Source organism: Triticum urartu, chromosome 7A (genome assembly GCF_056163025.1).
Source record: "Triticum urartu cultivar PI428250 chromosome 7A, HENAU_Tu73, whole genome shotgun sequence".
Classification (NCBI taxonomy): Eukaryota; Viridiplantae; Streptophyta; class Magnoliopsida; order Poales; family Poaceae; genus Triticum; species Triticum urartu.
In genome coordinates this window covers 395,988,493-396,051,216 of record NC_141879.1, presented here as the reverse complement: position 1 = coordinate 396,051,216, position 62,724 = coordinate 395,988,493, and the positions used below count along the sequence as shown (strand labels likewise).

The 62,724-nt window shown below is 44.5% G+C and overlaps 2 protein-coding genes across 2 annotated transcripts; one reads left to right on the top strand and one right to left on the bottom strand.

Annotated features, from left to right (window-relative positions):
- The first annotated feature begins 19,361 nt into the window (after window positions 1-19,361).
- Window positions 19,362-19,884, top strand: LOC147959722 (zinc finger BED domain-containing protein RICESLEEPER 1-like). Its single transcript, XM_087532869.1, has 2 exons — window positions 19,362-19,721; window positions 19,819-19,884. The coding sequence occupies exons 1-2, from the start codon at window positions 19,362-19,364 to the stop codon at window positions 19,882-19,884; spliced, it is 426 nt and encodes a 141-aa protein (XP_087388995.1).
- Window positions 19,885-29,172: 9,288 nt separating this feature from the next.
- Window positions 29,173-37,621, bottom strand: LOC125518376 (putative WRKY transcription factor 4). Its single transcript, XM_048683242.2, has 4 exons — window positions 37,150-37,621; window positions 35,282-35,955; window positions 35,034-35,180; window positions 29,173-30,007 (listed from the first exon to the last, which is right to left on the bottom strand). The coding sequence occupies exons 1-4, from the start codon at window positions 37,489-37,491 to the stop codon at window positions 29,602-29,604; spliced, it is 1,569 nt and encodes a 522-aa protein (XP_048539199.1). The 5' UTR covers window positions 37,492-37,621; the 3' UTR covers window positions 29,173-29,601.
- Window positions 37,622-62,724: the final 25,103 nt, after the last annotated feature.

The window sequence follows — 62,724 nt, the reverse complement described above, 5'->3', positions numbered from 1 at the left end:
AAGCCACAAGCCACCCTCGTCGTTCGCAATCCGCCAAAGCTACCTAGTCAAGAGGGCAATGTTCATGCGCTTGGAGGACATGATCCCGAGTCTGCCCTCATCACGAGGTTTACAGATCTTCGTCCACCGCACCATGTGGTGCTTCTGCTTATCGCCCTCTCCAGCCCAGAAGAAGCGCCCCTGAGCTATAGCAATCTCATGGTGCAGAGTCTCAGGCAGACTATAGAAGCTCATAATGAATAGGAGCAGGCTGGAAAGGGACTAGTTAATGAGCACCGTCTGGGCTGCCTTCGAGAGCCACCGGCCCTGCCAGGGTTCAATGCGGTGCTGCAGTTTACCCACCGTGGGGCGCAACTCGGCTACCATGAGCCTCGTGTCGCTATTGGGGATCCCCAAGTAAGACGTGGGGAAGCTCCCAAGCTGGCAATTAAGACGGTCTGCGATGCTCTATCGCTCGTCTTGGGAGTATCCCAAGACCATCACCGCACTCTTATCAAAGTTGATCCTGAGGCCAGACATCTGCTGAAAGCAAAGCAGGAGGAACTTCAAGTTTGTGATGTCGCTCGCTGATCCGTCCACTATGATAATGGTGTCATCTGCAAATTGGAGGGAAATCCCATTCCCGCCTGCTAGGTGCGGGACTATGCCCTTAATATGCCCCGCAGCCTTGGCTTTATCTAAGATGGCTGCTATAGCATCAACAACCATGTTGAAGAGGAACAGAGAGAAGGGATCGCCCTGACAAACCCCACAGAATGTGGGGAAGTATGGCCAAATCTCGCCATTTATGTTAAATGCGGTCCGGCCCGAGGAGACCATTTGCATCACGCGAGTCACCCATCTGTCGTCGAAGCCCTTCCGAAGCAAGCATTCCCGAAGGAAGGACCAACTGACCGTGTCATATGTCTTTTGGAAGTCAAGTTTCAGGAAGACCGCCTTGAGGTGTTTGGCGGGCACCTCATGGAGTGCTTCGTGAAACACTAGGGCTCCGTCAAGGATATAACAGCCCTGGATAAATGTCGACTGATCAAGGTGGGTGATCCAGTCCGCAATGGGGGCCACCCTAATGGCGTACCCCTTCGCAAGGATGCGGAATATGACATTCATCATCGTAATCAGGCGGAATTGGCGGATATCCGATGCTCTAGTTACTTTGGGGATGAGGGTGCTTATCCCAAAGTTCAGCCTAGTGAGGTCGATGGATCCTACGTAGAACTCCTCAAAAAGGGCCATCACCTCTGGCTTAATTACCTCCCAGAAAGTCTGGAAGAACTTCACCGGGAGGCCATCCGGGCCGGGGGTCGAGGATGGATTCATGCCCTTAATGGCCGCCCACAGCATTCACCCTTCGGTAAGCATGAAGGGAAATTAAACAATGTATGAGTTGAAAAGTTACTCTCATTAGAAGGTGGGCATGGGTAGCTAATCCGCTCTTCCTCCCTTTGTTCTTCGCTCTCCTCCTCATCTTTTTCATCAAATGAGCTCACAGTGTCATCAATTTCTTCTTCCATAGATTCCTGCAAAATATTAGTCTCTTCTTGGATAGCGGAGACTTTCTCAATAAATTCATTAATATCGGCATTATATGCATAATTCTCATAGCAATATTTAAGTATAGCAAAATTTTCAGGTCTACAAACAGCATCATCAAAATCTTCATACTTTTCAAAGAAATGTTCAATTTTATAAGCACCCTTAAAAGCAACAAATTCTTTTATTTGTTCCACATCATAGTAATCATATATACCATTAGCATAAGAAGCCAAGGTTTCATTATCATTAAATTCACATGAAAAGGAAAGGTGTGGAGCCTTCATCCTAGAGCAGCAAGTATAACCATTTCTCAAACATAAATTCCAAGCATACCATTGCCACGTTTCAATTTGATCCCATAAGAGTTTCCCTTTTTGAATCAAGCGATAATCCCTAAAGTATTCATGTTGATCCAACGTGTCTCCCATTATCAAGTTGAATGGGGTTTTCTCAGGATTATCAAAGTAGTGTTTACTATTTAATATTTTTCACATAACGAGCATCGAGGGTTTTAGGAGGTTCCCTATCTCCATGAGTAGCAAGTACACCTTTTTTTTGGTATTTCGTGTTCCATATCCATAAGTAAAGATATAAAACAACTTAGAACGGAAAATAAAATCTACCTAGTGGTAAATCAAACAAGCACACAGGAGAATATTCACCCCACGCTATTGCTCCCCGGCAACGGCGCCAGAAGAAGGTATTGATAACCCACAAGTATAGGGGATCAATTGTAGTCTTTCTCGATAAGTAAGAGTGTCGAACCCAATGAGGAGCTAAAGGTAGAACAAATATTCCCTCAAGTTCTATCGACCACCGATACAACTCTACGCACACTTTATGTTTACTTTACCTAGAATAAGTATGAAACTAGAAATACTTTGTAGGTGTAAAGGGATAGGTTTGAAAGATAATAAAGAGCACGTAAATAAAAGTTAGGGGCTATTTAGATAAAGAAACAATTAAGTTAGTTTTAGTAGAGAACTTTTTGTCACAAGAAAGTTATTTGCCCCTAGGCAATCGATAAATAGACCGGTAATCATTATTGCAATTTTATATGAGGGGGCATGATCTAACATACTTTCTCTACTTGGATCATATGCACTTATGATTGAAACTCTAGCAAGCATCTGCGACTACTAAAGATCATTAAGGTAAAACTCAACCATAGCAGTAAGTATCAAGTCCTCTTTACTCCCATACGCAACAACTCACTTACTCGGGTCTATGCTTCTGTCACTCACGCCACCCACCATAAGAGAATCATGAACATATTCCAACACCCTATAGTGGGGATCCCTCACGCTTGCGCGACACAGAGAGCATCATAGGACAACACCAAAATAAAACATAAAACTCAAACTCACGATCATTAATCAACCCATACGACAAAACGGATCTACTCAAACATCATAGGATAGCCATACATCATTGAGAAATAATATATAGCGTTGACCACCATTTTTAAGTGGATTATTATAGTGGGGAGAAGAGGTGTTACATTGCTGCATAGAGGGGGACAAAGTTTGTTTTGACGGTAGCGAGGTTATTGGTGTAGATCGTCGTCACAGTGATGGCCCTGGCAGCACTCCGGTGCCACCGGGAGAGAGGGGGAGAGAGCCCCCTCCTTCTTCTTCTTCCTTGACCTCCCCCATAGATGGGACGAGGGTTTCCCCTCTGGTCCTTGGCCTCCATGGCGGCGGAGGGGCGAGGGCCCCTCCGAGATTGGATCTTATCTCTCTGTTCTCTTTTGTTTCTCGTTCTGTTTTCTGACCTTTCACCGTTTCTTAAATTCCCGGGTATCCGTAACTCCGATTAGGCTAAAATTTTAACATGATTTTTATCCGGATATAAGCTTCCTTGCGGCTGAAGGACACCTCCAACCGACCTGCGGGGAGGCCACAAGCTTGCCAGGCGCGCCCTGGGTAGGGGGCGCGCCCCTTGAGCTTGTGGGCGCCTCGGGTAGGGCTGAACGAAAAGCTCGTTACTCATGAGTTTAACGAGCACTCGGAAGCTCGACTCGTTAAGGCTCATGCTCGTTAGCTAATGAGCTAAGCTGAACAACAATTTTAGCTCGTTAATATAAACGAGCTTAACGAGCTTGCTCGCGAGTATCACGAGTAGCTCATTTGGCTCGTTAAGTTTTAGATCACTAATTTTTTGTTTTATTACTAGAAGCAAAATGTTTAGTGCTTAGCCCGGCCCACAGGCCACAGCCCACCTCGGCTCCAATTCTGCTCACGTTCTGTTCACATCCGACCTCATGGGAATCTGGTCAGTTGGCCTAGCCACGCCCACACACTACATATGAAGAGTCAAGAGACCAGAGGAGGAGCTGAGGAGACCGCAGACTATAGGGAGGTGGGAAAAGCAATAGGGTGGCGGCTAGGTTTAGGTCTTTGACCATGGCGTGGCTCTACTTCCTTCTCTACTTCGGCAGCCGCCAGCGATGACATTCGCCCGCCTCCGCCATCTCCTGATCTCCTTCCGCGCCCCCCATGGAACGGCTGAGCGACCATCGGCTGCAGCCGGGACTCCAAGCATGGAGTCTAAGGCCCGAAAGAAGGTGGTGAGGAAGAGGACTTCGGCCTCCGATTCAGCATCGCGGGAGTCTCCTTCGACGGCAGCAAAGCCTTCTCATCCTCGGCAGCAAAGGCGTCCAAGAACAGAGGTAGCGACACCACCGACATGCTCCGACGCTGATGCCATCGGTGTTGGATCAGGACCGGTTAGATTGTTTGTCTCACACTCTTATTTTTATTTTCTATTACATTCCAGTTCATATTAGCATATACTTTGAATCTTTGATGCCCTAGTGAATCTGCTGAAGTACTAGTGTAGACTGTTGTTAATTGATTGTGGAAATACACTTGTAGTTAGGTCAAATTCTTTGTCGCAAACACACTAACACAAGCAACAGATAAGTCATGTTGAAGTATCTAGCTGAATTTTTGTGGAAATCTTGTGGAACTTACTACTTAAATGCAAAAGCAGTCTTGTAACACCCCGGATGTAATTTACCTTATATGTACTCCAACTCTTGCCGTTTCCGGCCTAAGTTATTTTTTTCCTCAGGTTCGGGTTTTTGTCTCCATGTGTTGTTGTCTTTGTCATGCATCTCATATCATGTTATCATGTGCATTGCATTTGCATACGTGTTTGTCTCATGCATCCGAGCATTTTCCCCGTTGTCCGTTTTGCATTCCGGCACTCCTATCTCCTCCGGTGGTCCTTTCTACCTCTTTTCATGTGTGGGGGTTAGACATTTCCGGATTGGACCGAGACTTGCCATGCGGCCTTGGTTTACTACCGGTAGACCGCCTGTCAAGTTTCATGCCATTTGGACTTCGTTTGATACTCCAACGGTTAACCGAGGGACCGAGAAGGCCTCGTGTGTGTTGCAGCCCAACACCCTTCCAATTTGGCCCAAAACCCACCTAAACCCTCTCCATCACCTAGAGCATTCGATCACGATCGCGTGGCCGAAAACCGCACTCCATTTGGAGCTTCCTAGCTCCCTCTACCTATAAAACTAGCCCCACCTCCGAAGTTCCCGGATCCCCTCCTTCCAAAACCCTAAAAATCGCCCCGTCGCCACCGGACACGTCCGGCCGCCGCCGGACGAATCCCGCCACCGCGCCCAGCCTATCAGCGCGCGCCACGTGTTGCCCGCCTTCTCTCTCACCGCGCGGCCCGGGGAGCCCGGAGCCGGCCCCCGCGGCCCACTCCCTCCGCCACCGCGGATCGGCGCCTCTCCCTCACGCCCGACGCCGCGCGCCACCCTTCGCCGGCTGGCGCCGCCGTGCGCCATCGCCGGACTCCGCCGCACCGCCCCGCTCCTCTGCCTTGGTCGTCACCCCGCCACGCCAACCTCGCCACCCGGAGCTCCCGCGCCACGCCGGCCTGCCCCGGCCTCTCCTCCCCTCGGCTTCTTCCTCCGGTGAGCTCCGCGACAAGTCCGGCTACAGTGAACTCCGGCACCGGCGAACCTCGTAAACCGCGCCAGATCTGGATCTAAGAAGTTTCGGTTGACTTTCCTCCCGAAACCCTAGTTTTTTGCGTTTTTCATCATGTCGTATCTCCGCATCTGTAGCTCCGTTTTGCGCGTGTAGCATATCAAAATGTTCGACTCAGAGAGTACATCATTTCATCTCATTGCATCATTTTCATTTGAGCTCATATTGATGTCCGAAATGATGTTGGAAGAGGGCTATATGATAAAATTGTCAGATCTGTTTCATCAAATAGCTATTTGTCATTTTTGCCATGATTAATGTGTGCATGATATGCTCCTGAGTTCTACACGAGTTTTGTTATATGCCATGCCATCTTTACAGAGGTGTTTACCATGTATTTTTGTGATATGTGTGGTGACTAGCACAAGCTTGCAAAGTAGTGCATTCGTTAATGCTGATTTCAGGGACTTGGAATTTCTCTAAGTCCTTGTTCTGATTTCTGTCATTATGCCATATGTTCATGTTGTTTCCTAGTGATCCGTGCCTCTTTTGAGGATGATCAGTAAGGATGATTTGTTAATATTGTGGTGCTCTATCCATACATGTCTTTGTTTGCAATTATGGAGCACCCTAGCTTGAGTCAATCGAGCTCTACTTTTACTATTTCGTGAATCCTGGCAGATTGTTGACTTGTTAGCGATTTTGCCGAGGATGTTGTTATTGATCCGTGCATGCTATGTTATTATTCTTGCCATGTCTAGCTTCTATGATATGTATTCTTGATGGGTGTATGCTTAGTTTGTCATGACATGCTCTGTAGCGAGTGCATCGAGCTCGTGAACATGCTTACTCGTTAACAGATTTGCATGCTCCAGTTTTTCTCTAAGACTGTAATCTGATTATGTTTTTGCCATGTTCGCATGCTTGCAATTGTATTTTCTGATCCCTTTTGGCTCAAGGTCACTAAGGGACTTTTGTTAAGTGTTTTGAGTAGCTTCATGTCATGCCTTGCTTTGCCATGTTAAGTTCCTGTAGTATGTAGTTTTCATGCTCTAAATGGGCTACCCGATGAAACCTGTTATCGTTTGCATTTTTGCCATGCTTGTTTGAACCTGTTAATGGATGAATTGGCCGTAGCTCAGTGTTCATCTTTTGTCAAGCATCATGAGTGGATCCCTGCCATGTATTTTGTTGTCATGTTTGAGTGTTGTAGCATATTTATCTTGATGCATTTAGATGGCTACTTGTTGTTTATCGCAGACCGGTGCCATATTTGTTTTGCTTGCCATTTCCAAACCGTGCATCCGATTCCGGTGATCTTTATATCAATTTCAACCGAAATCACCTAACCTTTCCAGTGGCACTCTTGGTTTTCCAAGTTGAGGCCAGGTTTAATCATTCCTTGTCAAATCTTGCATATGCATCACATACCGCATCCCGCATAGCATACCATGTTTGCATCATGTTGTTCGAGCATTGCACGTGGTTGATTGTGTTCCTTTTGCTTGTTTGTCTTGTTTGGGTAGATCCAGGAGACGAGTTCGCTAACGAGGAGCTCGTTGAGTTTGCTTACGAGGATCAAGTCAACTCTGGCAACTTTGCAGGCAAGATGATCATACCCTCGAAATCACTTCTATCTTTGCTTGCTAGATGCTCGCTCTTTTTCTATGCCTATGCTACGTTGCCTACAACTTGCTTATCATGCCTCCCAAATTGCCATGCCAAACCTCTAACCCACCATGTCCTAGCAAACCGTTGATTGGCTATGTTACCGCTTTGCTCAGCCCCTCTTATAACGTTGCTAGTTGCAGGTGAAGATTGGAGTTTGTTCCTTATTGGAACATTGTTTATTTTGGGATATCACTATATTATCTTGTTATCTTAATGCATCTATATACTTGGTAAAGGGTGGAAGGCTTGGCCTTATGCCTAGTGTTTTGTTCCACTCTTGCCGCCCTAGTTTCCGTCATATCGGTGTTATGTTCCCGGATTTTGCGTTCCTTACGCGGTTGGGTTATAATGGGAACCCCTTGACAGTTCGCCTTGAATAAAACTCTTCCAGCAATGCCCAACATTGGTTTTACCATTTGCCACCTAGCCTTTTTCCCTTGGGTTTTGCGGCCTCAAGGGTCATCTTTATTTTAAACCCCTGGGCCAGTGCTTCTCTAAGTGTTGGTCCAACCCAGAGCATCGTGCGGGGCCATCCCTTGGCAACTTGGGTTACGTTGGCTCCCGTACGCTTAGCTTATCCGGTGTGCCCTGAGAACGAGATATGTGCAGCTCCTATCGGGATTTGTCGGCACAGCGGGTGGTCTTGCTGGACTTGTTTTACCATTGTCGAGGATGTCTTGTAGAACCGGGATACCGAGTCTGATCGGAATGTCTCGGGAGAAGGAATATCCTTCGTTGGCCGTGAGAGCTTGTGATGGGCTAAGTTGGGACTCCCCTGCAGGGATTTGAACTTTCGAAAGCCGTGCCCGCGGTTATGGGCAGAAGGGAATTTGTTAATGTCCGGTTGTAGATAACATGAAACTTAACTTAATTAAAATGAATCAACCGCGTGCGTAACCGTGATGGTCTCTTCTCGGCGGAGTCCGGGAAGTGAACACGGTGTTGGAGTAATGTTTGACGTAGGTTGTTATAGGATCACTTCTTGATCATAGTTCTTCGTTCGTGCTTTTCCTTTCTCTTCTCGCTCTCTTTTGCGAATAGGTTAGCCACCATATATGCTAGTCGCTTGCTGCAGCTCCACATATTACCTTGCCTTACCTATAAGCTTAAATAGTCTTGATCGCGAGGGTGCGAGATTGCTAAGTCCCCGTGACTCACAAATTACTTCCAAACCAGATGCAGGGACCGATGATTCCGTTCCAGATGATGCGCTTGAGCTCAAGTGGGAGTTCGACGAAGACTCTCGCCGTTACTATGTGTCTTTCCCAGATGATCAGTAGTGGTGCCCAGTTGGGGCGATCGGGACCGTGTCGCATGTTGGGGTTGATCTTTTATTTTGGTACCATAGTCGGACCATGAGTGTATTGGATGATTGTAATGTTATTCATGTATTTGTGTGATGTGGCGAGTGTAAGCCAACTATGTACCTTTTTCCCCTATTATCTATTTACATGGGTTGTTGCGAAGATTACCTTACTTGCGACATTGCTTTCAATGCGGTTATGCCTCTAAGTCGTGCTTCGACACGTAGGAGATATAGCCGCATCGAGGGCGTTACAAGTCTAGTAAGTAAAATGTCCTGACTTCTACTAGTTTAGATGGTTATTAGTATCACTACCACTTACTATTTAATGCAACTTCTAATATGGTATAAAACTATTGGAAGTCTTGATACAATTTTGCACATTGCAATTAATTATGTACTGAACTAGTGATACTTACTAATTATTTTGTATGTGCTTCTATTCATTATTTGTATTCCTAATCAATCAATCAATTTGCATTGATAGTATTTTGTAAATGTTTGGCTTGTAAAATCTGAATCATGCTATTTCATTTTCCATAGGAAGATGATGGCGATGAAGATGAATGGGTAGAGATCAATGAAGGGTATGAGGAGGTTGATGAGGCAGAGGCATATGATATGGATGATGATATGTCAGAGCCTTCTCTTGGATCAGGAGACAATCGAGATGACACGGAAGTTGAGGTCAATGGAAAAGAGAGGGAAAATAAAGGAGGGAAAAGGAAAAAGGCAGCAGTGGATGGTACTAAGGTGAAGGTGAAGAAAGCGAGACTTAAACGTGCAGAATGTTGGCGGCATTTCAAGGAGGTCAAGGCTGTAAGTAAGAGGTTGCCAGGGGTTGTTGTTACGAAGGCAAAATGTTTGCATTATGCTAAATTGTTTGCTTATACTCCTGGGGGGTCAACTACTAGTCTCAACAGGCATAAAGATGTTTGTTCAGTCTATCTAAACAAGAAGGGAAGACAACTACAGCAAGGTACAATCAACTTTGATCCTGAAAAGCTAGGTGCATCTCTCATAGTAAACCATGAATACAATCATGCAGAAGTTGTTAAGATCATAGCAAAGATGATAATTGTGCATGATTATCCCTTTAGGATGGTAGAGCATGCTGTTGGGGAACGTAGCAATTTCAAAAAAATTCCTACGCACACGCAAGATCATGGTGATGCATAGCAACGAGAGGGAAGAGTGTGATCTACGTACCCTTGTAGACCGACAGCGGAAGCGTTAGCACAATGCAGTTGATGTAGTCGTACGTCTTCACGGCCCGACCGATCAAGCACCGAAACTACGGCACCTCCGAGTTCTAGCACACGTTCAGCTCGATGACGATTCCCGGACTCCGATCCAGCAAAGTGTCGGGGAAGAGTTCCGTCAACACGACGGCGTGGTGACGATCTTGATGTACTACCGTCGCAGGGCTTCGCCTAAGCACCGCTACAATATTATCGAGGATTATGGTGGAAGGGGGCACCGCACACGGCTAAGAACATGATCACGTGGATCAACTTGTGTCTAGAGGTGCCCCCCTGCCCCCGTATATAAAGGAGCAAGGGAGGAGGAGGCCGGCCCTAGGAGGGGGCGCGCCAAGTGTGGAGTCCTAATAGGACTCCCTAGTCCTAGTAGGATTCCACCTCCCATATGGAATAGGAAAAGGAGAAGGGAAAAGGAGAAGGAAGGAAGGGGGCGCCCCCCTTCCCTAATCCAATTCGGACCAGACCAAGGGGAGGGGTGCGGCCACCCTTGAGGCCCTTTTCCTTCTTTCCCGTATGGCCCAATAAGGCCCAATACGTATTTCCGTAACTCTCCGGTACTCCGAAAAATACCCGAATCACTCGGAACCTTTCTGATGTCCGAATATAGTCGTCCAATATATCAATCTTTACGTCTCGACCATTTCGAGACTCCTCGTCATGTCCCCGATCTCATCCAGGACTCCGAACTCCTTCGGTACATCAAAACTCATAAACTCATAATATAACTGTCATTGAAACCTTAAGCGTGCGGACCCTATGGGTTCGAGAACAATGTAGACATGACCGAGACACGTCTCCAGTTAATAACCAATAGCGGAACCTGGATGCTCATATTGGCTCCCACATATTCTACGAAGATCTTTATCAGTCAGACCGCATAACAACATACATTGTTTCCTTTGTCATCGGTATGTTACTTGCCCGAGATTCGATCGTCGGTATCTTAATACCTAGTTCAATCTCGTTACCGGCAAGTCTCTTTACTCGTTCCGTAATACATCATCTCACAACTAACTCATTAGTTGCAATGCTTGCAAGGCTTATGTGATGTGCATTACCGAGAGGGCCCAGAGATACCTCTCCGACAATCGGAGTGACAAATCCTAATCTCGAAATACGCCAACCCAACATGTACCTTTGGAGACACCTGTAGAGCTCCTTTATAATCACCCAGTTACGTTGTGACGTTTGGTAGCACACAAAGTGTTCCTCCGGCAAACGGGAGTTGCATAATCTCATAGTCATAGGAACATGTATAAGTCATGAAGAAAGCAATAGCAACATACTAAAAGATCGGGTGCTAAGCTAATGGAATGGGTCATGTCAATCACATCATTCTCCTAATGATGTGATCCCGTTAATCAAATAACAACTCTTTTGTTTATGGTTAGGAAACATAACCATCTTCGATTAACGATCTAGTCAAGTAGAGGCATACTAGTGACACTCTGTTTGTCTATGTATTCACACATGTATTATGTTTCCGGTTAATACAATTCTAGCATGAATAATAAACATTTATCATGATATAAGGAAATAAATAATAACTTTATTATTTCCTCTAGGGTATATTTCCTTCACTCTCCCACTTGCACTAGAGTCAATAATCTAGTTCACATCGCCATGTGATTCAACACTAAGAGTTCACATCACCATGTGATTAACACCCATAGTTCACATCGTCATGTGACCTATACCCAAAGGGTTTACTAGAGTCAATAATCTAGTTCACATCATTTATGTGATTAACACCCAAAGAGTACTAAGGTGTGATCATGTTTTGCTTGTGAGATAATTTTAGTCAACGGGTCTGTCACATACAGATCCATAAGTATTTTGCAAATTCTATGTCTACAATGCTCTGCACGGAGCTACTCTAGCTAATTGCTCCCACTTTCAATATGTATCTAGATCGAGACTTAGAGTCATCCAGATCTGTGTCAAAACTTGCATCGACGTAACTTTTTACGACGAACCTTTTGTCACCTCCATAATCGAGAAATATTTCCTTATTCCACTAAGGATAATGTTGACCAATGTCCGGTGATCTACTCTTAGATCACTATTGTACTCCCTTGCTTAACACAGTGTAGGGTATACAATAGATCTGGTACACATCATGGCATACTTTATAGAACCTATGGCTGAGGCATAGGGAATGACTTTCATTCTCTTTCTATCTTCTGCCGTGGTCGGGCTTTGAGTCTTACTCAATTTCATACCTTGTAACACATCCAAGAACTCTTTCTTTGACTGTTCCATTTTTGAACTACTTCAAAATATTGTCAAGGTATGTACTCATTGAAAAAACTTATCAAGCGTCTTGATCTATCTCTATAGATTTTGATGCTTAATATGTAAGCAGCTTCACCGAGGTCTTTCTTTGAAAAACTTCATTAAAAACACTCCTTTATGCTTTGCAGAATAATTCTACATTATTTCCGATCAACAATATGTCATTCACATATACTTATCAGAAATGCTGTAGTGCTCCCACTCACTTTCTTGTAAATACAGGCTTCACCGCAAGTCTGTATAAAACTATATGCTTTGATCATACTATGGAAGCGTTTATTCCAACTCCGAGAGGCTTGCACCAGTCCATAAATGGATCGCTGGAGCTTGCACACTTTGTTAGCTCCTTTTGGATCGACAAAACCTTCCGGATGCATCATATACAACTCTTCTTCCAGAAATCCATTAAGGAATGCAGTTTTGACATCCATTTGCTGGATTTCATAAAATGCGGCAATTGCTAACATGATTCGGACAGACTTAAGCATAGATACGAGTGAGAAACTCTCATCATAGTCAACACCTTGAACTTCTCGAAAACCTTTTTGCGACAATTCTAGCTTTGTAGATAGTAACACTACTATCAGCGTCCGTCTTCCTCTTGAAGATCCATTTAATCTCAATGGCTCGCCGATCATTGGGCAAGTCAATCAAAGTCCATACTTTGTTATCATACATGGATCTCATCTCAGATTTCATGGCCTCAAGCCATTTCGCGGAATCTAGGCTCATCATCGCTTCCTCATAGTTCGCAAGTTCGTCATGGTCTAGTAACATGACTTCCAGAACAGGATTACCGTACCACTTTGGTGCGGATCTCACTCTGGTTTACCTACGAGATTCGGTATTAACTTGATCTGAAGTTACATGATCATCATCATTAGTCTTCCTCACTAATTGGTGTAGTAGTCACAGGAACAGATTTCTTGTGATGAACTACTTTTCAATAAGGGAGAAGGTACAATTACCTTATCAAGTTCTACTTTCCTCTCACTCACTTCTTTCAAGAGAAACTCCTTCTCTAGAAAGGATCCATTCTTAGCAATGAATGTCTTGCCTTCGGATCTGTGATAGAAGGTGTACCTAATAGTCTCCTTTGGGTATCCTATGAAGACATATTTCTCCGATTTGGGTTTGAGCTTATCAGGATGAAACTTTTTCATATAAGCATCACAATCCCAAACTTTAAGAAACGACAATTTTGGTTTCTTGCCAAACCACAGTTCAGATTGTGTCGTCTCAACGGACTTAGATGGTTCCCTTTTAAATGTGAATGCAGCTGTCTTTAATGCATAACCCCAAAACGATAGTGGTAGATCGGTAAGAGACATCATAGATCGCACCATATCTAATAAAGTACGGTTATGATGTTCGGACACACCATTATGCTGTGGTGTTCCAGGTGGCATGAGTAGTGAAACTATTTCACATTGTTTTAACTGAAGGCCAGACTCGTAACTCAGATATTTTACCTCTGCGATCATATCGTAGGAACTTTTATTTTCTTGTTACGATGATTCTCCACTTCACTCTGAAATTTTTTGAACTTTTCAAATATTTCAAACTTGTGTTTCATTAAGTAGATATACCCATATCTGCTCAAATCATCTGTGAAGGTCAGAAAATAATGATACCCGCCACGAGCCTTAACACTCATCGGATCTCATACATCAGTATGTATTATTTCCAATAAGTCAGTTGCTCGCTCCATAGTTCCAGAGAACGGCGTTTTAGTCATCTTGCCCATGAGGCATGGTTCGCAAGCATCAACTGATTCATAATCAAGTGATTCCAAAAACCCATTAGCATGGAGTTTCTTCATGCGCTTTACACCAATATGACCTAAACGGCAGTGCCACAAATAAGTTGCACTATCATTATTAACTTTGCATCTTTTGGTTTCAATATTATGATTATGTGTATCACTACGATCGAGATCCAACGAACTATTTTCATTGGGTGTGTAACCATATAAGGTTTTATTCATGTAAACAGAACAACAATTTATTCTCTTACTTAAATGAATAACCGTATTACAATAAACATGATCAAATCATATTCATGCTCAACACAAACACCAAATAACACTTATTCAGGTTCAACACTAATCCCGAAAGTATAGGGAGTGTGCGATGATGATCATATCAATCTTGGAACCACTTCCAACACACATCGTCACTTCACCCTTAACTAGTCTCTGTTTATTCTGCAACTCCCGTTTCGAGTTACTAATCTTAGCAACTGAACTAGTATCAAATACTGAGGGGTTGCTATAAACACTAGTAAAGTACACATCAATAACATGTATATCAAATATACTTATGTTCACTTTTCCATCCTTCTCATCTGCCAATCACTTGGGGTAGTTCCGCTTCCAGTGACCAGTCCCTTTGCAGTAGAAACACTTAGTCTCAGGCTTAGGACCAGACTTGGGCTTCTTCACTTGAGCAGCAACTTGCTTGATGTTCTTCTTGAAGTTCCCCTTCTTCCCTCTGCCCTTTTCTTGAAACTAGTGGTCTTGTCTACCATCAACACTTGATGTTTTTCTCGATTTCTACCTTCGTCAATTTCCGCATTACGAAGAGCTTGGGAATCGTTTCCGTTATCCCTTGCATATCATAGTTCATCACGAAGTTCTACTAACTTGGTGATGGTGACTAGAGAATTCTGTCAATCACTATCTTATCTGGAAGATTAACTCCCACTTGATTCAAGCGATTGTAGTATTCAGACAATCTGAGCACATGCTCACTAGTTGAGCGATTCTCCTCCATCTTTTAGCTATAGAACTTGTTGGAGACTTCATATCTCTCAACTCGGGTATTTGCTTGAAATATTAACTTCAACTCCTGAAACATCTCATATGCTCCATGATGTTCAAAACATCTTTGAAGTCCCGATTCTAAGCCATTAAGCATGGTGCACTAAACTATCAAGTAGTCATCATATTGAGCTAGCCAAACGTTCATAATGTCTGCATCTGCTCCTGCAATAGGTCCGTCACCTAGCGGTGCATCAAGGATATAATTCTTCTGTGCAGCAATGAGGATAAACCTCAGATCACAGATCCAATCCCATCATTTCTACTAACATCTTTCAACACAATTTTCTCTAGGAACATACCAAAATAAACACAATGAAGCAACAACGCGAGCTATTGATCTACAACATAATTTGCAAAATACTACCAGGACTAAGTTCATGATAAATTTAAGTTCAATTAATCATATTACTTAAGAACTCCCACTTAGATAGACATCCCTCTAATCCTCTAAGTGATTACGTGATCCAAATCAACTAAACCATGTCCGATCATCACGTGAGATGGAGTAGTTTCATTGGTGAACATCACTATGTTGATCATATCTGCTATATGATTCACGCTCGACCTTTCGGTCTCCGTGTTCCGAGGCCATATCTGTATATGCTTGGCTCGTCAAGTATAACCTGAGTATTCTGCGTGTGCAACTATTTTGCACCCGTTGTATTTGAACATAGAGCCTATCACACCCAATCATCACGTGGTGTCTCAGCACGAAGAACTTTCACAACGGTGCATACTCAGGGAGAACACTTCTTGATAATTAGTGAGAGATCATCTTATAATGCTACCGTCAATCAAAGCAAGATAAGATGCATAAAAGATAAACATCACATGCAATCAATATAAGTGATATGATATGGCCATCATCATCTTGTGCTTGTGATCTCCATCTTCAAAGCACCGTCGTGATCACCATCGTCGCCGGCGCGACACCTTGATCTCCATCGTAGCATCGTTCTCGTCTCGCCAATCTTATGCTTCCACGACTATCGCTACCGCTTAGTGATAAAGTAAAGCATTACAGCGCGATTGCATTGCATACAATAAAGCGACAACCATATGGCTCCTGCCAGTTACCGATAACTCGATTACAAAACATGATCATCTCATACAATAAAATTTAGCATCATGTCTTGACCATATCACATCACAACATGCCCTGCAAAAACAAGTTAGACGTCCTCTACTTTGTTGTTGCAAGTTTTACGTGGCTACTACGGGCTTAAGCAAGAACCAATCTTACTTACGCATCAAAACCACAACGATAGTTTGTCAAGTTGGTGCTGTTTTAACCTTCGCAAGGACCGGGCGTAGCCACACTCGGTTCAACTAAAGTTGGAGAAAACTGTCACCCGCTAGCCACCTTTGTGCAAAGCACGTCGGGAGAACCGGTCTCGCGTAAGCGTACGCGTAATGTCGGTCCGGGCCGCTTCGTCCAACAATACCGCCGAACCAAAGTATGACATGCTGGTAAGCAGTATGACTTATATCGCCCACAACTCACTTGTGTTCTACTCGTGCATATAGCATCAACACATAAAACCAGGCTCGGATGCCACTGTTGGGGAACGTAGTAATTTCAAAAAAAATCCTATGCACATGCAAGATCATGGTGATGCATAGCAACGAGAGGGGAGAGTGTGATCTACGTACCCTTGTAGACCGACAGCGGAAGCGTTAGCACAACGCAGTTGATGTAGTCGTACGTCTTCATGGCCCGACCGATCAAGCACCGAAACTACGGCACCTCCGAGTTCTAGCACACGTTCAGCTCGATGACGATCCCCGGACTCCGATCCAGCAAAGTGTCGGGGAAGAGTTCCGTCAGCACGACGGCGTGGTGACGATCTTGATGTACTACCGTCGCAGGGCTTCGCCTAAGCACCGCTACAATATTATCGAGGATTATGGTGGAAGGGGGCACCGCACACGGCTAAGAATATGATCACGTGGATCAACTTGTGTCTAGAGGTGTCCCCCTGCCCCCATATATAAAGGAGCAAGGGAGGAGGAGGCCGGCCCTAGGAGGGGGCACGCCAAGTGTGGAGTCCTACTAGGACTCCCTAGTCCTAGTAGGATTCCACCTCCCATATGGAATAGGAAAAGGAGAAGGGAAAAGGAGAAGGAAGGAAGGGGGCGTCCCCTTACCTAGTCCAATTCGGACCAGACCAAGGGGAGGGGTGCGGCCACCCTTGAGGCCCTTTTTCTTATTTCCCGTATGGCCCAATAAGGCCCAATACGTATTCCCGTAACTCTCCGGTACTCCGAAAAATGCCCGAATCACTCGGAACCTTTCCGATGTCCGAATATAGTCGTCCAATATATCGATCTTTACGTCTCGACCATTTCGAGACTCCTCGTCATGTCCCCGATCTCATCCGGGACTCCAAACTCCTTCGGTGCATCAAAACTCATAAACTGATAATATAACTGTCATTGAAACCTTAAACGTGCGGACCCTACGGGTTCGAGAACAATGTAGACATGACCGAGACACGTCTCCAGTCAATAACCAATAGCGGAACCTGGATGCTCATATTGGCTCCCACATATTCTATGAAGATCTTTATCGGTCAGACCGCATAACAACATACATTGTTCCCTTTGTCATCGGTATGTTACTTGCCCGAGATTCGATCGTCGCTATCTTAATACCTAGTTCAATATCGTTACCGGCAAGTCTCTTTACTCGTTCCGTAATACATCATCTCACAACTAACTCATTAGTTGCAATGCTTGCAAGGCTTATGTGATGTGCATTACCGAGAGGGCCCAGAGATACCTCTCCGACAATCGGAGTGACAAATCCTAATCTCGAAATACGCCAACCCAACATGTACCTTTGGAGACACCTGTAGAGCTCTTTTATAATCACCCAGTTACGTTGTGACATTTGGTAGCACACAAAGTGTTCCTCCGGCAAACGGGAGTTGCATAATCTCATAGTCATAGGAACATGTATAAGTCATGAAGAAAGCAATAGCAACATACTAAACGATCGGGTGCTAAGCTAATGGAATGGGTCATGTCAATCACATCATTCTCCTATTGATGTGATCCCATTAATCAAATAACAACTCTTTTGTTTATGGTTAGGAAACATAACCATCTTCGATTAATGAGCTAGTCAAGTAGAGGCATACTAGTGACACTCTGTTTGTCTATGTATTCACACATGTATTATGTTTCCGGTTAATACAATTCTAGCATGAATAATAAACATTTATCATGATATAAGGAAATAAATAATAACTTTATTATTGCCTCTAGGGCATATTTCCTTCACATGCTTGGTTCAATATCCTCATGAGATATACGAATGTGTACTACAAGTTCATTGGTCGGAAGAAAATCAGAGCTGAATGCATGAAAGTGTATCTTTCCGAGAAAGAAATCCTTAAAAAGCAACTAAAGTCTGTCGAAAGCATTAGTTTGACACGTGATCTATGGGCTTCAAACCAAACTCTCTCATACCTAGTTGTGGTCGCTCACTACATACATGATGATTGGGTCATGCAATGTCGTGTTTTGAACTTCATAGAGCTAGATCCACCTCACTCGGGTAGTGTCATAGCTCAAGCAGTTTTTGAGTGTTGCCAAGAACGGAAAATAGAAGATAAGATCATGACAATCACTATGGATAATGCTTCCTCAAATGATAATGCTGCTAAGAGACTGATGGACAAGGTCATTGCTAGGAAACAACTAAATTTATTCCTAAGTACTTCCATGTTCACTGTTCTATGCACATTGTCAATTTGATAGTGAATGCTGGCATTGCTCTATTGCAAACTTTGGTTAATAAGCTTAGGGATACTGTCAAGTATTTGAAAAAATCTCCAACACGCATGTACAAATTATTGATGGTTTGCAAGTCTTTGAATAGTTGGGAGAGGTTTATGCCTGGATGTTGCTACTAGATGGAATTCTACATGCAGAATGCTAGAGGCTTGCACTGTGTATAGGGCTGCTTTCAAGGAATATGCAGAGGTAGATGCTACCTACAAATGGTAGCCTGGAGATGAAGAGTGGGCATTATATGAAAAGATTCAACCCATCTTGAAATCGTTTGCCGAGGTAACAACTGTATTATCAGGATCTAACTATCCCACTGCCAACATTTTTTTTCCATATATCATGAATGTTAAGATTGCTATCGTAGAGCATACCATGGGTTCGAATGCAAACTTCAAAAAGATGGGAGAAGCAATGCTTGATAAGTTTGATAAATATTGGGAAAGCAATAGTGAAGGTGAGGGAAATGAAAACAGTGGGAAAAACAAAAAAGGAAAAGAACAATGTCATGGTCAATGCCACCATTCTTGATCCTAGGTTTAAGATGAAACTTGTTGATTGCTGTTTTAAGAAAATGTATGGTAAAGAGAAGGGCAGTAGTGAGGCCGAGGAAATCTAAATTCTTTGATCTCTATGCTACTTATGAGATGGAAAATCACAAGAATGAGGCTGGCAACAATAATGAACAGAGTTCAATATCTAGTAGGCAAACAAGTACATCCATGTCCTCATTGTCAAGTGGGTTTCAGTCCTTCCTAGAGGAGACAAATTCAGAGCCATCTAAATCTGAATTGACCAGTTACCTTGAAGACAAAACCCATCCAATTCTAGATCCAAAGTTCAGCATAGTTGATTGGTGGAGGTTGAATGCTCATAGATATCCTATCATGGCAAAGATGGCAAAGAAGTTCTTGACTATACCAGCAACTAGTGTCTCATCAGAGTCAACATTCTCTACGAGCGGCAGAATTCTCGATGACTATCGTAGTTCTCTCAGCCCAAACATGGTTGAGGCACTTGTGTGTGCTTCTAGCTACATCAAGGGATCAAAAGAAAAGCAGCTTAAGCCTACAATTATAGTGGTAATATTACTTGCTCTCTATTGTGTATTATCTTCTTGTAACCTTAGACTCTTGCTAAATGTTAACTGAAATTGCATATTTGCACTTACCTTTGTAGGAAGAGGGCAATGATGATGATGTCGAGTTCATTCCATTTCCTGAAGATACGACGGAAAGCAACTAGTAGGCTTCCCATATTTTTATTGAGAGTGATTGTATTGCTGTACCATTGTATATTTGCTTGCATCATAACTAGTGAATTTCTCTATGTCTATGTAGGAAGATGAACTGATGAGCAACTTATGTGAGGAGCAGGCGCTACTTTGCATTTCCTTATCTAGCAGCTATCATTTTATTTCGGTCATTGTTATTTATTAAGACCTTATGTTGATGAAGTGTCATGCTGAAGTGGTGAAGTAGTTAATATAATATGTACTGCTAGTCTGCTCATCAAACTTGATCCAACACCGACGGCATCAGCGTCTAAGCCATGTTCGGCTTTATCTTTTGAAGTCCTGGACTTGTCTTTGTCAATGGTGGTTTGACTTATGATTGTGTCACTTTGTGTCTGTTCAAATGTTATTTTATTGTGTCATTGTGTGTTGCTGCTAGCTATTGGTTGCTGCGTTATTTGCTACTATTTGGAAAGTATAAATTTGGCAAAGGTTGATGCATTACTACTTTGTTATATGTTTAAATATTGAATATATGATGGAATGCTTCTATACTATTGTAAACTATAATGAGCGCTCGTGAGCGCTCACGAGCTTAATGAGTATTTAACGAACCGAGCCAATCAAGAGTTTGAGCTCGGTAAAGTTAACGAGCTTAACGATCACGAGCGTAACGATCGCAAGCTTAAGATCACAAGCTTAACGAGTTGAGTAGCTTGTTAGTCCAGCCCTAGCCTCGGGCATCATCTTGCGTTGATTTCACTTTCTAAAAATCACATATATTCTAGAATAATTCTCCGTATATTTTTATCGCGTTTAGACTTCGTTTGGTATGAATATTCTGCGAAACAAAAAACATGCAACAAACAGGAACTGACACTGGGTACTAGATTAATATGTTAGTCCCAAAAATAATATGAAATGCTGCCAAAAATATATGAAAGTTATAGAATATTGGCATGAAACAATCAAAAATTATAGATACGACGAAGACGTATTACTCCACATAATCGCCAAAAAAATCCGCTATGTCGAAATCATCCGACTCCAACGACGACAACGACGAACTCCAATCATTATCCATCTAAAAAATCCATGATTTAATCTACGTATCGCTCGTCTCCTAAATTAATACCCATGAAAATCACTAGAAAAATTACTTTTGGCTGCAAGGACGGCGTTGTTTCTTCCCCACCGCCGGTCGGTAGCAAACCCGCCGCCCCTACTTCCCCACGAGGCCCGGCCCCAAACCCGCGGTGCCCGGCGGCTGCTAACATGAATCTGCGGCTCAATCGTGCCCGAAGCAACCTCTTCTGACCGCAACAAGGGTTCAAGCAAAGCTCCACGGCAACGGTGGCGGCGACCACGCACCCGCGGGAAGGAATGGCCACCCGCGAGCTCACAAAGTGGTGAGAAAGATGCGGCGGAGGGCGGCAAAACTACTCGACGGCACGGAGTGGCTGGGGCAACAAGAATCGACGGCGAGATGCGGCGGCAAAATGGAGGGCACGGCTGAAACTTCCGCCCCGCCTTCATAACGATAGGGGAAGCTGGAAATGGGACTGTAAAAACTGTTAGAATTTAATTAATTAATGTATTTAGTTAATTCAATCTCTACTTGTAACCGCACGTGGATATCCCCTCGGTGTGGAACCGACGTATCGTTCCTGGAGCGTCGCCTCCAGGAACCGCCTTCTGAACCTTCGCATCCTTTGGATGCCCTCCTGTATATAAGTGTTCAATCATCAATGGAAAAGTATCTTATCGATTCATTTGTTCGACTCTCTTGTTCGTTTACAATCGATTCTTCACACGTTATCAGCACGCTCGTAACTGAGAGCACAGGCCTCAAAACTTGCCGCACGGCCGCGCCTCGCGCCCTCGTCGCCGGCCGTGGCCGTTCCTGGCCGCGTCAACGCCGCTCCCCGGCCTCTGCGTGCCGCCCACGCCAGGCCGTGGCCGGCTCCGCCCGGCCACGCCGCGCCTTGCGCCATCGTCGTCTGACCGCGTCGGCAGCCTCGTGCCTCGGCCACGCTCACGAGCCCGTCCGCACCGCCGGACTTGCGCCCTCCGCACCGCGCCCCAGACCACGGCCTCCGCGTTGCAACGCGCCCCCGCGCCCGGCCGCCCGGCTGCGCGCCCTCCTGCCCATGGCCGCTGCCCAGCCGCGCCGCGCTCCCGTGCTCAGCCGCGGCCTCCTGGCTTCGTGCCCGTGGCGTTTGCAAAACACGCCGACGCCAACGCGGGCTGGAGCAGGCTCGCGGAGAGGCTTTACGGCCGCACCATGGCCTCCATCGACCGCCGCGCCGGGACTTGAGCACCAGTCGGCTGGACGGTGCCGTCATAATCGACGACGACGACGACGAAACCGCGGCGCTGCCGTCTCCAACCCCTGCGATTGTTGAAGTTGAAGCCAGCGATGTGGTTGGGACACTGCCGGCTGTCGCGCATGCCGTCCCCGACGCCCGCCACTCCTTCGCCTGCGCCACGCTCCGGCGTCCGCCGCCGTCTTATCGGCCTTCTCCTAAGACCTCGCCGTCAAGCAGCCGCTCTGGCGCACAGGTACATGGAGCCCCTAAAGCGAGAGGATTTCTATGGTAGTCTCCGTGAGTGAGGGATCCAGCGCTGGAGATTTCAGGGTTTGGCTCACATGCGGGGCTCCCAGCAAGGATTATCGTGCAAGGCCAGTAAGGGAGTGCCACGTGTCCAAGTGGGCCCGTAGCTCTAATTAAGTTAAATTACTTTGTTTCTTCCTAGTTCCTGCTGCTTCGGTCCTTCATCAGTAGACGATGGGGGAGACGACGAAGGGGGAATGGGGATGCGTCGCCGCCAAACGCAAGACGATGAGACAAGGAGGCGTTCAAGCTTGACAAAATACTTCAGGATCTCCGACGTCCTCCACAATAGGTTCTCGTTCTTGCGCGTGAAGCTGTGCTTCTCGCCGGATCAATGCTCGTCGTTTAATTGGATATATGGACACACCACAGACGGATTAATCCTCAGATTGGCGACGTGCGACGGGATGCAGTGAGGAGAAGGCTAGCGCGGATCGGTTATTGCTCATCAGCCGGGACGCCGCTGGCCGCCTAGCCCGTGTACGGCCAGTCGAGGACGGCGTGGATGTCCGCGGCAACCGAGGAGAGTGCACATGATGCCGTCGACGAGCACGTCGTTGCAATTGTTGGCTTCGAGGTAGTATCCTATAGGAGTCTACTGAGACTGTGAGAAGGACTTCGATCATAGAGGGAGACTGAATCTCACCGCAGCGGGAGATTAACACGGCGGCGTCCCACTGGACAAGAAACTACGGCTTCCGATCTTGTCATTTGGAGTGCTTTGGCTCAATTAATTTGGCGAAAAGGTGTTAATATCAATATTTTAAATAACAGGCTATGCAAAATAGCGGCGGGTCTCCAAATCAGCTATAGCGAAGTTATAACGGGCTATTTGTAAAGACAGCCATTTAGCGGCACCCTGCTGAAAAGGCTATAGCGAACTATAGCCGGTTATTTAAAACTATAATTAATATGCATGATCTAGAAAGAAACAACGAGGAGCTGAGCTGCATGTGTCATACAACCGCGCACGGTATTCCTCTACCGGTGGTACACGAGTCAGCAACATCGCCGGTGGATGAACAAGAACCTGTCCGCGGCTTCGTGATAGCATCCAGTCTCGTGTTTCCTTAGCGCAGAGGCCAGGTCAGGAAGGATCGAATCATCCAAGGAGCAAGTTTTTCAGACAAACACAAAATAAATCTAACTTAATTAGAGTTGCTGGCCCACTTGGACACAACGTGGCACTCTCTAACTGGCCCTGCACGATAATCCCTGTTGGGAGCCCCGCAGGTGAGCCGAACCCGAGATTTCATCTCTAGTGGGGACTTGTTTCCTTATCTCTTCGGTTGACCAGACCGTGGGCTGCCACACATGCATTCACGTGGCATACACGCATGTGGTTGATAATTAAGCCATGGCCCACGAGCGGCTAAAACATGCCGTCTAGCACATTTCAGCTTTAAGTTCATTTGTGCTTTAACAGTATTTTTAAGCGATGGTTAGTTCCCGCTTTAAACTGTTAAAATCAGTGCATCTAGTATTGTCTTCTGTTGAATATCAATGTATTCCAGATCCTAAATTGATGTTATATATCTTCACGTTTAACACGTGTCGAGATTAATTACATATATTTGCAATTGAGATTTCCGATCCCTTGCAAAGATAAATTAAGTACTTCTACAGTACTGTTTCTCCATCGAGTACAATGTATTTCGGAATATTTCTATGATGTATATATCTCCATGTTCACCACATGTCGAGATTAATACGTCTATTTGCAATTGAGGTTTTCAATTTTTGCAAATAAAGATGCAAAATTCTAAGTGTTGTTTTTCAAATCGATGTGTTGGGATCACAAGGTAGTGTGTAAATCTACTGCTTTGCAGATTATCACCACTACTGTTAAAGCCTATATTTTGTCATTTTGACATTATAATTGCTTTACAAAGTGCTCTCCCACATATTTTTCTAAGTCATGACATAAGGCATTACGAGTGAGTATCTACTGATTTTATTAGATTATACTCCCTAGTGATGCGAGATCTACTCCATTTTGAAGATTATCTTCAAGGTGTCATACTTAGCAATTTGAGATTCACATTAATGGTTTCAAGATGACTTCTTGAAATACCCATTAATTTTGCTAAGGTCAATACAACATCAACCATGATGGTCTTTGATTTACTTCTTGTAAATTAATTATCTCTGGCTTGCCTCTATAAGTAATCGATGGCTAACAATTTGAGGCTCTTGCCCTCAATGGTCACAACTTACTTAAGCGGGTCATGGACATCAAAATCAGTCTTGCATCTCATGGGATAGCGTGTGCAATCCAAGCCACTCCACCGGGACACGAAGGACCTCAAGGGTAATGGTTTGAAACACACTTCAAACCCTCAACGTGACACCATCAAGCTGTCACGAGACCCTATGAGCATGGAAAGCATGATGGTTGAATATGCATCAACCGACATGTTTGGAGACTATACATTTAGTCCCTTAGTCTCCTTAGTGATCTATTTATTTATGTCCATTTATGATGTTCTAATAAGAACATGATTATTGTTGTCATCATATATTGTATATCACAATATATTGTATCAGCACTTTGATACAAATTCATTAGTATGTATTCTATATACCCGACAGTGATTTTCTTGAGAATCTTCATGTCTATCTATAGATTTTTACGGGAGTCAATCCGATGAAAAATGATTTGTGCCTTGTGGACATATACACCATAAACTCTATACTCAGGGATGTCCAATGTTTCCACTCTCATTGAGAGAAAAGAGATATTTTAAAATCACTAGACGCGATGAGGTATTTGTTGGCTCAACTCGAGTCATATTTACTATCCCTGTTGGTACTCGAGTAACGTTGGGATGCTTCATTGCTTTCCAAGTTTAACTCGTACCCTACTAAACTATGGAGGTATCCGTCAAAATAGTTTTCATAGCGAAACTTATGATGACAACAAAGAGAATAACTTCTCTTTACCATATGCAATGGATATGGCAAGCACATTCTCTTTGTATCATCTGGATTGTACTACACATACGACACAACCCGTAGCACATGTTGCGTACAAGATAGTTTTCCAGAGTGTCTTGTACATGACAAACTTGGCATACTCGCCTTGGCCATCGAGACATTGGGTTGAAACCAAAACTATCAGCAATTTCAATAGTTTATGATTATTATGATGCTAAATTCTAACAACATTTGGATTTTATGTGCACTACAAGTGACACAGGGAAGCTAATTTTAAGGTCCATGCACCTTAAAGTGTATGTTGAACCACTCAGACTCCTTGAATGCATCAAGTTGAGGTAAGTGGCTCTTCCCATCCATTGAATAGACTATTCAGGTATTCCATGGTTCTAAAAGACATCTACATGATGGTCTTAAGTGTGTGATTTATTCACACGAAACCATTGGCTCATTATCCTGACATCGATTTCAAGCAAATCGAATGGATAACATTGCAGAATTCTCCTTGAGGGACTTCTCGATGGCCTTTGGATTGAAGTTTAGCAATTTGTTGTAATGTCTAGACTCAAAATGGTTTGGTAGAATCCTATCCAAAGAGTTAAGCTCATTGCATTATCTTTACTTTGGAATTGCAACTAACCAACTTTACGTTGGAGTCATGCAGTTTTACACTCTCATGACCAAACTGCATAATTTTATTCCCCTCTATCTTTGATACATGGAAATCTACCAAGTATTTCCCATATGCGGTAATTCGGTTACACACCGATATCACCACCCCAGCATACAACATTGGCCCCTCAACATATAGTTGGAATCTATGTGAGGAATAACTATATTTCCGTCAATACCTCAAGCCCTTTGCATGGGGAGTTATTCAAGACCAGTATGCTGATTCAATGAGGAACATTTCCAGGCATTAGGGGGAGATTTCAAGTACCATAAAGAATGCCAGGAAATTAGTGGAATGTTCAACACATTTCTACCTCATATCCACGTACTCAAAGATCAGAACTATGCGTTCAGAAGATTTGCAACACATTGCAAACAACCTGTCAGATTCATTTACTGACTATAAAGGTGTCACACAATCCTACAATTTTGCAAAAGTATGCCTAAAAGAGTGGAGGTACCAACAAAATCCACTCCACTCCCCGTTCAAAGGAACAGGGGGAGATGTATGGCAGAAGTACATCAGGATTTAGCTTCTCGCAAGTAAGAATATCAAGGCCTGTGAATTAGTAAATGCAAGTCAACTTCATGTTGACAGACACCTAATGGGTAGTATACACCCAGTGGATGGGAATCTCCACCAACCCAGGTTATAGTGCACTCAATGACCGAGACATCAGAATACCCGACTCAATCGCATTGGGAAATCGCGAGCAGTCACCATGGGTAACGATATTTCCATCAACTATATATTGATATATAGATTCTGGAGAAACATATAACCGGAAGTCTACAATTGTCGACATACATTTCTCAACTAGATTGAAAAAACCTCTCAAGTGATTCAGATCGAAAGACCATGGCCATGGCAAAGTGTGAACAACACTCGGACTGAACTCAAGCAAAGGGTATAATCTAGATAGAAATGATCTTGCTCAATAATGGGAAGGTATTCATAAGCAATACCTACACCAGTTTTCTTCTGGAAACAGAATTGAGAACAACGAGGTGGTGAAACAAAGAGCAAGTATTGTAGCACAAGGGTTCACGCATATACCCAACTATTGTCCAGAGGTGGAATCTCTTTTCGATAACTTATATCATTGGCAGTACAAAATCATCTATCTATGCGGTTGATAGATGTAGTGATTACATATCCATGTAGATCACTAGATTCAGATATAGATGGTTCCCGATGGAACCTTAATTCCGAATCGAAGTACAAAATGCAACATACATCGTGATAAATCAATAAGCTACCATGACTTATTATTATTGTCGGTACATTTGGTACAACCGACGTAGTGAGTTCCTTATTCACAAGGATTACTCCTACAATGATGATTATCCATGTTTGTGTGTCTGCAATGACTACACATGTAATCATCTAAATGACGGAGTTTAAAATGAAGGATTTGGATAAACCAAAATACCGCTCGTTACTACAAATTGAGCACCTTCATTCATACATTATGCTATACTATGTTGTCTATATCCATAATATATTGGAGAAATTCATTGTGGACAAATTTTATCCATTCATAACTCTCATGGGAGTTCATTCTCTAGACGTAGAGAAAGATCTATTTAGACCATGAGACAATGGAAATGAGATATTGGGACTCAACGTTCCACAATGCCAAACACAATTGGTTGGTACTTAAGAATATCTTTCGATATCTCCAAGGCATCAAACATTTTGTCCTGGTTTTTCAGTTTCATGGAAATGTGAACACCGATATCATTGGATACATCAATCAGATCCCCACTATGTCAGATCGTAGACAAGCTTAGTGTTCCTACTAGGTGTGGTAGCCCTCTCATGAAGAGTCTTCCAAACAGACCTCATGGCTACATCCACCAACCATTATCTCAAAGATAATGTTTCTTGTGTTGCCCGGATGCAAACAGGTTACATAATAAGCAATATCATTATATTGCATATCTTGCAAGTCAAATCATTCGATTGATTTGTTCACCAGGTCTCTACCAACTTCTATGTTGCAGAAATGTGTTCATGGAATTGGTATGTGACGGCTTCTAATTTTGCAAGAATCAGGGGGAGTATCTTTCTGGATTGTTCTTGTTCAATGCATCATATTATACTCTTTTTCCCCTCATGAGTTTACTATACACGTTCTCATAAAGGTTTTAATGAGGTAATATCAACACAAGATTATATATCATATTTTCCGTTTTCCCCAACGGGGTTTTTAGGAAAGTATATACGACATATTTATTGTCCTCCAAATTCTATGGATACACTTCATATCGAGTTAACAGAGGCAGTACTCATTATATGTTGGAACTTTTCCTCCTTATTTTTCCCAATGGGTTTGAAGGAGTTTTACCAATATCCTATACTACTTCTCATATTTTTCCCACAGGGTTTTTTTAGAGGAGACTATTTCAAAATGATGAACACGCTCAAGGACAAGTAAAGATTAAGGGGAGTGTTAGAATTTAATTAATTAATGTATTTAGTTAATTCAATCTCTACTTGTAACCGCACGTGGATATCCCCTCGGTGTGGAACCGACATATCATTTCTGGAGCGTCGCCTCGAGGAACCGCCTTCTGAACCTTCGCATCCTTTGGGTGCGTCCGTTCCCCCTGTATATAAGTGTTCAATCATCAATAAAAAAGTATCTTATCGATTCATTTGTTTGACTCTCTTGTTCGTTTACAATCAATTCTTCACAAAAACTGCACATATGCGGCACTCAGGGTCGAATGTACTGCTCCCCAGAAGAAGAAAATCCGGGCTGGCATTTTTCAGGACCTGCTCGGGTCTTTTTTTTCACCATGGAACCGTAAAACGGCTGTTATTTTCCAGGCCGAGTCGTTTTCCGGGATCTAGATGCTCTAACAAGTTATGAAGAATGTACTCCGACTCTTTAGACATGCAAATTATGAAGTTTAAATTTCACCTCCGAGAAAACCTCTAAACCTGCTACACCACAACGATTAATCTCTAACATCAACCTATGTTTTAGGATGTACACAAGTTCTTCAGCAGTATCTTGGGAGGATCACAAAAGCGTACTGGAATTTAATGTAACATGTCAATGCACGTAGTCAACAAACAGTGTAGCGTTGTATCCATAGACTGTCAACTTGCATACACCATGAAATATAACGACAGATGAATACATCATATCTCAGATCAGTTAAAGTTTGTGATCAATCCAACTAGAACAATACAGCTAAAGAGCACTCCACACATGAAGAAGGTTCTTTGTCTCCTTTTTGCTTAGCCTCAGAAGCGATTACAGTACCTATACATGGTAAGGATTGGAAATCTATACAAAGGGACAACTGTAAGTTTCATCATGGCTTTCTGAACCTAGATTCTCTGTCCCAACTTCTGGCAATCCGGTGATGCTCCGCACGATGCTGACCCTCATCTCATATACAGAAGCTAACCCAACAACAGCTCACATAACCAATAAATATAAATAACACAAACTAATGCATTAGTTGAATCAAACCTATCCTCGCAAATCAATTGTTTTGGACAGGAACTGCTGCAGAAGTATCTTTCAGGAGGGGATTCTTCAGGCCGTCTGGATTAATTTTCATGCTGCGCGGGGTTTGTGCGCTCTCTGGTGGCTTCTTACCTCCAAGTTCTAAAGTTGTGTCCATGGTGGACTCACTGTCAGCGGCCTTCTCTGTGCTGGTTGGAAGCTTCTGACCCGATGTTGAAGACACTGTACTGGGTTGCTCAGTGATTGTCATTGCTGGAGTGATCACAGAGACGGATTCATCCCTTGATTCGTTGCTGCTTCTAAATGGTTGACCATGATTGTGCTTACCTTCATAGGTTACTACCATATTGTTTATGTCATCTGGTGCTTTTTCGACATGCTTACGGACAGGGCACCCATCATGTGTGCAGCGGTAATAGCTCCTGCGGAGGTTGAGCAAGAAAGCAATTTCAATAAAACAATACTTCACGCAGGGCAGAGAATAATAAAATAATATTCATATTCTTTTTAGCAACCGACAGAATCGCTATCAATTCATTTATATGCATATCCACATTAAACCATAGACAAATGATCTCTAGCAGATTCCAAATGTATGATAAGAAAACTAAAAAATATAAATGCGTGGGTAACCAGTGATATATGGACACAGGCTGCACGATTATAGCACAAGAAAAATGCGTAAATTTGAGCAAATGTATATCAAATTTCTCTGAAGCACAACTCACGTATGGAGCACCAATCAACTAAATGCAACGATTGGGTGCCTCGAGGAATACAGTGCATGATGGGTTTCACAGAAGAGCTTCAATGAATGAAACAATGTCCAGAGTGCATCTAGTAAACCAATGTCCGTCTTTTAGTGCACATCTAGTAAACAAATTGCCAATGGTATGCTGATTAGTTTTTTTTTTGAACAGAGATGGATTCCAAAGGATCCAGGGAGCTACATTATTTTAGGGCGGTGACATTACAAAGCTCGGAAAAAGACTCAAAGAAAAGAAAAGTACACTCAAGTCCCTGACATTTTGCACGGAGGACCCCATAGCAAGATTTTAGATTACAACCAGGTCCAACGTTGGTCCTTCGCTCGGATGCAGCGTTGCCACCACCAGGGACGAAACCACTCGGTGTGGTGATGCCGCCACCACGCCCCACCAGCTCCCAAGGAAACCGGTGGAAGAGGTGATGGACTCCAAGCTTAGACTGCACTGCCTCGTGATATGGCACCAGGCCAGGAGGAAGAAGAGGAGCCGGCGCCGATCTGTAGCAGCCAAAGCTCCACACAGCCGCCTTTCGGCCAGAAGATACACCGGCAGGGAGATTAAAATCGGCGGCTGAACGCCACAGCCAGAGGCCTCAGCTGGCGCCATACCTCCACAAGCACCGGTGTGTATGAGCTCCAACCCAATCGCCGGAATTTGGTGCTCCACTCGTCCTCAACCCTGCTTCCACCACCGCGGTAACTGCTGGGGTCGAGGACGAGGCGGGGCCCCTCCGCCGGATCAGGAACCTCGTCGAGCTTATTTAGGAGCACGCTGGCCCTGCCGCTTGTATCTGCCAGCCCCCCATGGAGCAGCAGAAACAGCAGTACAGCGGCCCCTAGCCACCAAGCGCGGCTCGAGAGCGCTGGCGGCACGCACTCACTCGGCATCACACCAAACGCCACTGGGGCAAGACCATCCCTAGACTTAATCCTATAGCTACTATGCTCATACTCATTAGTATTATTGTGTTGGTACTATACACATCCCTTTAAGTTACTGCTCATGTCACCCCCATACTATTGCATTGACCACAAACTCAATGGCCAATAGGTGAAACAGCATGATCACAGGTACAGTTCAGGTGTACACTATCATCGGAAAAGGGACAAATGATTGGCACTGCAATCACATAGTATATTAGGGATGTCAATATTATCAATGGATCCGGGTATCCATGGACATCCAACCCGTTGGACAAAAGGTTTGGAGGACCTTTTCTACCCATGGATTTTGACGGATGGATACTAACTCATGGGTTGGGCATGGATTTAGAACTTGCTCCATGGATACCCATCTGACAAGCAGGGCCCACATGGCAGTGACACATGTCATATAACCTGTCCTAATTTCCTTTCGAGTAAGTATTAACCATATTGTGGTTTGTCATTTGTAGTTCTGAATTCTGATGTATGTAAAACTCTTAACGTGTATTGTCTACCGTGTTATGTGACCTTTTATAGTTATTGTTGATGATATGTAAGATATTGTTATGGTCGTTGTTTTCATTGTTGCATGGATATGGATATCCATGGATTGCTGGATATCCAGAGAGTATGGGTACGGACCATGTCTGCCCATGTATACTTTCATGGATGGGCAATAAACGAACTTATGGATATGGGTATTGATCTGGTTCAGCTCTACCCATCCAAACCCGACCCATTGGGGGCATGTTGATCAAGGGAGTGGCCAGCATTGTTGGCATGACTGTTTTCCAGGCACCTATATAGAAATTAGTTAAAAAATGCGTGGTACAATTTATGCAAACTAAAAAACACATCGATTGAGTTATGATTCTTTTATATGGTCTGTTAAAATCCCTCGCTACATTAGGTACCAAGCGCATGCTCTGAGGGCAAGCAAGGTTCTAATATCAGTTTCAGCAGTCTACCGATTTAGCATATCATATCGGAACTATCATTTTAACACATATAGGACGGTGTAGACCAATATGTGGGATGATATGACCAATATTTAGCCTATATTTTTATTGTCATGGACCGATATGTATATAACACATACTCCTTAAGAAAATGATGAAAACAAAATTATACATTTAAGTCTTCGTCAAGATATTAAAGTAAAATGCACATTGTCTTGCCATACATGCATCATGTATTTTCTTCTGTCCAACTAAAAAACTATTAAGTGCTTATTTGTGTTTTCCTTAACCATACTTTTGGAAACCGACCCCACTAGGGTCATGCCCATTTCCCAAGCCAAAGGTTGGTGGATTCATACTTGGATACGCCTAGCAGACCACCTGTTATTAAGGGGCATGACTCAACAAATGTAGTTCTACTCCAGAGATCTGAATTATAAAGATAAGAGCCAATATCCTACATCTTGTGTCTACTTTGTGTCTCCCTTCTGCTTTTCGTCTCTAGTTTCCCATTGCGTTCCACAATACTCTCAACATGTTATCAGCATGGAGCTTCGCCAAGATGCGGATGGGGAGGAGGTGACCTTGACGCCAAGATCATCAACGACAAACCCCTCTCACCAGGATGATTGGCAAAACTGCACCAACGATCTTCACGGCTACAAACCAACTTACAGCAAACTTCACGAGATCGAAAGGTATTGATCATCCCCATGATCCTCCCCATGAAGATCATTTCTCTCAAAAAAAAAATTATCACGTCTAGATCAGATCTGATTGTTGCATTACACGACCCTCTAGATGCAAAAAGGATGGCTAACCATGAAGAGGTTGATGAATATATCCGGATGAAGTGGTGGTACGCACGTGCACTGACGTGCACGTGGTGGCGTATCACATTCACACAATCTGCAAATATGACTAGCGAATTGGCACCGAAAGTAAATTCACTAGCGTACTAACGTGCATGTGCATGTGTCTATAAATCAAACCACATCTAAGAAAGATCAAATTTTCGTCTGCCCACTCTTGTTGGCGCCACCCAACGGTCGCACCCACACACGCTGCCCATCACGACTACACACAACGAACGTGTCACTTCATCATCTCGATCGCACGCACCGCATTGTTGCGCCGCCTAAATGCAAGCACACGTAGCCATCCATCTGTGCGCCGGGCCGCCACACCATATGCCGAACCGCCTAGCAGCACCAGCATGCCACCACTCTCCATGTCATCACCCAGAACGCATGCCGCCGCACGCCTCGCCTCGTCGACGTGGAGCAGCTTGGGCCTTTGGGCCAACGGGCATGCCGAGGGAAAGGCCTACCAAAGGGGTTGGCCGAGAATAAGGAAAATAAGGAAAAGAGAAAGAACAAAAGGATCTGAGCACAGTTTTCGTAGATGACCCCAGACTTCTCCGTAATTTATTAAAAGGGGGCACCTGTGTTATTTTGCAAAAAGGCCCCTATAGTGTCCCAAGATCACTTTGCATCTCGCGGCAGTCAAGCACATCCTGCTCTACATCGCCGGCACGATCGACTACGGTTGTCACTACATCAGGAGCTCCAGCTCTTCACTGTCAAACTGTGACAGTGAGATGGCCGGTGATCCAGACATGCGCAAGAGCACTACTGGCGTGCTCTTCTTCCTCAACAACAACCCGGTCAGCTGGCAATCACAGAAGCAGAGGGTGGTGTGGTGGCCCTCTGTTCCTGCGAAGCTGAATGCATGGCAGCAACAGCGATGGCTTGTCAGGTCGTCCGGTTAGCCCGGTTGCTGAAGGATCTAACTGGGGAGGAGGAGGGTCCATCGATTCCGAAGGTGGACAACAAATCAGCTATCTCATTAAGCAAGAGCCTCATTCACCACGACAGGAGCAAGCACATCGACCTATGCTTTCACTTCATCAGGGAGTGCGTGGAAGAGGTCGTGGTGGAGTGCATCGTCACTGATCAACAGCTCGCGCACATTCTGACGAAACCACTTGGAAGAATCAGGTTCCAAGAGCTGAGAAGCAGGATCGGCATCAACAAAATAAAGTAGGAACTGCAAGGCTTATAGGGGGGGGAGAATGTTAGAGATAAACCTTGCCGGTTCTGCTGCCATGGCATCCCTTTTGTTATTGTGCATTCTTCCGTCAGTTTAGGCTTGGCGACTTAGCTGGTTTAGCTCGAAGGCTTAACCGCCTCGAGCGAATGTTAGAAATAAACCTTGCCGGTTCTGCTGCCATGGCATCCCTTTTGTTATTGTGTATTCTTCCGTCAGCTTAGGCTTGGTGAGTTAGCTGGTTTAGCTCAAAGGCTTAACCGCCTTGAGCGAGTCTTCTGCCCTGTTGATCTGCTCACGGGATGGCACGAGCATTGTGGATCACGGCGGCGCAAAGTTAGGGGTCATATCCCCAGTTTCCTTCTACAAGTCTGATAAATAGAAAGGAGAGAATGCAGAAAAGCAGTGGAAGTTTAAGCAGCGAAAAAACATTGTCTTCCACCTCTGCTCATTGCTAGCTTCGCAATTAGAACTGACAGTAGTGTTCCACTAAGCACCTAGGCAGCTGCCAAGACAGTATTTACAACCCTGGTCATCCTCACACCAGATGTTTTTGTCAGTTTGGTCATCCTCACACCAGATGTTTTTGTCAGTTTAGGCATATTTGCGATGGTACTGAGCTAATTTTCTCAGAAATATTACATAGTGAGGTTAAGCGTGCACCGTCATTAATAAGCACCTGAATAGAACTAGCCTTAATGTTTAATATATTCACTGAAGTAACCATGGGTAAGCAATAGCAACACACACCTGGGGTTTGGATTTCCCTTCACAATTTTCTGCCCATACTTACGCCATCTGTACCCATCGCTCATCTTCCCAGCCTGCACGATAATCTTTCTCTCCCTGACAGTTCGGAGAACTGGAGTTAAGTTAGATGTTGTGGCTTCAACTATCCTGTTCAAAGAACAATATAATAAAGAAAACAATGGTAAGAACAACTAAACAACGAAAATATGAGTATATGAATGGCACAGATAGTGCAACAGCACAATGACCTTCGCTTTGGCTGCGACTCTGCACTACGATGTTCATCTTCTGACTTGTTACCAACATCCCCTTCACAATCACTTGAGCAAAAGAGCTGCTGTTCAGAATTTTCGATGGCAGCACTCTGGTTTAATTTACATGTCGGTGTACGGGATTCCACAATTTCAGTGTTCACAAGTTGCAGAGTTCCATCACCTATGGGGGGAACATAAATATGAAGCGACCTCTCTTTTACAAATCTGGTCTTCTGTGGTGGTTCATGACTGTGTGCTCCTCTATATATGATTTCTATAACACGGCCATCAGGACAATGCTCAACTTTCTTTTTGGCCAAACAACTTGAATTTGTGCATCTATAGTAGCTCCTAGAATTATCACTACTTTTCACTTGCTTCTGACCATATTTCCTCCAATTGAAGCCATCACCCACAATATTTACAGCTGCATGATGTTGCAATTTTGACTCAGATGAGGATGGCCTCTCTGCAATTGGTCTTCCAATACTTCCTTGAGTTACTGATGGTGCTTGCTGCAGTGGCCGAATAGCTTTAGGTGTTATAGGATGTGGAAATGGACTCGGCAGCCCTTCTGAATATGCAGATGAGGCTGGTGATTGCAATTGTATATGTGCCTGAGCTGTAACACTTGCCAAAGCTGCTTGATGGCTCATTGCAAACTGGCCCTGTTTTCAAAAAGATAATATTTTACAAGTCCAATGAACAAACCAAAATAAAGGACAATGACTGGAAAAAAGATGATAATATAATATGGATCCATTCACATACAAACCCAAAGGTTCTTTTAAAAACCTATGTAGTACTGCATTTCTGTGATCTACTAGTATTAAGACAATAAGCATGTACGGTGACAAACAATGTATATTGCAACAACTACAAAGAGGTGCAAGTATACGACTAATTATACCTCCCATACTTATACAATTAGTGAATTGATATTGCTCCTTGAATCAAGCACACACTTCTGCTAAATTTATTGTAATGTTTTTTATTCAACATTATGAACTTAAGCTGCATATGCATATCTATATGTCTTCTCCATTGGCCAAATCATGAGACTTTCCTAGTACAATTAAATTGCAATTGCAGGATAAGCTGAAGTTCACAAATTTTGTTTTGTAACTTGTGTCCGACAATAGATATCAACACTTCTTCAACAAACAACCTAAGTACAGAAAATACCATAAGGATCGTCTAAACCTGAGAACTGAAAACACAACCAATCTATGTGCTTTGATAGTTTAACCCTAAGGAATTCTGCTTCTTTGACAGTATTGATACCAACCCAACCTTCTCACCAAATATGGCAGTAGCAACAATAAGCAGAAACGGTGACAGAGTGATGACTAAATATGTTGCAATAAAAAATCACGCAAACACTATCTAGCCCAACTACATGAGTTCCAAAACATGGCCACTAGTCTCCACCTCTTCTAGATCGGGCACCCGGAAATTATGAACTACGAATATAGAAACAAGCCCACTCCTGATATCTGCAGAAGGAACCTAAGAATGGCACATGAGTTATGAAACATGCCCACCAGTATCCACCTCGTCTAGCACCATTCCTGAAACCAACTATCACATGACAGATCACCATACTTCAGTTAGTTGTTGGTCCTGACTGCCGAACAAACTAGGTTCCAAAAGCACTAAACACAAATTTCAAAGTACGCCACTGTTTCAGTATCAGCGCTAGCACTAACCATATCTTCCCAAGCGACTGAACACCATACCGTGTTTATCCTTTATTTAGTCCAGACACAACCTGAGCAGGCCGTACCCATAACCATGATAACTCTAAACTTCAAACGCATTCAATGCATCATATGCAACCAAGACAGAAACTACACACGCACCGCAAACCCTGGAGGAGCTATGAAGCACGGCACGGCCAACATCGGCACCGCAAGGATGGGGGGAGCCTCCGTCCCAGCTCCGGTCGGCCGCAGCGTCGCCTCGATCTCCACATTTTCGTTCTCCTTCTCCACTTTCACCTTCACCTCTTTCTCTATCTCCTTCGGCCCCGACTTGCTCACCTCCTTCACCTGCGTCTCCGTCACCGCCTTCTTCTCTGGCTTCGTCTCGGCCGGAGACGCCTCGGGGGCTTCCGGCGGCGGGTGCTTCTCCATCTCGGCTGACGACGCCTCCGGGAATGGATGGTTATCCTCTGCCGGCGCCTCCGGCTCGCCGTCGGCCATGGGAAGCTCGAAAGGGGAAGGGAAAATGCTAGGGTTTGGAAGAGTAGGAGGGTTCGTGAGGGAGAGGAGGTGGGTAAGGGGAAGGGGAACTTTTGACTAGAAATGACCCGAGGGGTGGGTTAGAGCAACTCTGGGAAACGCCGCAAATCTGCCAGTCGAGCGAAATAACGGCAAATTTGACATGCGGACGAAATCAAATCACAGAGCCTGTGAAACTATTTCATCGCGGCTGACCTTTTTGTGTGACACGCGACATGAAGACGTCACACTACACGTCTGACCAGCGTTGTACCCCGGACTACCTAAAAATTGCTAAGTCATTGTGCAGAGTCTAAAAGCTAGACATTGCACTGTATAGTGTGGCGCCTAGCTCTCAGGCGCTGCACTAGTGATTGTACTACAAAATGAAACAACTACTAGTGCAACGCCTAGAAGCTAGGCGCTGCACACTGACTTAGTAATTTTTGGATCACACAGGTGCGACGCTGGCCAGGCGTGTAGCGCCTATCTGTGAGGCGTTGCACAGTGTAGTGTGGCGCCTTCGTGTCGGACATCACACAAAAAGGTCAGCCGCGTGAAATAGTTTCACGGACAGTTCATTCTGTGATTTGATTTCGTCCATAGATCAAATTTGTCAATTTTGCCCGAAATAACTGCAGACATACGGTACCGGAACGGAAAAACGTCTCAAACCCGGAGGATGGTTGAAAGGCTCGCTCCACTCCGCACCACTTCCCCCGCTCCGCCCGCCACCGCCCTCATCGAGGCCGGCGACGCCAAAAGCCCGTTCCCCCTCCTCGCCGATGGCCCACACCCGCAGATCTACCGGGATTTGGCTTGGGGAGGGGAGGAGATTCAGGATCCCGCTCCCGAGCGTGTACAAGCGCTTCCGAAGATGTTGCGGGCGCTCTCAGCGGTCTCGCCGGAGGTCCTGCGGGAAACAAGGGAGATGCGATGGAGGGAATAAGCAACGCGGATCCGCGACGACACCCTCTCCTGGTCGCTATGCACTCGGGAATGGAGGGAAGCTGGAGGATGCAACGCAGGATCCAGATCCTTCCTCGATACCCCAGCGATATGATCTGATCCGCAAACCTCGGGCGGATCAAGAGCTGTGAAACCTAGCATGGAGGATCTACTTCGAGGGCACGGCGGAAGAGAAGCGTCGTATGCCGCACCCATCGAAACCTCCAGAGGCTTTCGTCAATTGTGCGCGGAGCGAGGGGAATCGGAAGATCCACTCCAGGCTGCGAGATGGGAATGCATCACGAGGCTGATGCCGTCCAGGAGCCCACCGGAGTCGGAGCAGATAGACCACCTGCTTTTCCTATCTCCCGCAACAGCGTTGGAATAGCTCGCACGCCGCCTGCAAACCCAGAGGTAACACAAATTTCACGAAGATCAACGGCACTAATTTCTACGGATTCAGTTGCCTCAGGCCTCAATCCCAACACCATCGGGGCAGACGATAGATTGCTTGGTGGTTCCATGCTAGTGAGCAACTTTGCAAGGTGTAGTGAAGAGGATATCAATTTCCTGTCAGCCAACATTTGGAAGGTGCCTGATAACTGTGGTGAGGAACTGCGACTTTCAGCATATCATAGACATCACGACTGTGGGCGAGGGAGAGCAATTCCTCAACTCTGCTCGACTACTGTGAGCTCTGTAGTGGATCAGAGGAGGTCAGGCTGGGTTGCTCCTGATGCCTCTGTTTTTGGAGCTCCAGGCCATGACACTAGAGAGCAAAGTAATGGAGCTCTCCTGGTCTTGGATCAGTCCCCTGATGTCACAGGGAAGAACAGAGATCATGCGCCTGATGAGCCCAGCCTATGTCAAGAGATTTATGTCGACATGAATCCAACTCTGCTGGTGATGCAACGCATGTGAGGTTTCAAATTCATTTAGGGACGTAGTTGTGCGAAACCTCAAAAGCAAAAAAGGGGGCAGGTGGAAGACAACTCATCTGGTCCCGTGTCGTGTGGGCTGGATGACTCAACGGAAGAATTCCACCGTCAGTTGTGGCTGCCTATAAAGGTAGGAGGGAGAAAACCCTATCATAGCCAAGAATCCCTCCCTCTCCAACCTTGTCGCCGCCAACAAGCAAGGAGAGATGGCTGGCGGTGGACAAGGGCGAGGAAGGAACAAGAAACAAGGAGTCGTGGTGACAACTAGGGAAGTGGCCATGTGATCAGCACCTGATGCAGCCGCCGCCGGGCTAGCCCCCTCAGTCTTCAGGTATGGTTTTCAAGGGGGGGCGTCGCCGTGGAACTTCCATGGTCAGTTCCCTCAGCCGTACCCTCAACAACAATGGGGGCGGGCCGCCACAACAATGGTTTGGACCTGTCCCACCACAACAAGGAGTGTTGCAAGATCAGGGGGCTCCTGGTGCCACCGCAGACCACAACAGCAACTCTACTGGAGGGCAGAGCAACTCGAAAAATCAGTCCAAGAAGAAGAAGAAGAAGAAGCGGGTCTTGCCAACTGCCTCGGCATCTACAGGTCTGATGTCCTACTCTCAAGTGTTTTGTTATGGCTGTGGTGAACCTGGGCATCATGTGGACAAGTGTGTCAAGCCAAGAAGTTGTTTTATCTGCAAGATGGCCAACCACAAGGTGGAAGCTTGCCCAATCAGAAAGAAAACCCACACATCTGCCAGGTATGTGGGGAGTGCTGCCCCAGGGCTTGGCTTCTACCATGTGGATGCTCCAGATGTCAACTCTCAACATCATGGAGGACTGAAAATGTGGGTATTGCGCTAGTGGAAGCTGGAGAGGTATCTAAACAAGAACTGGCAAAAGAATATGTTGGCATTTACAAGACCAACTGGCCATGGCCTATCAATGCTCTGGATGAATGGTCTTTCTTAGTCAAATTTCCCCCAGAGATTGATGTGGAGCAAGTGGCTGGCTACCTTAGTTTTGGTCTGAAAAAAGAAAATGTGGTGGTCAATGTTGAGGTCTGGAAAGGCAATGTGGATGTTGAAGATGGTTTACATGAAGTGTGGATCAAAATCAGGAAAATGAACCCAAAATGATATGATTGGAATATGTTGGACCAAATCACTTCTAGTCTAGGTGTGCTAGTGGACGTTGATTGGCAACATAATTTTCAGTCATTCTATGAAACAATTAGGGTTAAGATCTCCTACAAAGACCCTTCCAAGATCCCAGAAGAGAGACCGTTTGGCATCATAGGCAAAATCTATAGATTGTTGGTTGAAGTAGAACCAACTCCTAGCAATGCAGAAGGGGATACTGATTCTGAACTTGCTACATCTACTCAAATCTCCATGGGATCTGGGAACAAAGGGGATAACTCAACCGATGGCAGATCTCAGTCTGGTTCTAGGACTGGCTCTGAATCTGGTTCCCTCACTAGCAATGGAAACACCAACCCAAGGACGGAACCTTTAGAACACAATCACTGTTGAGGATATTACTACTGGACATAAACCAGCCAGGAGAGGCCGAGTTATCCTCGTGATGATCACCTTATTTGAAACCCATGAAGATATGAATGATGGCACTTCATGAAGGCCCAAGGCCCAAAGGCGGGTTAAAGCCTTTAGATATAAACCGACATTGATATATGCTTGTATGATAAGATGGGAGTAGAGACCGAGCCGGAAACGTTTATGATCCGGCCTCGGGACTCTATAAACCGGTAGGCGTCGACCTATGTATATAAAGGGGCGACCCGGCGACGGTTTAGGAACAACACACGACAACTCGAGAGCCAGGCAACGCGGATTCGCTCCCTGGTCATCAAAACCCTAGCAATTCCATCACAACTAGAGTAGGCTTTTACCTTCATCGTAAGGGGCCGAACCAGTATAAAACTCTCGCGTCCTTTGTCCGCTTTAACCCCTTTAAGCTAACCCACATCGATGGCTCCATGACTAAGTCCTTTCACAAGGACATCTGCCGTGACAAAACCACGACAGTTGGCGCCCACCGTGGGGCTATTGCATGGTGGTTTGGAGTTCTTGAAGTGCAGCTTCGAAGGGCTCAAGGGATACGTTGTGGGCCGGATGACTAAAAGTCGTCGGGGCAAGCTCTACATCGACGATGCAGGATGGGGTCCCGAGGCCGGCTCAATTGAGTACGGGTACCGGGTCCCCTTTGGTGGAATTCATGTCTTCATTGGTAAGATCGGCGAACCGGGCCCTGAGCCGGACATCTGCACCGACATCATCGAGACGGCTCAGCATGCAAGCTCTGCCCAGGTTCAGCCTGCCATAAAGCATGCCTTCGTAGGTGTCATCCATGGAGCGGAATATGAGGATAGATCGGCATCTGGTGGCGAAACCGTTGTCTGCTCTGATGACGAGTCTTCAACCGGAGAGACCGAGTCATTGTACCAGCTGCAGGATGGCCGGACTAGTGGAAGTTCCGACGGCGAAAGTATTCCGGACCCCCTTGATCTGCCGAGTCGGGTCACGGTCTTCATGGCCGGTACACAATCAGCGCGGCACTCTTCTACTGCCACGACAATGATCTCCGGTTCAGCAACAACAACACCAGCGGGAGCAGGGGGCTCTGCGCCACCTCCGGCTCAGGTTTTGTCCGATTTGTTTGACGCTTTAGCAACATTGCTGGCAGCGGAGGTGGAACTGGCAAACTGGGATCAGCACAACGCAGAGATTGCCAAAGTGAAGGATTAGATAACTCAAGGTAAAGCGGACCTGACGGCAGAGAACTCCAGGATGGTTACAGAGCGGGCCGAGTTAGAGGCTCAGGCCTACCGGCTTATGCTGGATCAGAGTGCGTCTGATGATGTCATGAGGAGAAGATACCGGTCGCACCTCCTGCTGGTTTTTGAGGCAAGAAATCTCTTTAACACACCAGGAGCGGACACCAGCAACCAGCCAGTGGTAAACCGGGTGGAGGCACCTGGGACCGGGGCACCGGTTCAACCTCGTGTGATAGATCCGCCACCTCAGCCTCGTCAGAACGATATCCCATCATGGCACGTCTCAACGCCTCCGGGACATTACTCTAACCCGTTGGACAACATCGTTGCCGCCGCTTCATGATTGGCAGCTCTCCCGATTGATGGCGAGTCCCCAGTAGCGGTTGAAACACGACGGGCTAGGGAGCTCCTTCAGACGGCCTTGACTCAGCAGCAGGCTTATTCATATAGCCGCGAAAGGATTCATTCTACTCCCCGCCCAAGCCGGAGCTATAGCACGCATATCGATGAACCGGCCGTATCAAGCAGCGCGCGGAATCGTAATCCGCCTCGTGGCCATAATCTGACGGGTGGCGGTGGCAATGCCCAGGACGTAGTGGATCACGCTAGGGCACGTCGGGAAGCCGAGTTAGCGGCACAGCACGAAGCTCCGGTTCGACAACTCACCCCAGTTCATCCAACAACGTCAGTGGAACCGGGGGTTACCTCCAGTTCTTTGGGAGTACCGTGTCTTGTCCCCGCATTACGCAATGTACGGCTACCCAAGGATTTCAAGGGCCCTTGCAAGGTGCCGAATTACACTGCCGATTTATCCCCCGAGTCATGGGTGGAAAGCTATGAGATGGCAATGGAGATGCTGGATGTGGATGAAGCGGCGTGTGCCAAATAATTTACCATGATGTTGGAGGGAACAACTCGCACATGGTTGAAAAATCTGCCAGCCAACTCTATTGGATCGTGGGCCGAGTTAAGGGCCCGGTTTATCCAGAACTTCAAGGATACATGTAAGAAGCCCATGTCCATCATGGATTTAGCTGCATGTGTCCAGGAGGAAGGAGAATCAACAACCCACTAGGTGCGCCGGGTTTCAGAGATTTTGCATTCATCAGATCGCATCAACGCTGACACAGTCATGTTAACATTGGAAGGCAATTGCCGGTTTGCACCTTTGAAGCTGAAGTTGGGACGGCTCAAACGCCATTGTAATGACGTGGGAACACTTATGGCGGCTCTGGTAAAGTATGCCGACTCTGATAGTACCAAGGACCCAGAGTCTGATGATGACAAGACAGGAAAGGGAAAGAAGAGCGGCAACACCAAGGGGCAGCAGCATAATCCGGCAGGTCATGGGAACAACGGTAAACGCAAGGCGGATAATAGTTTGGACTTTGTGGCCAACACCAACACCCAGGATAACGGTCAGCGGCGTAAGGGTAAACCGTCCTAGAGGGGTGGAGGGTCAGGCCCCAATCTGGAGCGGCTGTTAAACCAGCCTTGCCCAAAGCACGGATCGAAGGAGAGGCCAGCTACGCATCTTTGGAAGGATTGCTTCATCATGCGGGGATTCAGAAATTCAAATCTATTTCAATATGACAATGGACCGCCCGGCGGTTCAGGAGGCGGTTTCCATGGGCCGGGTTATGGTGGCGGCAGTTCCGGTTCAGGATTCCAAGGCAACCAAACTGGACATGGCAATCAGAGCAGCCAGGGCAACCAGGGAGGTTACAACCATCAGGGGAATCAACAACAGCAGCAATCGGGTTATCAGAGCAATCCAAAGTAGTTGAATAGTGGGCAGTATCATGTTTTCACCACTAGCTTATGTAAGCGCGATCAGAAGCTTCATAAAAGAGTCGTGAACTCCGTTGAACCGGCGGTACCTCGTTATCTGCGCTGGTCTGAACAATCCATCATGTGGAGTCGAGAGGATCAACCGCCCTGGGTTGACAATCCGGGTCATCTGGCTTTAGTGGTGGCACCTTAGGTTGGGGGTATAAATTTACCAAGGTGCTTATGGATGGAGGAAGTAGTATCAATATCCTTTACTATGAAACCTTTCGTCGCATGGGATTGACAGATAAGAATCTTAAACCGTCGAACATCATGTTTCATGGGGTAGTGCCTGGTAAATCGGCATACCCAGTTGGCAAGATAACTCTGGAAGTTGCTTTTGGAGACGATCATGATTCAAGATTAGAGATGTTGACTTTTGTAGTAGTGATAATCAAGAGTCCATATCATGCCCTGTTCGGACGGCCGGCTTATGCTAAGTTCATGGCAAGGCCCTGTTATGTTTATCTGCAGTTTAAGATGCCGGGTCATAAGGGGACCATCACGTGCATGGGAGCCGGAAGATTGCTTTGGAATGTGAAGAAGGTGATGCGGGTTATGCTGAGTCGGTTTGTGCCACAGAGGAGCTGAAAATTTGTAAGGACAATGTTGATCCGGCAGATATGACTTCTCTGAAAAAGCCAACTACCGAGCATGATCTGGCGCTGAAGTTTAAATCGGCTGAGGAGACTAAGCTGGTTGACTTTTGATACGTCTCCGTCGTATCTACTTTTCCAAACACTTTTGCCCTTGTTTCGGACTCTAACTTGTATGATTTGAATGGAACTAACCCGGACTGACGCTGTTTTCAGCAGAATTGCCATGGTGTTGTTTTATGTGCAGAAAACAAATATTCTCGGAATGGCCTGAAACTCCACGGAACATCTTAGAAAAAATAATAAAAAATCCTCGCCAAAGATGAAGACCAGGGGGCCCACACCCTTCTCACGAGGGCGGGGGGCGCCCCTCCTAGGGCGCGCCCCCTACCTCGTGGGCCCCCTGGATGCCCTCCGACACCAACTCCAACTCTATATATTTGCTTTCGGAGAGAAAAAAATTAGAGAGAAGAAATCATCGCGTTTTACGATACGGAGCCGCCGCCAAGCCCTAAAACCTCTCGGGAGGGCTGATCTAGAGTCCGTTCGGGGCTCCGGAGAGGGGGATTCGTCGCCGTCGTCATCATCAACCATCCTCCATCACCAATTTCGTGATGCTCACCGCCGTGCGTGAGTAATTCCATCGTAGGCTTGCTGGACGGTGATGGGTTGGATGAGATTTATCATGTAATCGAGTTAGTTTTGTTAGGGTTTGATCCCTACTATCCACTATGTTTTGAGATTGATGTTGCTATGACTTTGCTATGCTTAATGCTTGTCACTAGGGCCCGAGTGCCATGATTTCAGATCTGAACCTATTATGTTTTCATGAATATATGTGAGTTCTTGATCCTATCTTGCAAGTCTATAGTCACCTACTATGTGTTATTATCCGACAATCCCGAAGTGACAATAATCGGGACCACTCCCGGTGATGACCATAGTTTGAGGAGTTCATGTATTCACTATGTGCTAATGCTTTGTTCCGGTTCTCTATTAAAAGGAGGCCTTAATATCCCCTAGTTTCCAATAGGACCCCGCTGCCACGGGAGGGTAGGACAAAAGATGTCATGCAAGTTCTTTTCCATAAGCACGTATGACTATATACGGAATACATGCCTACATTACATTGATGAATTGGAGCTAGTTCTGTGTCACCCTATGTTATGACTGTTACATGATGAACCACATCCGGCATAATTATCCATCACTGATTCGGTGCCTACGAGTTTTCCATATACTGGTTCTCGCTTATTTACTTTCCCGCTGCTACTGTTACAATCACTACAAAATACCAAAAACATTACTTTTGTTGTCTTTACTTTTGTTGCCGCTACCACCACTATCATATTACTTTGCTACTAAACATTTTGCTGCAGATACTAAGTTTCCAGGTATGGTTGAATTGACAACTCAGCTGCTAATACTTGAGAATATTCTTTGGCTCCCCTTGTGTCGAATCAATAAATTTGGGTTGAATACTCTACCCTCGAAAGCTGTTGCGATCCCCTATACTTGTGGGTTATCAAGACTAATTTCTGGCGCCGTTGCCGGGGAGCATAGCTCTATTCTTTGAGTCACTTGGGATTTATATCTGCTGGACACTATGAAAAACTTGAGAGATCCAAAAACCAAGATCTATCCCTCAACTACGAGGGGAGGTAAGGAACTGCCATCTAGCTCTGCACTTGATTCACCTTCTGTTATGAGTAAGTTTGTGACACCTACACCTGCTTCTGCTATTCGTTCTGATATGTCGCATGTTATTGATGATGCCACTTCTGCTATGCATGATACTTATGATGAAACTGCTTCTATGCTTGATACTACTGTGCCCCTTGGTGAATTTCTTGATGAACAAATTGCTAGGGCTAGAGAAAAAGAAATTATTGAATCTGAATATGATGATGATAGTGATGATGAAATATGCCTGTTATTCCCGAGGGCTATCTTTTTGATATGGAATCTTCTGCCGCTATTTTAGCTTGCAGAGATAGATATGAGCTTAAGAGGTTATTAGTTAAATGGAACAAAGAATCACTTAGAGATAAAATGAAACCTGGCCCTGCTTTTGCTACTTGACCTATTTGTGTTCCTGATAAGGATTATGAATTCTCTGTTGATCCTGATATAATTACTTTGGTTGAATCTGATCCGTTTTATGGCTATGAATCTGAAGCTGTTGTGGCACATCTTACCAAGTTAAATGATATAGCTTCCCTATTTACTAATGATGAGAGATCGTGTTACTTTTATATACTCAAAATATTTCCATTCTCATTAAAGGGTGATGCTAAGATATGGTTTAATTCTCTTGATCCTGGTTGTGTGCATAGTCCCCAGGATATGATTTATTACTTCTCTGCTAAATATTTCCCTGCTCATAAGAAACAAGCTGTTTTGAGGGAAATATACAACTTCGTGCAAATTAAAGAAGAGAGTCTCCCACAAGCTTGAGGGAGGCTTCTCAAGTTTCTTAATGCTTTGCCTGATCATCCTCTTAAGAAACCCGAAATACTTGATATCTTTTATAATGGACTAACCGATGCTTCCAGAGATTACCTGGATAGTTGTGCTGGTTCTCTTTTCAGGGAAAGAACACCGGATGAAGCTGAAATTCTATTGAATAATATGTTGACAAATGAAAATAATTAGGCACCTCCTGAGCCAGCTCCTGGTCCAATCACTGAGTCTATTTCTAAACCAACTCCGAAGAAGAGAGGTGTTCTATTCCTCAGTCCCGAAGATATGCAAGAGGCAAAGAAATCTATGAAAGAAAAAGGTATTAAAGCTGAAGACGTTAAGAATTTACCTCCTATTGAAGAAATACATGGTCTTAATATACCGCCTGTTGAAGAAACATATGATCTCAATTCTTTATTTACTGAAGAACCCCCTGATTCCGATATCCCAACACAGGTAGTAAAGGTAAATTCTCTCTATAGATACGATAAAGTTGAAGTTCCTCCTACTAAAATTGCTAGTCAGTGCTTGGATGAGTTTGATAACTTTATGTTTAAGCAAGACGACTTCAATGCTTATTTTGGTAGACAACTAAAAGAAAATGCTTATATGATTAGACGCTTGGGTGATTATATGGCTAATATTAAAGGTCAACTTAAACTTGTTAGCAAACATGCTTCTATGGTTACCACTCAAGTAGAACAAGTACTTAAGGCTCAAAAGGAAGTGCTTGATGAAATGAATAGTAAGAAAAATGATTATGCTGTTAGAGTGGCTACTAGAACTGGTAGAATGACTCAGGAACCTTTGTATCCTGAAGGCCAGCCTAAGAGAATCGAGCAAGATTCTCAAAGAAATAATATTGATGTTCCTAGTTCTTCTAAAAAGAAGAAGAAGAAAAATGATAGAACTGTGCAAACTTCTAGTGAACCTATTGCTGAACCACCTGATAATCCAAATGATATTTCTATGTCTGATGCTAAAACACAATCTGGTAATGAACATGAACCTAATGAAAACATTAATAATGATGTTCATGATGATGCTCAACCTAGTAATGATAATGATGTAGAAATTGAACCTGTTGTTTATCTTGATAACCCACAATCAAAGAATCAACATTATCATAAAAAAGACTTTGTTGCTAGGAAACATGGTAAAGAAAGGGAACCTTGGGTTCAGAAACCCATGCCTTTTCCTCCGAAACCCTCCAAGAAAAAGGATGATGAGGATTTTGAGCGCTTTGCTGAAATGATTAGGCCTATCTTTTTGCGTATGAGATTAACTGATGTGCTCAAAACAAATCCTTATGCTAAATATATGAAGGATATCATTACTAATAAAAGAAAGATACCGGAAGCTGAAATTTCCACCATGCTTGCTAATTATACTTTTAAGGGTGGAATACCAAAGAAACTTGGAGACCCCGAAGTACCTACTATACCTTGCTCCATTAAAAGAAATTATATTAAAACTACTTTATGTGATCTTGGAGCCGGTGTTAGTGTTATGCCTCTCTCTTTATATCGTAGACTTGACTTGAATAAGTTGACACCTACTAAAATATCTTTGCAAATGGCTGATAAATCAACTGCTATACCTGTCGGTATTTGTGAGGATGTGCCGTTGTGGTTGCAAACGTTACTATTTTAACGGACTTTGTTATACTTGATATTCCCGAGGATGATAGTATGTCTATTATTCTTGGAAGACCTTTTCTTAATACTGCAGGGGCTGTTATTGATTGCAACAAAGGCAATGTCACTTTTCATGTTAATGGTAATGAGCATACGGTACACTTTCCGAGGAAACAACCTCAAGTTCATAGTATCAATTCTATTGGGAAAATTTCATCGATTATATTTGGAGGTTTTGAATTTCCTCTCCCTACTGTCAAGAAGAAATATGATATACTTATTATTGGGGATGTGCATATCCCCGTTGAGGTAACTTAGTGTTATTCGAAATTTCTCTGGTTTCATGATTATTGGAATGAGTTTGTTAACAGGACTTGATCAACCTTGTTAGTGGATTCTTTTTGATGAGCATGAGATGGATGAAACTAGAAGCACAAACTTCTGTACCCTCTCTATACTTTCTGTTAATTGGTAGAAATAAAGTAAAAATAGTATTTTTCTGTCTGTTTCCTGACTTATCCGTGCAATATAAAAATATCCCGAAAATAAAAGTCCTCAGAATGACATGCCAATTTAATATGATTTTTCTGGAATATTTGAGGATTTACTGTGCAAAAATTACCGCGGGAGGAGCTGCCACTTGGCCACGAGGGTGGTGGGCGCCCCCCCTGCCTCGTGGGCCCACGGTGGCCCTCCTCCACTTATCCCAGCATCCATCTTCTTCCCCTGTCTCACACAAACCCGAAAAACCAACTCAAGCACGAGTTCCAGCCACTTTTGCTGTGATTTTCGATCTCCTTGCTCAAAGCACCTCTCGCAAAACTGCTTGGGGAGATTGTTCCTTGGTATGTGACTCCTCCATTGGTCCAATTAGTTTTTGTTCTAGTGCTTTATTCTTTGCAAATTTGTGCTGCATAGGTGACCATGTTCTTGAGCTTGCATGTCAAATTTATATGGTTCCAAGTAGTTCTAATGCTTGATATAGGCTCTAGGCACTTGTAGGAGTAGTTGCTATCAATATTATTGAGTTTGGTTTACTTTTATTTTGAAGTTACTAAAAATTTCAGATTATTTCAGAAAAATAATGAGGAGATTCTTGAGGGGCTCATCGAGCCAAAGCTCGAAGGAAAAGGCACCGAAGCTTAAGTATAATTTGTCGCGCACCGCGGAGATTCGGGCGTGTGAATGGCCTTCTGATGATTTCTTGAGAGCAGCCGGTATCTATGAAGATTTTCATGAATTGGCTCACAATGCAGGGCTCACCGCTTTCCTCCACGACCAATGCGATCAGTATCTCTTACTCACAAATACTTTTGTGCAAAACTTTCATTTTCATTCTAGGAACTCACCACCTACGGTGGGGTTTCATTTATATGATGAGCATAAGGAGATGTCACTTTATGATTTCTGTCGGATTTGTTTAGTCCCTTTTGAGGGCAAGACATAAGAACCACATGATGATGATGTGGCTGGGTTTATTGATACTATCACTGTAGGAGAAACTAGGAAGGTTTCCGATGCACGAATCACTAGCATACATTTTCCTGTTTTACGTTACTTTGCATTATTTGCTAGTCGTTGTTTAATTGGACGCGGAAACTGTGGAAACCTTAGTATCCCTGATATAATTATTCTGCAGCACGGCTTATACAGTGATAACACTTTTAGTATGGGCGGTATTATTACTAGACGGTTAAGTATGAACCGTACTAAGGGTCCCATCTTTGGAGGCATCTATGCTACACGCCTAGCTGCACATTTTAACATACCTATTAGGCATGCTAAGAAGGAAGAAAAGGTGCTGCCCCGTGTTTATCTAGATCATAAAAGTATGGTGGCACATGATTTTATTGTTAAGAATAGGGCAGGAGAGCTCAAATATCAATTGTTCTTTAACAAACATCACCCTGAGACTATTATCCTGCCTGCTCCTTCTTTGTTTGATTTGACTATAGGCACGTACCTTGTTCCGTTGACGGCTATTCATGCCTACCGGAACCCTGCACCAGCCGAGGAGCCAGAACCGGAACCACAATTTGATCCTGCACGGCAGTCTAACTATCAGTGGGATCCGGAGATGATTGCCAGCCAGTGGCAATCGGAGCCTTCTTCTTCCTCATCACAGTACGACCCCAACAACTATTATTATGGATATCCGCCAGGCCAGCCGTGGCCATAGACCAACTTAGGCCAAAAGCCTAAGCTTGGGGGAGTACGTATTTCTCTCCGACATTACATTTATGTTCACACACACTCATTACTAGATGTCGGTGCTCATACTTTTTCACTGTAATATCCATGCTAGTTTATTTTCTTTTTCCTGCTTTCTTCTTGTGTGTTTGTTAAACCTTAAGAAAAACCAAAAAATTAGTAGTAGTTTATTTTTCTGCTGTAGTAGTAATAATTAAAAAGAAAACCCAAAAATATTTCCCGTTCTTCTTTTGCTTGTTGGGAGCTTTCCCGTGTAAATAGTTTTATTTCTTTTCTTTTCTTTGGGGGTCAGTAGGAGAAGACCATAATCAAATTGTTGAAGCAGCTCTTATAAGCATTGTTGTTGATTTAACCAAGATCCCATATTGCCTTGTCTTCTCCTGGTTATTGAATGCTCGCAGATTCCAGCTTAGTCCAATGCACGTGCACTCTTATTATTATTCACACCGTTCGGTTGTGCAAGTGAAAGGCAATTATGATGATATATGATGGACTGACTGAGATGAGAAAAGCTAGTATGAACTCGACCTCTTTTGTTTTTTTAAATATGATGAGTTCCTCGTTCTTGATTCAGCTTATTATGAATAAACATGTTTGCAATGACAATTAGAGATCATGGTTGCTTGTGCCATGCTTGATTAGCTATGAGTTATAATGATTTACCTTGTATGCCAACATGCTATTGAGATGATTATGATGTGGTATGATGGGGTGGTATCCTCCTTTGAATGATTTAAGTGACTTTACTTGGCACATGTTCACGCATGTAGTTGAAACAAATCAACATAGCCTTCATGATATTTATGTTCATGGTGGAGTATATCCTACTCATGCTTGCATCCAATGTTTATTAATTTTAATGCATGTACATGGCTGTTGTTGCTCTCTAGTTGGTCGCTTCCCAGTCTTTTGCTAGCCTTCACCTGTACTAAGCGGGAATACTGCTTGTGCATCCAATCCCTTAAACCCCAAAGTTATTCCATATGAGTCCACCATACCTTCCTATATGCGGTATCTACCTGCCGTTCCAAGTAAATTTGTATGTGCCAAACTCTAAACCTTCAAATAAACATTCTGTTTTGTATGCTCGAATAGCTCATGTATCAACCAAGGTTGTCCTTATCTTCCGTGTTAGGCGGGTTATTCTCAAGAGGGGTGGACTCCGCTCCTCACTCACGAGAAAATGGCTGGTCACTGGGATGCCCAGTCCCATGCTTTATGCAAACTAAATCAAAATTAATTGCAAACAAAACTCCCCCTGGGACCTGATGTATGTTGGAGGCACTCGTTGTTTCGAGCAAGCCATGGATTGATGCTTGTTGCTGGAGGGGGAGTATAAACTTTATCATTCTGTTTGGGAACCGCCTATAATGTGTTTAGCATGGAAGATATCGCCATCTCTTAGTTGTTACATTGACAATGAAAGTATACCGCTCAAAATACAATTTATCTCTATTTCAAAACTGAGCTCTGGCACCTCTACAAATCCCTGCTTCCCTCTGCGAAGGGCCTATCCATTTACTTTTATGTTGAGTCATCACCCTCTTATTAAAAAGCATTAGCTGGAGAGCACAACTGTCATTTGCATTCATCACTGTTAATTTATATTGGGTATGAGTATGATTGAATCTCTTTTACCATGAATTACAATGTCTAGTCAATCCTTGATCTTTAAAGGTGCTCAGCATTTATGTTTTGCGGTCTCAGAAAGGGCTAGCGAGATACCATCTTGTTATATCATATCATGATTGTTTCGAGAAAGTGTTGTCATCCGAGATTTATTATTATGGCTTGCTAGTTGGTTATGCTATTGATATGAGTAATTATGAGACCTGAGAATTATTGCAAATGTGGTAGTTATGATCTATGCTGAAAACTTGAATACTGGCTTGACATAGTTACAACAACAAGAGCAAATAGAGTTTGTAAAAGTTTTTCTTTCTTTCTTTCAGTTTGTCAACTGAATTGCTTGAGGACAAGCAAGGGTTTAAGCTTGGGGGAGTTGACACGTCTCCGTCGTATCTACTTTTCCAAACACTTTTTCCCTTGTTTTGGACTCTAACTTGTATGATTTGAATGGAACTAACCCGGACTGACGCTGTTTTCAGCAGAATTGCCATGGTGTTGTTTTATGTGCAGAAAACAAATATTCTCGGAATGACCTAAAACTCCACAGAACATCTTAGAAAAAATAATAAAAAATCCTCGCCAAAGATGAAGACCAGGGGGCCCACACCCTTCTCACGAGGGCGGGGGGCGCCCCCCCTAGGGCGCGCCCCCTACCTCGTGGGCCCCCTGGATGCCCTCCGACACCAACTCCAACTCTATATATTTGCTTTCGGAGAGAAAAAAAATCAGAGAGAAGAAATCATCGCGTTTTACGATACGGAGCCGCCGCCAAGCCCTAAAACCTCTCGGGAGGGCTGATCTAGAGTCCGTTCGGGGCTCCGGAGAGGGGGATTCGTCGCCGTCGTCATCATCAACCATCCTCCATCACCAATTTCGTGATGCTCACCACCGTGCGTGAGTAATTCCATCGTAGGCTTGCTGGACGGTGATGGGTTGGATGAGATTTATCATGTAATCGAGTAATGCTTTGTTCCGGTTCTCTATTAAAAGGAGGCCTTAATATCCCCTAGTTTCCAATAGGACCCCGCTGCCACGGGAGGGTAGGACAAAAGATGCCATGCAAGTTCTTTTCCATAAGCACGTATGACTATATACGGAATACATGCCTACATTACATTGATGAATTGGAGCTAGTTCTGTGTCACCCTATGTTATGACTGTTACATGATGAACCACATCCGACATAATTATCCATCATTGATCCGGTGCCTACGAGTTTTCCATATAATGGTTCTCGCTTATTTACTTTCCCACTGCTACTGTTACAATCACTACAAAATACCAAAAACATTACTTTTGCTGTCTTTACTTTTGTTGCCGCTACCACCACTATCATATTACTTTGCTACTAAACATTTTGCTGCAGATACTAAGTTTCCAGGTGTGGTTGAATTAACAACTCAGCTGCTAATACTTGAGAATATTCTTTGGCTCCCCTTGTGTCGAATCAATAAATTTGGGTTGAATACTCTACCCTCGAAAGCTGTTGCGATCCCCTATACTTGTGGGTTATCAACTTTGTTCCTGGCGATTCATCCAAGCAGTTCAACATCAACGCTAACCTAGATCCGAAATAGGAAAGCGCGCTCATCGAGTTCATCCATGAGAACCGGGACATCTTTGCATGGAAGCCTTCTGACATGCCAGGTGTACCGAGGGAACTCGCTGATCACACCCTTAATATAGATCCTAAGTTTAAACCGGTCAGGCAATTTATTCACCGCTTCAACGAAGAAAGGCGTAAAGCTATTGGTGAGGATGTAGCCTGGCTTTTGGCAGCAGGGTTTATTGTGGAGGTCTTTCACCCTGAGTGGCTAGCTAATCCGGTGCTGGTACTTAAAAAAACGGCACTTGGCGTATGTGTGTGGATTACACAGACTTAAACAAAGCCTGTCCAGCTAGCCCCTTTGCTCTCCCTCGTATCGATCAAATTATTGATGCTACAGCAGGTTGTGACCGTTTGTGTTTTCTGGATGCTTATTCTGGTTATCATCAGATCAAAATGGCAGTTAAGGACCAGGAGAAGACAACTTTCATAACTCCCTTTGGAGCCTTCTGCTATGTATCTATGCCTTTCGGGCTCAAGAGTGCCCAAGCGACTTATCAGCGCTGCGTCCAGAATTTTCTGCATAAACAGATTGGGCGCAATGTTCATGCATATGTGGATGATATTGTGGTGAAATCCAGAAAGGAGGAGACATTGATAGGTGACATGAAGGAAACTTTTGATAACCTCCGGGTTTATAAAATGATGCTTAATCCGGCCAAATGTGTCTTTGGTGTACCGGCAGGCAAGCTTTTAGGTTTTCTGGTGTCTAACAGGGGAATTGAAGCTAATCCGGAGAAGATCACGGCTATCACGTCTCTAGCTAAACCGGCGTGTATCAACGATGTCCAACGTTTGACGGGCCGGATTGCAGCCTTAAGCTGGTTTATCAGTTGCCTTGGAGAGAAGGCTATCCCATTATATCAGATGCTAAAGAAAACGGATCACTTCGTCTGGAGTGATGATGCTGATAAAGCGCTTAAGGATTTGAAGAGACAGTTAGCCAAGCCACCTGTCCTTGCGGCTCCGGTTGATAAAGAGCCCTTATTACTATATGTGGCTGCTAATGCCCGGGCTGTTAGTGTGGCTATTGTTGTGGAGCGCAAGGAGGCTGGGAAGGAGTATCTGGTTCAGCGACCGGTTTATTATATCAGCGAGGTGCTTATTGAGTCCAAACAGAGATACCCACATTGGCAGAAGCTGGTGTATGGGGTTTTTATGGCAAGCCGGAAGCTCAAGCATTATTTTCAAGGTCATCCTATCACAGTGGTCAGTTCAGCCCCCTTGGGAGATATCATCCGAAACAGAGAAGCAACTGGCCGGATTGCTAAATGGGCTATTGAGCTTGGACCTCACGGGCTAAAATATACGCCTCGCATGACAAACAAATCCCAAGCACTTGTGGACTTCATCAATGATTGGACAGAGTTGCAAGCACCGGAGGAAAAGTCGGACAACACTTATTGGACTATTCATTTTGATGGGTCCAGGCAATTGGAGGGCTCGGGGGCTGGAGTCATCTTAACTTCCCCACGAGGTGATAAGTTTTGTTTTGTTCTCCGTTTAATGTTCCCTTGTACTAACAATGCAGCTGAGTATGAGGCCTTGCTCCATGGTCTTCGGATGGCTAAGGAAATGAATTTAAGCTGGGTTAAGTGCTTTGGTGACTCGGACCTGGTGGCTCAACAGGTATCTAGCACTTGGGATTCCAAGGATCCACTCATGGCGGCATATAGACGAGAGGTGGATGCAGTGGCTGGTCATTTCAAGGGTTACCAGGTTGACCATATAGACCGGCGAAAGAATGAAGCTGCAGATGCTTTAAGGCGCTTAGGTTCTCAACGTAAACCAATGCCACCCAATACCTTTCTAGATGTGTTGCATAATCCGTCAGTGAAGATGCCTACGGAGGAGGATTTGGCTGTCCCTGACCCTGATGCTTAGTTGGTGGCGGCTCTTCATGTTATTCCTGATTGGACGGTCCTAGACCTATCATACATGAACCGGGGCAAGTTACCAGACGATGAAACCTTGGCCCGCCAGATAATTCAGCGATCCAAGTCTATGACCATTGTCAATGGGAGCTACATCATTGCAGCGTCACAGGAGCGTTTCAGCGTTGTGTGTCTCCTCAAGAAGGTTGTGAGATTTTGCGTGAGATCCACGAAGGATATTGTGATCACCATGCCGGTTCAAAATCCTTGGTGGCTAAGGCTTTTTGTCACAACTTCTATTGGTTGACGGCTCATGCTAATGCTGAGGATTTGGTAAGAGGTGTGACGGTTGTTAGAAGTTTGCACGCCGTGCTCATGTTCCGGCTCAAGAATTAAGAATGATTCCAATAACTTGGCCATTTGCAACTTGGGGGCTCGATATGGTTGGACCTTTTAAGAGGTCCAAGGACAAGAAAACCCACCTGCTGGTGGCGGTTGATAAGTTTACCAAGTGGGTAGAGGCAGAGCCAGTCAGTAAGTGTGATGCGGCCACGGCGGTTCAATTCATCAAAAAGGTGATATTCCGTTTTGGTTTTCCACACAGAATTATAACTGATAATGGTACTAATCTGTCCAAGGGTGCTATGGAAGAATTTTGTCAATGTGAACACATCCAGCTTGATGTATCATCAGTGGCCCACCCCTAATCTAATGGTCAAGCAGAGAGGGCCAATCAAGAAATTTTGAGGGGTATCAAACCCCGGCTTATGGTTCCTTTAAAGCGGACGCCGGGTTGTTGGGTGGAGGAGTTACCTTCCGTGTTATGGATTATCAGCACCACACCAAACAGATCTACAGGTTACACGCCTTTCTTCATGGTTTACGGAGCAGAGGCAGTTCTCCCTAGTGACATACGTCATGACTCGCCCCGTGTGGCGGCTTATGTTGAAGCTGATAATGAGAAGGCACGTCAGGATTCACTGGACCTGTTAGATGAGGAGCGTGATCTTGCGGCAGCACATACGACAATTTATCAACAAGATCTGCGATGTTATCATAGCTGCCGGGTTAAAACCAGAACTTTTCAAGAAGGCGATCTGGTGCTCCGGCTCATCCAGGATCAGACTGATATGCATAAGTTATCCCCACCTTCGGAAGGGCCTTTCGTGGTCAGCAAAAATTTGCACAATGGATCATACTATCTTATTGATGTTCGAGAGCACAAAGACTCACGTAAATCGGAGGAGGAGACCCAGCGGCCGCGGAATATAGCTCATATTCGGCCTTACTATACTTGAGCCATAGGCTCTTTTTATGTACATAATTATGACAATGTATATATTATGATCAATATAATAAACCGGAGCCTCAGCTAAAGCGGGGTCTCTGTTGTTTTTACATCATGTGTGTTTACATGGAGGCGTCTGTTTACAAAGCGGAGTTCTGTTGATCCGGCTTGTCAAGCCACACATATAAAAGGAAATCACTAGGGGGCTTGGTCGTATCTGAACCTTAGCTACACCTCTGGATCGGCTTAAGGCCAAAGGGAAATCACTAGGGGCCTTGGTTGTATTCACACCATAGCTACACCTCTTGATAGTTTTAAGGACAAAAGAAATTATGTGGGGCCAAAGAGAGTGTTGCACCAGCACAACTCAAACATAGGCACCCACCGAGCACAACTCAAATATTGCTTGGGGGCTCTTTGCTTCTCAAAGAACAAAGAGTCTGCACCCTTGCAATAGGCTATCAAGCCAGGCTTGGAAGCCAGGTGTATTCACCTAAAACCCCGGGTTATCCTGCCTCTTTAAGTAAGCCACTCTGTCCAGGTAAACCTGGTATGACCCATCGAACGTTTGACAAGTCAATCTCATAGACCCTGAACTTGTCAAAGTTAAAACGATGATTGGTTAAAGATTGAGGTCCATCTTAAAAGGCTTTGTAAAATGGTTTAACTCAGTGGACTGGCAGCCCATGAAAAGCCTCGATTTAGGGTCTGGCAGCCCATGAAAAGCCTCGCATATTCTTCTCGTATTTTTTGCAAAGTTTTTCTTCTCTTTTGATAAAATTCATAAGTGTTTTCTAATAAACTGGCGTTTATTACAACCCGGCGTGGCTTACAATGCTAAATTGTTAGTACATGATCAGCTATAATCCGGCCTTCATTGTTCCGGTCTGGTTTTGACTACAAGTCGCCAATATTATATGGATAAACCGGTGTTTATCATAACCTGGTACGGTATTATCATAAACCGGCAAACCTGGAAGGAGTCATCTATACTCCAGTTTGGTGTTATCACCCTTTCATAATAACCATGGATCAAACAACGAGGTAACAGGTATTATTTACTTTATGTTTGGTTGTTTTTAAGCAGCTTTGGCTCTACAACTAGGCTATATATTTGGGCATCATGACCAGTCCAGCGGTAAACCGCCAAGACCCTTTTAATCTCTTGTATACAGGAACAAGTTAAAATACAGCCACAACGGATTCTGCATATAATAAAAATCCCAAAAGCATGGCGAGGTATCAATATCAAGCACAGTAAGTATGCTCGATGGCATAACAGACAAGTGTTTTGAACTAGCCTATTACAAGGCATTTTAAACGCCCACACAGGATCATTGTTTCAGTAAGAATGGTAGGCTGTGACAGACTAAACCGGCCTCCAGTTCAGGATTCATCACCAGGACGACTTGAAGATTGAGGATCATCTTGAGTCGGTGCATCCCCCTCCTCCCTACCCAGTGGCTGGAAATCAATCGTTGCCCAATCGATTCCAGTTAAAGCTTGGAACACGGCTTCTTCACTTATAAGGGTGGAAGGATCAATGTCAGGGGCATAAGTGTGCTTACGAATTGGCGGAACAAGATCTTCTACATCATGTGTTGGTGCACGATATCTTTTTTGATCAGCATCGTAAATCGGCTGGTAATGAGACAGATCCGTTTCATCCGCCAATTTGCTTGCTATGGGTCGCAGTTCCCTTGTCAGCCTTCGAAGATCATCATTGTTGAATTCTAAATCGTCTTCCTTCACGCCGGGATAGCCTTGGCCGATATCTGCCGGTTCAAGATCTAGAATCCATGCCTTGGCCCGGATGAGCACAGTCAACGCGCCTGACCTTGCAGCTGATTTTGTAAGTTCATCCAACCGGGCAGGCAACATTGGCAGCTTCTCTATGGTTTCTTTTATCAGCGTTGAAGGAGGCCTGTTATAAGCAGTAGTGCAAATAGCCCGTTGGGATCCGGAATACAACTGCTCTATCAAAGTATAGGCAACCTTCGGCTTCATCCGCATGTTAGAGCCCAGATGGGTAATGCGGGTCCCTATAACATTGCAAGCATCAATAAACCGGTAATTGATATGGTAAAATGACTTGAAAAACATCAGATGAGAATACTTACCAAATACAGCAGAGGTCATAGCGTTTATTTGCCGCTTTAAACCAGCCAGTTCTTCGACCACCGGTTTAAGGGTTGCTTCTGCGTCTTTGGCCTTCTTTACTAAAGCGGCCTTCTCCGTGTCCCAATCTGCACGTTCCTTCTTGAAGTTTTCCTTCAGTTTCTCCATGGCTGTTAAGGCATTGGTCAGTTCCTCTTTGGCTTTAGAAGCCTCCGCTTGCTGAGATTTAATGTTCTCTTGAAGATCAGCGGTTTGGGCGTCCTTTTTGCTCAGCTCAGCCTATAAAGAACAGACATGTCATCAACGGGCTATATATATTTGAAGTACCAAGCGTATAACAAGTTATGCACTTTGCACTTGGGGGCTAATGCCTACTCGCTTCATTCTAGAAAATTATTTCAAGTCCCAAGTATAATGCAAGCATTATTCTTGGCACTTGGGGGCTAATGTACATCTGCTCAAAAGTAACAGTGGTGAAAGTCCCGGTTCACCTTAGAAAGATAAACCGGCCCTTGGGGACTACACAGGCGAAAGTTACAAGCTTACAATGCTAAAGTACCAGTTCATTTTTAAAAAGGATCAATCGACCCTTGGAAGCTAAGTATGCAGAAGTGCGGTATTATGAAGTCCTGGTTTTTGATTACTATCATAAATCGGCCCTTGGGAGCTACTGGAATTAGTACTTACAATTGGACTTAAGAGAGAAAAGAATTTGCGATTACCTCATAACGTTCCTTCATCAAGTTCACTAAACCGGCTTTGTAGTCACGTTTTGTGTACAGGCGGTTTAGAAAACTAGAATGGAGCTCCTGGGCGTTAAGGTGTGCATAGCTTGATAAATCGGTGCTCCATTTGCCTCTCTCCATGGCAGCACGTTCTTCTTTGGCGCTATGTTTTGCTAATACAAGAGGATGGCTAGGGGAGGTGTGGCCAACACCAGTAATGATAACTTCATCTTCCTTGTCACCAGCAGCCTTTACTGGAGTTGGTGGAATATCAGTAGCCTTACCCGGACTCGATGGTCCATCATCAGTATGCACTGGACTTGCCGGTTTATCAGCTTGCACTGCAGTATCAACTTCTACTTGTTCAGTAAAAACATGATCTCGGGGTGGCAGGTCATCAAGCGTGGCGTTAGCATTTGCTCTCTCCGGTTCTGGAATTGTCTCCGGTTCAGCTGTCACATGGTCATCAGCTGGTTTATCTACACGACCCTTCTTACTGGGTCTGGCCTTGGCTCTGAAAGAGAAAGGTATACACATCAGTATAGCACATAAGCATAAAGCGTCAAAAAGAGACAGCTTAAGACATTTACCCAAGGACGGTCTTTAGGGGTGGAAGCTGTGTGGCAGTTGATTCGCCGGATGATGAAGGTGGCATTCCCTGATAATTCGAATCGGACGGATTAAGAGGCTGTCGGAAATAACCCGCCTTGGGGTAAGAAGTATTGGAAGTATTTGAAACCTCAGATTGGCGCTTCCGAACCGGAGTATTTGGCAGACCGGTTGAAGTGATTACTTGGCCGCTATGACGGGTTGTGCAGCGAGCTTCGTGTTGCTGCTTCTTCAAAAGAAAGTTTGGATCCAAGTAAGCTAGGGGGTGAGAAAATCTTACTTTCCGGATTGCTTGACGGATTTTTTGTGTTGGCAGAGGGTCTGAACCGGAGGAAAGGATAATTACCTCTGCGTCGTCAGCTTGGCTGCCCTCGGCGTCATCGTGATAAATATCATTGTCAATGAGATGTATGAAAAGTGAACCAAGAGAATCAAGTTCTACCTCTGCGTCCGGTTCATCAGGGTCGTCATCAAGATCTAAACCGATTGGTTCAGTTGCCTTCCTCTTGGCAGATTTCTTGACAGCTTTCGTTTTAAGACGAGGAGCCTTAACCATTTTCTCCTGAGGTTTCTTTTTCTAGAATAGGTCATCACCCTGTTTAAAAGATGGGCAGAGGGTATTAAAGGCTGCACAGTTCAAAAATATCAGGTATAAAGCGGAAGCAAAACAATTCTTACAGCGGGCGGTTTGTTCTGTGTGTAAAAGGGACTTAGCCCGGTCTTGCTACAGATAGCTTCCGGTTCATTCAGCATTTTTCTTGACAGACTCAGTAACTTCATCATCTGTTAGCTGAATGTCAATATGATGTTGGGAGTCTTCTACGTCACCGATATACTCGCACATTAAACCGGAGCAGCGACTTAACGGCAAGATACTCCAGGATAGCCAGCAACGAACAAAGTCCACACCTGTCAAACCGTTGGCCATGAAAGCTCTAAGCTTGGCGAGTTGTGGTGCATACGAGGCCCGTTCCTTAGCAGTTAGTCGTTGCGGAAGTGGATGTGTGTTGGTAAGCCGGTGAGCACGGTAACCCGGTAAAGGGTTCTCATCTTCAGGAGAAGTATCCTTGCAATAGAACCAAGTCTGATTCCAATCCTTTGGGTGACTGTGAAGTTTGGCGTGAGGAAAGCTAACATCCTTCCTTTTCTGAATGGAGATGCCACCAAGTTCAGTATTGGGCCCGTCTATGAATTCAGTGTGATGGTTTAAGTGGAAGAAATCCTGGAACGGCTCGACAGTTGGCTCTTCTTGTAGATAGGCTTCACAAAACACCTGAAAGTTGCAGATATTGGATACAGAGTTGGGTCCAATGTCTTGAGGGTGGATCTGAAAGCTGGCAAGTACATCCCGGAAAAACTTGGATCCAGGAGGTTTAAAACCACGGCCCATATGATCAGCAAACACTACTACTTCACCATATCTGGGGGTAGGAGGGTTTTCTGGACCGGGAACTCGCCACTGGATTTCATTCTTCTTCGATAAGGTGCCAATTTTGACACATCCATTCGGTTGCTCCTTAGTAACCCGGGAAGGGACCCAGTTACAGGAATATAATTGTTTGGCCATTGCAAGTGAAGAGCTGGGAAAGATTACTGCCGGTTTATGATTCATAAATGACAACACATAAAGTGTAATAGGTTGAGAAAAAAGGAATTCAAGCATGTAAAATTGATAAACCGGAGGCAGTTATAAACCGCCTACGACAGAGCATTTATAAATGGTAAAGTGATGAGCGGTTTATAAGGGGACTAATGGCATATGACAAATTACTTTCTACAAGGATAAACCACCTACGCAGATAAGGAAGGTGCAGATCTAAGGTAAAAACGATTAAGTGAGGGAAAACAGGTTTCACAAGATTGCATTGGAATTTTGGATCTACCGCAAGTCAGGAAAAGAAAGAAGATTTAGACCTAAAAAGTTTGGTCCTGAAGCAGTTCACAAAAGGTCCAGA

What these genes read in the sequence shown, in the direction of transcription:
- LOC147959722 (XM_087532869.1), top strand. Translation starts at nt 19,362, where the DNA reads ATGTCCTCATTGTCAAGTGGGTTTCAGTCCTTCCTAGAGGAGACAAAT. An exon ending in TTAAGCCTACAATTATAGTG is followed by an intron (nt 19,722 to 19,818) that starts GTAATATTACTT and finishes TTACCTTTGTAG; the next exon opens with GAAGAGGGCAATGATGATGA.
- LOC125518376 (XM_048683242.2), bottom strand. Translation starts at nt 37,491, where the DNA reads ATGGCCGACGGCGAGCCGGAGGCGCCGGCAGAGGATAACCATCCATTC. An exon ending in GAGTCGCAGCCAAAGCGAAG is followed by an intron (nt 35,181 to 35,281) that starts GTCATTGTGCTG and finishes TTCTTTGAACAG; the next exon opens with GATAGTTGAAGCCACAACAT. An exon ending in AAGGGAAATCCAAACCCCAG is followed by an intron (nt 30,008 to 35,033) that starts GTGTGTGTTGCT and finishes CAACCTCCGCAG; the next exon opens with GAGCTATTACCGCTGCACAC.